The sequence below is a fragment of the Lactuca serriola genome, chromosome 1, assembly GCF_051521515.1.
Source record: "Lactuca serriola cultivar US96UC23 chromosome 1, Lser_US96UC23_V15, whole genome shotgun sequence".
NCBI classification, from domain to species: Eukaryota; Viridiplantae; Streptophyta; class Magnoliopsida; order Asterales; family Asteraceae; genus Lactuca; species Lactuca serriola.
Genome location: NC_136408.1, coordinates 248213725 through 248285054, shown reverse-complemented (window position 1 = coordinate 248285054; position 71330 = coordinate 248213725). Strand labels below are relative to the sequence as shown.

At 37.1% G+C, this 71330-nt stretch overlaps 6 protein-coding genes and 1 long non-coding RNA gene across 11 annotated transcripts in view; 4 read left to right on the top strand and 3 right to left on the bottom strand.

Annotated features, from left to right (window-relative positions):
• Positions 1-565, top strand: part of LOC145050482 (putative carboxylesterase SOBER1-like) — a 3104-nt gene extending 2539 nt beyond the window's left edge. Inside the window, exons 5-6 of the mRNA XM_078998728.1 lie at positions 1-107; positions 228-565. The exon at positions 1-107 is cut by the window's left edge and continues 1 nt beyond it. Of these exons, the coding sequence (XP_078854854.1) occupies positions 1-107; positions 228-326 (206 nt within the window). The 3' untranslated portion in view covers positions 327-565. The remainder of the gene's footprint in view (positions 108-227) is intronic.
• Positions 566-9289: 8724 nt separating this feature from the next.
• LOC145050489 (putative carboxylesterase SOBER1-like) lies at positions 9290-10767 on the top strand. Of its 4 annotated transcripts, XR_013683417.1 has the most exons (4): positions 9290-9611; positions 9718-9793; positions 10014-10066; positions 10552-10767. XR_013683417.1 is itself a non-coding variant. In XM_078998735.1 (3 exons), the coding sequence occupies exons 1-3, from the start codon at positions 9492-9494 to the stop codon at positions 10645-10647; spliced, it is 234 nt and encodes a 77-aa protein (XP_078854861.1). In that variant the 5' UTR covers positions 9292-9491; the 3' UTR covers positions 10648-10767. The 4 variants fall into 4 exon arrangements, 2 of the variants coding, with proteins under 2 accessions (XP_078854861.1, XP_078854860.1); XR_013683416.1 differs by having other exon boundaries at positions 9292-9793; XM_078998735.1 differs by lacking the exon at positions 9718-9793 and having other exon boundaries at positions 9292-9576.
• Positions 10768-16311: 5544 nt separating this feature from the next.
• LOC145067082 (uncharacterized) lies at positions 16312-17358 on the bottom strand. The gene is made up of 3 exons (XM_079014298.1): positions 17026-17358; positions 16643-16933; positions 16312-16374 (listed from the first exon to the last, which is right to left on the bottom strand). Exons 1-3 carry the CDS (start codon positions 17356-17358, stop codon positions 16312-16314), a joined length of 687 nt encoding a protein of 228 aa, XP_078870424.1.
• Positions 17359-21901: 4543 nt separating this feature from the next.
• LOC145072928 (uncharacterized) lies at positions 21902-22894 on the top strand. The gene is made up of 2 exons (XR_013691194.1): positions 21902-22367; positions 22570-22894. It is a non-coding gene; the product is annotated as an uncharacterized LOC145072928 (long non-coding RNA).
• A 31720-nt stretch (positions 22895-54614) lies between these two features.
• On the bottom strand, positions 54615-57356 carry LOC145050477 (tropinone reductase-like 3). Its single transcript, XM_078998723.1, has 6 exons — positions 57093-57356; positions 56024-56140; positions 55696-55830; positions 55305-55430; positions 55108-55209; positions 54615-54913 (listed from the first exon to the last, which is right to left on the bottom strand). Exons 1-6 carry the CDS (start codon positions 57228-57230, stop codon positions 54764-54766), a joined length of 768 nt encoding a protein of 255 aa, XP_078854849.1. The 5' UTR covers positions 57231-57356; the 3' UTR covers positions 54615-54763.
• A 1575-nt stretch (positions 57357-58931) lies between these two features.
• Positions 58932-64256, bottom strand: LOC145050465 (EH domain-containing protein 1-like). 2 transcript variants are annotated; one of them, XM_078998714.1, is made up of 16 exons: positions 63870-64256; positions 63235-63314; positions 63082-63150; positions 62938-62995; positions 62773-62825; positions 62611-62653; positions 62287-62351; positions 62105-62218; positions 61898-62000; positions 61743-61792; positions 61114-61242; positions 60788-61039; positions 60593-60672; positions 60081-60207; positions 59858-60001; positions 58932-59200 (listed from the first exon to the last, which is right to left on the bottom strand). In XM_078998714.1, exons 1-16 carry the CDS (start codon positions 63952-63954, stop codon positions 59015-59017), a joined length of 1638 nt encoding a protein of 545 aa, XP_078854840.1. In that variant the 5' UTR covers positions 63955-64256; the 3' UTR covers positions 58932-59014. The 2 variants fall into 2 exon arrangements, with proteins under 2 accessions (XP_078854840.1, XP_078854843.1); XM_078998717.1 differs by lacking the exon at positions 63870-64256 and having other exon boundaries at positions 63082-63167; positions 63235-63317.
• A 5741-nt stretch (positions 64257-69997) lies between these two features.
• LOC145067075 (putative non-specific lipid-transfer protein 3) lies at positions 69998-70645 on the top strand. Its single transcript, XM_079014291.1, has 2 exons — positions 69998-70343; positions 70569-70645. Exons 1-2 carry the CDS (start codon positions 69998-70000, stop codon positions 70643-70645), a joined length of 423 nt encoding a protein of 140 aa, XP_078870417.1.
• Positions 70646-71330: the final 685 nt, after the last annotated feature.

Below are 71330 nucleotides of genomic sequence, written 5' to 3'. Positions count from 1 at the left end.
CACCGATATTGTGGTCGCATGGTATAGCTGATGGAACAGTGTTGTTTGAAGCTGGACAAGCGGGCCCACCATTCCTTCAACGGGTTGGCATAAATTGTGAATTTAAGGTACTATATGCTTAATAAAAATTAACTACCCGATTAATTAAAATTATTAAATGGCTTAATGAGAAAAAAGTTGAATTTACACAAGTAGCTCATAGTTGTTATAACGAAATGAAACTACAGGCGTATCCGGGTCTTGCCCATTCAATAAACAATCAGGAGCTCCAATACTTGGAATCATGGATCAAATCTCGTTTACAAACAACTTCCTCCTCCAACTAAAAAACAAACAAACAAAGCTTAAGATTTGTTATATTTCCCTACATGGAAGACTGCTTCTTCTGAATGGTGATGTGGCTTCTTCTTCAAATATTATTTGGAAGTCGAATATGTTTTGATCTTTGAATTAATACATTCTCTATGAATATGTTATGTGATTGATTGAAAATGTGTTCTTTAATCATCTTGTAGCTATTGGGTATTCTAACTTTAATAAATTTGCTTTTTTTACTTGCACAAAACTTAATATTAATATCAGTGTTTCTTTTACTTACTACCACAAAAAGAAGAATGACCTAACCTAACACAACTTTACTTTAATGTGCTATCGTTATTTCATATGTACTTATAAAACTCATGTATTCATACCATATTACTATTGCCAACATCATCGCTTTTGGCACTATCGTTATTCATAGTGGCCTTTGATTTATACCAGGATACTTTTTCTTTCACTTTCACACAAATGGGGAGTTAACTGTTAGATTCTTTGATATAGTTGAATAAAATCATATGTAGAAGTTTTATATGTAATCGTGAGAATAAACATGCTTTAGATGCTATATACGGTTGTACATCTTTATTCTTCTCTTATTGTATAAATGGCAACCACATGAAGTCGATAAGACAACATATGTTGGGAATCTATGATTTAATTTGTAAAATGAGTGTCTAACTTAACTGAAATTACAAAATAAACTCGAAAAAGTTTGGTTAAAATTTTACCATCTGTGTCAAGTTATAATACCAAATATCAAACATCATTTAATAAATATTAATCAATGCCTCACAATTGTTCACTAGTTTTTATATTTTTGAAAACCATTTACTAGTCTAGTGTTGCTGATATATCTAACATATCTTTCTCAATATATAAAACCGTACAGTTTTTCAAATGTTCATCACTCCTATTATTGTGCAAATTGTTCTTTACCATCTTCATTGTTTGCATGCTCCGTTGTAGACATTGATATGTGTAAAATCAATACAATTATATTGATTTCAATAGCATATATACCATTGGATATATAACATGTTTGCTTGTTTCGAGTCTTTTAATCATTATTTCGATCGATATGTATCATAGCCTAAAATGGTGTGTTTAACCAAACATTATCATATAATATCTAAATTTATGTCCATGGAGACACGTTCTTGTCAAGTAGATTGTGAATTTTGCTGATTTTTGGTATGCTCTTTAAGTAAATAAGAGATAAATTTTAGTGTTTCGAATTTCACGAGTTACCTTCAAGATTTACAATTAAAACATTCTTCAAGCTACATAAATTCTTGAAACTGATTTTGGCATTCTAATACTTATTGTGATATCATCATATTTGACTGAAAATTTAATGTTGCATGTATACTCTAAAATGCTCGACACTTGTAGGTTCGTATATACCTATACCAACGGGATAATGACTTAGGAGGGTAATAACGTTTCCTGTTTGTCCATTTTAGGTCCCTAACATATTTTTTGTGCGTATTACACCATTAAGGTTATTATAACCGTTTACAAATAGTCATTTTAGCAGGAATAAACTGGGAAAATGGATTATTTCTAATCGGTTATAACAACCTTAATGGTGTAATACACACAAAAAATACGTTAGGGACCTAATATGGACAAACGGGAAACGTTATTACCCTCCTAAGTCATTATCCCCGTATGAAACTATAAACCCTTATAGTAAATTTTTACTTTTTAAATAAGAAACTTGTAGGTCTTAGAGTTGGTAGTTTGAATGTTTTTAACTTCGGCCTTCTTTATAAATAGAAGTGGCGGTTTCTTAATGACAATGGAGCTCTTTGGGTTTAAATTGTTAAATTTTGTCATGGGGAAGGTGGTGGTTTTTCGGACGATTCGAGAATAGGAACTGGGGGGGGGGGGGGGGGGGGGGTGTTTGGCAAAAGATTGTAGGATCCATTAATCACCTCCATGAGAATGGTTGTATTATTTCTAATTCCATGTATAGAGTGGTGGGGGATGGGACTCAAACGAGGTTCTAGAAGGATGTTTGGTGCTTGGATATTCCTCTTAGGGAGCGGTTCGGGAGGCTCTTTGCTTTGGCCTTTAATCAAGATGCTCGAGTAAGTGAATAATGGGATTCGGGGGGGGGGGGATGTAATTTTCAATGGCGTCGGGGGATTAGAGGAGGGGCTGAAGAAAGTGTGAAGCATTTGTTGCTGCAGTTTTCAGTTGCTGATCATGTATGGAGTTGAGTTGGGCATTGGCTTCATTTGGACCTTCCCGTGTTTTCATCTATCCGTGATGTGGTGGACTAGGTGGATTCTAGACCAACGGTTCATATGGAACGCCCGATTATTGAGTCGGTGTTCATGGTGGTCATATGAGTACTTTGGACGTTTCGTAATTGTTTACTTTTTAGTAACAATAAACCTAGAAAATATAGGCTCTTTGATTTTGTTGTGAATCTTTCTTTTCGTTGGTTTTCTTTTCAGAATTCTAAGGCCTGGGTTAACTGGATGACGTGGTTACAAAATCCAATCCGGCCTTAATTTGTTTTTCTCTCTAGCTCCTTGCTAGAGGTTTTGTTTTGCTAAAGGTTAACTGAATGATGTGGTTACAAAATCCAATCCAATCCAAACCTTTCTACTTTTTATTCTTTTTAATTTCAACAACTTTATATGAAATACACATATACAAATAAATACTAAAAATCTTAAAAATATATATTCAAAATAATAAATACTAAAAATCTTAGGAGGGTAATAACGTTTCCTGTTTGTCCATTTTAAGTCCCTACGTATTTTTGTGCGTATTACACTATTAAGGTTATTCTAACCTTTTACAAATAGTCATTTTAACAGGAAGAAACCAATAAAAATGATTATTTCTAAACGGTTATAACAACCTTAAGGATGCGTTTGGTATAAAGAAATGAAATTGTTGCAGAGAATGGAAATGCAGAGAAAAAGAATTAAGCTAGAGAAAGAGAATTGACTCCTCTGTTTGGTAGATCTGAGAATCCACTCGAGAAATGTTTTTGAGAATCATTTCCTTTGTTTGGTTGTATTAATCAATGAAATGAAAATGAGCTTTTTTTTTTACCTTGTTTATTCATTTTCAAACAACATTTTATATAAAAATGCATTATGATGTATATCTTAATTAATCAAAATATGCATCTTTTATGTTTTTAATTTTTTTATTATAATGTTAACTGTTACTAAATAATTTATTTTTTAATCAATTAATATAATTTTTTATACATATTCTGTTGGAAAACATATTTCTAATATAAAAGAATAACTTACAAATAGATTTTAAAAAAATATGCAAATCATACTATTCAAAAACTATGTCCAATGTAAGATATATGCAAAAACTATAATTCAATATTCCTAACAACTAAAAAACATAACTATGTCTAATACAGAATGTGCAAAGAGTCGACTTCAATATTCGTAAAAACTAAAAAAAAAACATTAATTAAAATAACATAATCATGATATTGAGTCATCCCCAATCATTTCCATGTAACAAATCTTTTCTTCTTCTTAAAAAACGACCGAGCACGAAATTGATTTTTGCTAAACATGTCAATCATCTTAATTCGTTGTTTGACATTGATATTTGGCATGTGTTGTATATCTTCGATAACTTTATCTATCATATCACATGCTTCCTTATTTTCTTGTCTTCATATATTAAATATTGTTTGATTAAGTTTTTCACCAACCTCCTTGAAAGTCTCTTTCATTTCTTTCGCTGCTTCCTTATAAGAGCTTTCCGTGTCATCCGTTGGAGGCCTTTTGCGTTTACTATTGACACGAGCAATTTGTTGCGTCTCTTCAACAATTTCTTTCAACCCTTCCACATCAACAGACGAGTTTCTTTGTGTCTCTTCAGTCACATCTTCACCAAGATTAGTAGCTCCATGACCAGTAGCTCTATCCTTCCCAAATATTTTACATAAGTTATCAAATTGAGGAAATGGTTTATCGCGAAAACATGCAGCACCTTTATGACTCTACAAGAATGGCACAAAATTAATTGGTTACTATTCATTCACAATATATTTTAATGGTGCTAAAAATACTACAAACATCATCATTGTAGTACCTTTATGTATTCATCCCAAACTTCAGCATCGGCAGTTACACAACATTTATCCGTATCCCAGCCGAATCCGCTAGTGTTTGTTCCATATGCCATGTCGCGCATGATGTTGAAATGGTTTTTCCATGTCTTCATCCTTGATTTAATATGAGGCTCTGCTTTCAAACCCGAGTTAGGAAGACTTATATCTAGTAATTGTTGCACTGCCTTCAAATACCCGTGTTTGAATCCGTTGTCGGCACCACCATACTTTCCGGATACATGTAACTCCAAAAATACCTCAATTAACTTTGCATCCTCTTCAGTAATCCATGTGTGTTTGTTTCGCCCTGCCATGTCTACAAAAAAAATTTACATAATAGATGCTTGAAATATCATACAACAATCATAACAGCTCCTGTTTGTGGTTGTATAACTCAACCAAAACTTAACCAATTAAGTCGTTTTTCGATTCTAAAACATAGACAAGACAGAGAAGTACAGTTTGAAAAAAAATTGCATCATTCCGAGCTTTTGTAAAGCTTTTATGATGGTTCAAAGTTGGACAAAATTTATAAAAAGTGCTGAAATATTATGCAGGAATCATAACAACTCCTGTTGATGGCTGTGTAACTCAACCAAAAATTAACCAATTAAGCTATTTTTCGATTCTAAAACATAGACAAGACAGATAAATATAGTTTGAAAAAAAATCGCATCATTCCAAGCTTTTATGATGGTTCAAAGTTGGACAAAATATATAAAAAGTGCTGGAATATTATGCAACAATCATAACAACTCCTGTTTTTGGCTGTATAACTCAACCAAAACTTAACCAATTAAGCCGTTTTTCGATTCTAAAACATAGACAAGACAGAGAACTACAGTTTGAAAAAAAAATCGCATCATTCTGAGCTTTTATAAAGCTTTTATGATGGTTCAAAGTTGGAAATTTTTTATAAAAAGTGCTGAAATATTACGCAACAATCATAACAACTCCTGTTTGTGGCTGTATAACTCAACTAAAACTTAACCAATTAAGCCGTTTTTCAATTCTAAAACATAGACAAGACAGTGAAGTACGGTTTGAAAAAAAATCGCATCATTCTGAGCTTTTATAAAGCTTTTATGATGGTTCAAAGTTGGACAAAATTTATAAAAAAGTGTTGAAATATTATGCAGCAATCATAACAGCTCCTGTTTGTGGCTGTATAAGTCAATCAAAACTTAACCAATTAAGTTGTTTTCCGATTCTAAAACATAGACAATACAGAATAGTAAAGTTTGAAAAAAAATCGCATCATTCCGAGCTTGTATTAAGCTTTTATGATTGTTCAAATTGGAGAAAAAACCTGAAATTTGTAACATCCCGAATTCAGGAGTGCAATTTCAGGGTTCAAAGTGTGAATGTGAAATGGCAACTCAGCGAGTCCATGGGTGGACTCGGCGAGTAGGGCCGCGTTCCTGGTCGCGTGTTAAGTGGCCAACTCGGCGGCTGGACTCGGCGAGTTGGTGTTGTGTGGAGAAAACCCTAATTTTGGAGGATGAGCCCTATATAAAGGACATTATACCCTCTCTTGAAGTCCAGAAAACCCTAATGCGCGTTTGTGAGTGATTTGAGAGCAATTGAACCTTGGAGAAGAGATTTTGGAAGAGATCTTGGAGAGTAAGAGGCTTGGAGCAAGGGGCTTTGCAAGGATTCAAATTTCTCTTCTGTTGGAGCTTTCTTTTGAGGTATTATTTCGTTGCTTGGGCTGTTATTCATCTAGATTCATCATTTTGGAGTATTTGGAAAGAATAGCTTGTGATATTTTGAGTTTGGAGGTTAGATCTGAGGTTGCTACCTCAAATCTAGAATGGAGAAGGTCTATAGTGCATTAAAGTCCCTGTTCTTGAGTAGTTGGTAAAGCCATCTTGTCCCAAACCCTAACCCTAGAGTGTTATATGCTTAGATCTCTTTGGATTCACGTAAAGTTTGCCACTTTACGTGATGGATGGGTTGCAGAAGGGTAGATCTATGGTTTAGATCATCTGCATGGCCTGGAAAGCTTCTGTATGGGTTAAGATCTAGAGGAACTCGGCGAGTCACAAGGGTGTACTCGGCGAGTTGCTTGAAGATGGGCAGGAACTCGACGAGTTGGAAGAACAACTCGGCGAGTTGGTTGAAGATAGTCTTGGACTTAGCGAGACTGTTCTTGGACTCGGCGAGTCTGGTCGTGAGGTCCTAACATTCTTCTGGTTGAGCCGTGAATCGGTGAGTCAAGGGAGGACTCGGTGAGTTGAGTGCGAGGGGACTCAGAGTTGTGGGACTCGATGAGTCTCGGGGTGACTCGGCGAGTTGAGTCGCGGATTGGGGAAGTTCTGAGCATGGGGACTCGACGAGTCATCGGGTTGACTCGGCGAGTAGAGTCAGTCAGGAGGTTGACTTTGACTTTGACTTTGACCAAGGGTTGACCAGTTGACTTCCAGGGGCATTTTGGTAATTGTTGGCATTTGTTTTGAGTTCAGTGTTGGTGTTGGCTAGTGGTGGAGATCGTGTCAGTGGTCGGAGCATCTCGGTCTTATCTTTTCAGTCGGCAGTTGCGAGGTGAGTTATCCTCACTATGTCGACAGGGTCTACGGCACCAAGGCCGGCCCTTTATCGGATTGTAATCCGGGTATCGTTGTTATGTTATTACTTTGCTATGTTTTCATCCTGGTTAGGATGATATATGTTAGAGACCTGGTTAAGGTCGGTATCCTGGTATATAGGATGATGATATGCTAGTGACCGGTTAGGTCGGTATCCTGGTTAGGAGGATGTTAGGTTATGTGTTTTGCTAGATCGGTTTGATTGGATGTGAATTGTTATATGATTGAATGTTTATGTGCACATGGTTGTTGGACTGGGGTTGGGTTGAGGCGGGTCCTGCTTTGTGCTGTAGGCCAACATACCCAGGGCCGACCGATTATCCCGAAGGCCCAACGAGCGGTCCGAATAGGTTGTAGGCCCCAAGAGGGCGAACCAGACGTGCCGAGGCTCGGAGAGTGGACCAGGCCGACTGAAGGCCCAATACGGGCGGACCAGTCATACTATAGACTCAGAGAGTTGACCAGGTGGATTGAAGGCCCGGTGCGGGCGGACCAATCACACTGTAGACTCGATGCATATGGCTAGACTCGGAGGGTAGACCAGGTGGACTGAAGGCCCGGTACGACGGACCAGTCACACAGTAGACTCGAAGTGCATGGATGTTCGGTGTTTTGTTATGATATGACATGTTGTGCGTGTATGGTATATATGGTTGGTATTTTGGGGGTATCTCACTAAGCTTTCGGGCTTACAGTTGTGGTTTAATGTTTTTTCAGGTTCTTCAGGAGACCATGGCAAGGCAAAGGCGTGATCGTACCGCTCCTCATGATTATGTTTTATGATGTGGTGCTGGGAAGGCTCTGATAATAATTGTATTGAAAACTTTTTTGTAATAATTTTATGAAACTAGGTTGTTTTTGAAAAGTTTAAATTGGTTGAAATTTTTAGAGTGTTACAAAATTAAAAAAAAAAATTGCTTTTGTTCTTTCAACTCAAGCATAAACAATGAACAAATAGCAATTGATCATCATTGAACGCTTATCTACATGATTCAACCACCAAGATCGATTTTAACATAGGAAGATTCAAACATGCAAAAATAAGCAATTCATAGCAAGATTAACATATTCTTGAATTGGAAATCAAAAACAAAATTCATAGCAAATTAGCACATAATCGACCAACAAAGAGAATCAGAAAGAAACATGAAGTCATACCTTCAACTGGAAGATGATCGATGATGCCAAAATCGACCAATGCTGCTACAAAGAAAACTGAAGTCGTGAATTCCAAGTTTCGAACAACACAGAGGAGTAAGGCACATGTAGGGCAAACGATAATTTCTTGTGATCGTGGGCCGATTCCATGATATCCGGTACGATTGTTTGAAAAAACTCGGAAATTAAACGTGACGTGGATCAAATGGGGGGGGGGGGGGGGGGGGCGCTATGAATTCTCCGTTTTTTTTTTTTTTTTTTTTTTTTATTCTCGACCCGCGCCTAACTTCTTTTTCTCCCCTTTTCTCTTTTAAAAATAGAGAATTATTTTGATGGAAAATAAATTGTTTTATTTCCCAATTCCTTGTTTTTTTTAATAACCAAACAAGGGAAAAGTAATTAATTCTTTTTCTCTGCTTTTATTTCCCTGTACCAAACACCCCTAATGATGTAATACACACAAAAAAATACGTTAGGACCTAATATGAACAAACGAGAAACGTTATTACCCTCATAAGTCATTATCCCCTACACCAACCCACCTCAAAGCTCACGTGAGATGTCAATTATAGAACAATAGGAATATTTTAAGCATGCAAGAATTGAAACCTTGAAACTATTGTGTAGAATTTGGCACCTCAAAAGTGTTTGGGAGTGCTTTTTAATCTTAAAAGTAGAAAATTACAAATATATCCCTTTAACTACCCTAATAATTATCCTTTTTGGTCATTTTACCCCTAAGTCAAACAGTTTTTAAAATCGAACTTATTAACATTTTTGTTTTTCCCATTATAAAAGTTAATCCAAATAATTTTTAAAAACTTAAAAGTCAATAAAAGATTTTTCCCTAAAACAATTTTGAGATTAAAAAACACTCCCAATCACATCCTTTGTGGTTTTTTGAAACTCTCATGTTTTGCCTATCAAAAAATACCGTTTATCAAACAACCAAAGCATTTTTAAACTAACATTCCCAAACACTAACTAAAGAGTACATATTAAAATTAAAATATAATGCTAATACCAATAATGCTAGTCCATTTATTTATTTATTTTTATTTTTTTAACAAAAAGCGAAAATTTTAAACAAACCTCGTTGATCATTTTTGCAGTTTTGTAGGAGCATTATGTTTTTGAAGAAGTCGGTATCAAGAATCAAAGGCGTTAGTTTGGAGGGTCGAAAACTGATCGAAGAAAACTGCAAAAGTCCATATTTTTGTAGTCAAGTCAACTCCCATTAAAAGTTAAAACCAGTTGTCCATCATCGTTTGCACAATTAATAGTCTTCTTTAATATTTCTCCTTCTCAATCAATCAATGGCGTCTCGAAGTTTCATCAATCAATGGCGTCTCGAAGTTTCATCTTATGGCTACACGGTCTTCACTTCGCCAACACTCGTTGGTCTTTCCCTTCTGCTCCACCTCAACCTGTTACCTGTAACCCTAAGTCCCAATCACTAATCAACTAACGCATCCTTTGATTTGTTTCTTTTCGATTATTGATCATATGTGCATCTAACGCATATATATTTGTCTGATTTAGGCTTTCGATCGTTTTTCTTGCTCTCATTGTAAATTCCAAATTACAATTTCTTGTTTCTGTTAGTGCCTGATCATAGGTTTGTCATCTCATATTCTCATCTCTCTAAAGTCATTATCTGTTTATCATCTTTCAATTTCGTAGTGATTTCTTATGAGAGGTAGAATTTGTGTTTAAAAGTGGATAAGCCAATTAGCTAAATCATAGGCGAGTTGTATCAAAATGATTTATTAAATTATTTTTATACTAAATTACTAATATGCATTTGTCATGTGATATCTTAAATCCAATCTTTGCAGGTGGTTTTGTGATGCCTTCATGGTTTGACATTCAGGAGATGCCAATAACAGCTGTAAGTTAATTTCGTTATAATCTAGGGAAAGCTGTTTTTTAGGTAACTAATGTTGATACTTATATTGTATACTTGGATATGATGATGATAATTAAAATATATAAGCCAAATTTTTGTATATAAGTGTAAACAAAATAAATGGAAATGAAAATTGATTTGGGCTGGCTTCTTTTCATAAGGAAATTAACTATGAAATGTTTGACCAAATCGGTTTATTTTCTGCTATGCTATGATGATGGACAAATAAGTAATTTTAACATATGAAATGTACAGAATTCCCTTAGGGATGAAAGTTCGTTGCTTAAAGATTTCCTTTTTTGGAACATACACAGTTAAAAGTTAAAACATCTATCTGCTCATGATGAGGGTGTAGATGTTCTTCATTTTGTTTCTGCAAGATTCTTTTTCTTGATAATATTGTTGAAGGGCATTTTAGGTATTATATAAATAGTCTTAAATTTTAATGCATAACCATTAAACAACAGGTATATCCTGATCTTGGCCATTCAATAAGTGATGAGGAGCTTCAACACATGGAATCATGGATCATATCCCGTCTACAAAGTGAAAGTTCTGCCTGAAGATTTGACTATCATTGACTTTTCACTTGTATACATCCCTATATAGATGCTTAAAATTATATAACCACATTATATTTGTAATTTTTTTTAAAAAAAACTTAACAATATGTATACATATAAGTTTATGTTGTATCATGTATGCTGGTTGATAAATGTTATACCTTTTACTAAAAAAAGGGATACATTATTGTTTTTGCATATTAAAATTTGATGTATACATCATACTCAATCGTTGTATTAAAAGCATCTCCGTTGAAGTTTTTTATTACTTGTTACTATTTCATAACCACTCAATACCAGCTTGATAACATTTCCGTTTAATCCCCATTACTTATATTATATATTTAATCTTTATGATGTTTTCACTGATTAATCAAATATAGTAAATATACAAAATGAAAATTAATATTTTTATAGAAAAATATATTTAAAAAGTATTTTTGAACTCATCAAAACGATAAACATGTCATATACTTAAAAAACACAATGATTGTTGTATTACTGCTTTCGTTTTTTATTTTTATAACTATGTATTTGAGAAAAATAGCAAAAATATTAAATAATTTATATTTAAAATATTTAAATATAAGTAGTTTAAATATCATTTTTTAAATGATTTAAATATAAATTATTTAAAAATGATTCAAATGATGTTTATTAAAAATGATTTATATATAAATAATTTAAATGTCGTTTTTTATTTTATAATGACACACACGTCCTAGTTTTTTTAAACATAAATAATTTAAATATTTTTTCAACAAAACCTGAGAAAACTTTCATTATTTAATTATAACTGAAGTCAAATGTCAATGTTGAATAATTCTCATGAATAAACATAATATTAATCATTTCATAACATCATTCAAATATGAAAGCGGAAGTCTTATAGTCATAACAGTCCTAGAAAAGCTTGTTGAGCGTGATACAGTCAAGCCGAATCTTTTAATTTCTGAAAAATGTTAATAAATAACGGGTAAACCAAAATGCTTAGTAAGCACATATTAACTACACAATCTACTATATGTAACGAGACACATAATTTTATATACATGTGAATGCTATAGCCACGACTATAGTCTTACATCAAACTAGAAATACTATAGATTCATATGTAGTCATGCTAGGAATGTTATAGACCTAAATATAGTCTTACATCAATTGGAAGTGTTATAGACCCACCTATAATCTTTTATGGAAATGATATGGACCCAATCAGTGTCTTACATCTTACATACTAAGCATACATATCAACCATACACGTAATCACATACAAATGAAAGCACATCACATCATGTATAAGTAGTGAAACTCACCTGATCTAAAGAGAAACTGAAATCTCTACTGGAATGTGGACTATGAAGTAGCAACGCTCTTTACACATAGTTCTAATAATCACTATTGGTTTCACATAAACATTACTTAATAATACTTATAAAGTATTTATTTTAGTTCTTTACCAGTACAATAGTTTGTTCATGAACTGACTTACCCCTTTTATTTCCATTCTTTTAGTAAGATTTTTAGATATTATTATAATATGTTCTCTTACTTTTTTCAAGGATATAAAATATATAGTCTAATGATTTATCTGCATTTTTATACGGATTTTACAAGTTGACTGTTGAGATCGGTCAGCTTTCTAGACGAGGCTGTAGAGATTGCATTTATACCTTTACAAGGGTTTCAATCAGGCCATGAGATCCAAATATGAACTCAAGTAGACAGCCCTACCTAACTACAGACCTTGACCTCGTGTATTTTTTGACTTCATGTCTTTTTTATATTTCTAGAGCCATATTTGAATTTTACAAATTGAGGTGCGATTGTGATGGGTTTTGAACATTACAGCATTCCTATGGTGCACATGCAACATTATTTGCTTTGGATCTAGGTTTTCTCAAGTTATACATGAAAATTAATTTTCCAAAACAAAACCCTAATCTAGCATACAAGAAAACGAAATCTAATCATATTAGGGTTTAGAAGAATACCTTTCTTGTTAGTAGCTTGATCTTGACCTTCAAGAGCTTAATGTCTCAAGTGTTGCAGCTCTAATGGAGTTACAAACACCACTTAGCAAAGGGTGAACAAGAGAGAGGTGATGGAGGCTTCTTGAATTCGGCTAGGGTTCCTTAAGAATGCATAAGGCTGAAAACTATAAGCCAAGGGTTCCTTATATAGCTAAGTTGCTAGGGTTGTAGATGGAAACCCTAATTCTCTGCTTAAGCCTTAAGCAATCAATGAAATCCTTCTAGAAAGCCCCTTGGAGAAGACTTTATATGGATCTTATCTCTTGTGATTTTCTCTAATGCAGTCTCTATTTTCCCATATTCAGTCTGCAAGTACGGGACATATTGTTATCCAAACTTTGTGTGTATTGTAATGACCCAAAAATCAAAACTAAAAGTTTTCGTTTAAAACATTACTAAAACCATATTTATAAATAATGTATCATAAGTCATAACATAGTTTCCGAGTATCAATTCAAAACATAATCTTATTATCAGAGTAAAACATTCCTAGGCTAGTTGACTATGGTATGTGCACTGCAATCTTCCCGAGCTCCTCTTTTGAAAACTGAGTACCTGAAACCAAAACTGAAAAATGTAAGCACGAAGCTTAGCGAGCTCGTTCAATCTACCACATACCATACAATAACATACAAAGCACATACTGGGCCTTGCCCACTGCATCGGACCGAAGTCCGGAAATTGCATCCGACCAAAGTCCGGAACTAACCAGGGCCTTGCCCTCTGCATCGGACCGAAGTCCGGAAACTACATCGGACCGAAGTCTGGAACTGGCTGGGACCTTGTCCCCTGCATCGAACCGAAGTCCGGAACTAACTGCATCGGACTGTAGTCCGAAACTAACTGAACATAGCATATCATAAACACATATCAACTACTGCATCGGACTGTAGTCCGAAACTAACGGAATCTATGATTTAATTTGTAAAATGAGTGTCTAACTTAACTGAAGTTACAAAATAAACTCGAAAAAGTTTGGTTAAAATTTTACCATCTGTGTCAAGTTATAATACCAAATATCAAACATCATTTAATAAATATTAATCAATGCCTCACAATTGTTCACTAGTTTTTATATTTTTGAAAACCATTTACTAGTCTAGTGTTGCTAATATATCTAACATATCTTTCTCAATATATAAAACCATACAGTTTTTCAAATGTTCATCACTCCTATTATTGTGCAAATTGTTCTTTACCATCTTCATTGTTTGCATGCTCCGTTGTAGACATTGATATGTGTAAAATCAATACAATTATATTGATTTCAATAGCATATATACCATTGGATATATAACATGTTTGCTTGTTTCGAGTCTTTTAATCATTATTTCGATCGATATGTATCATAGCCTAAAATGGTGTGTTTAACCAAACATTATCATATAATATCTAAATTTATGTCCATGGAGACACGTTCTTGTCAAGTAGATTGTGAATTTTGCTGATTTTTGGTATGCTCTTTAAGTAAATAAGAGATAAATTTTAGTGTTTCGAATTTCACGAGTTACCTTCAAGATTTACAATTAAAACATTCTTCAAGCTACATAAATTCTTGAAACTGATTTTGGCATTCTAATACTTATTGTGATATCATCATATTTGACTGAAAATTTAATGTTGCATGTATACTCTAAAATGCTTGACACTTGTAGGTTCGTATATACATATACCAACGGGATAATGACTTAGGAGGGTAATAACGTTTCCTGTTTGTCCATTTTAGGTTCCTAACATATTTTTTGTGCGTATTACACCATTAAGGTTATTATAACCGTTTACAAATAGTCATTTTAGCAGGAATAAACTGGGAAAATGGATTATTTCTAATCGGTTATAACAACCTTAATGGTGTAATACACACACAAAATACGTTAGGGACCTAATATGGACAAACGGGAAACGTTATTACCCTCCTAAGTCATTATCCCCGTATGAAACTATAAACCCTTATAGTAAATTTTTACTTTTTAAATAAGAAACTTGTAGGTCTTAGAGTTGGTAGTTTGAATGTTTTTAACTTCGGCCTTCTTTATAAATAGAAGTGGCGGTTTCTTAATGACAATGGAGCTCTTTGGGTTTAAATTGTTAAATTTTGTCATGGGGAAGGTGGTGGTTTTTCGGACGATTCGAGAATAGGAACTGGGGGGGGGGGGTGTTTGGCAAAAGATTGTAGGATCCATTAATCACCTCCATGAGAATGGTTGTATTATTTCTAATTCCATGTATAGAGTGGTGGGGGATGGGACTCAAACGAGGTTCTAGAAGGATGTTTGGTGCTTGGATATTCCTCTTAGGGAGCGGTTCGGGAGGCTCTTTGCTTTGGCCTTTAATCAAGATGCTCGAGTAAGTGAATAATGGGATTCGGGGGGGGGGGGGGGGATGTAATTTTTAATGGCGTCGGGGGATTAGAGGAGGGGCTGAAGAAAGTGTGAAGCATTTGTTGCTGCAATTTTCGATTGCTGATCAGGTATGGAGTTGAGTTGGGCATTGGCTTCATTTGGACCTTCCCGTGTTTTCATCTATCCGTGATGTGGTGGACTAGGTGGATTCTAGACCAACGGTTCATATGGAACGCCCGATTGTTGAGTCGGTGTTCATGGTGGTCATATGAGTACTTTGGACGTTTCGTAATTCTTTACTTTTTAGTAACAATAAACCTAGAAAATATAGGCTCTTTGATTTTGTTGTGAATCTTTCTTTTCGTTGGTTTTCTTTTCAGAATTCTAAGGCCTGGGTTAACTGGATGACGTGGTTACAAAATCCAATCCGGCCTTAATTTGTTTTTCTCTCTAGCTCCTTGCTAGAGGTTTTGTTTTGCTAAAGGTTAACTGAATGATGTGGTTACAAAATCCAATCCAATCCAAACCTTTCTACTTTTTATTCTTTTTAATTTCAACAACTTTATATGAAATACACATATACAAATAAATACTAAAAATCTTAAAAATATATATTCAAAATAATAAATACTAAAAATCTTAGGAGGGTAATAACGTTTCCTATTTGTCCATTTTAAGTCCCTACGTATTTTTGTGCGTATTACACTATTAAGGTTATTCTAACTTTTTACAAATAGTCATTTTAACAGGAAGAAACCGATAAAAATGATTATTTCTAAACGGTTATAACAACCTTAAGGGTGCGTTTGGTATAAAGAAATGAAATTGTTGCAGAGAATGGAAATGCAGAGAAAAAGAGTTAAGCTAGAGAAAGAGAATTGACTCCTCTGTTTGGTAGATCTGAGAATCCACTCGAGAAATGTTTTTGAGAATCATTTCTTTTGTTTGGTTGTATTAATCAATGAAATGAAAATGAGCTTTTTTTTTACCTTGTTTATTCATTTTCAAACAACATTTTATATAAAAAAGCATTATGATGTATATCTTAATTAATCAAAATATGCATCTTTTATGTTTTTAATTTTTTTATTATAATGTTAACTGTTACTAAATAATTTATTTTTTAATCAATTAATATAATTTTTTATACATATTCTGTTGGAAAACATATTTCTAATATAAAAGAATAACTTACAAATAGATTTAAAAAAAATATGCAAATCATACTATTCAAAAACTATGTCCAATGTAAGATATATGCAAAAACTATAATTCAATATTCCTAACAACTAAAAAACATAACTATGTCTAATACAGAATGTGCAAAGAGTCGACTTCAATATTCGTAAAAACTAAAAAAAAAACATTAATTAAAATAACATAATCATGATATTGAGTCATCCCCAATCATTTCCATGTAACAAATCTTTTCTTCTTCTTAAAAAACGCCCGAGCACGAAATTGATCTTTGCTAAACATGTCAATCATCTTAATTCGTTGTTTGACATTGATATTTGGCCTGTGTTGTATATCTTCGATAACTTTATCTATCATATCACATGCTTCCTTATTTTCTTGTCTTCATATATTAAATATTGTTTGATTAAGTTTTTCACCAACCTCCTTGAAAGTCTCTTTCATTTCTTTCGCTGCTTCCTTATAAGAGCTTACCGTGTCATCCGTTGGAGGCCTTTTGCGTTTACTATCGACACGAGCAATTTGTTGCGTCTCTTCAACAATCTCTTTCAACCCTTCCACATCAACAGACGAGTTTCTTTGTGTCTCTTCAGTTACATCTTCACCAAGATTAGTAGCTCCATGACCAGTAGCTCTATCCTTCCCAAATATTTTACATAAGTTATCAAATTGAGGAAATGGTTTATCGCGAAAACATGCAGCACCTTTATGACTCTACAAGAATGGCACAAAATTAATTGGTTACTATTCATTCACAATATATTTTAATGGTGCTAAAAATACTACAAACATCATCATTGTAGTACCTTTATGTATTCATCCCAAACTTCAGCATCGGCAGTTACATAACATTTATCCGTATCCCAGCCGAATCCGCTAGTGTTTGTTCCATATGCCATGTCGCGCATGATGTTGAAATGGTTTTTCCATGTCTTCATCCTCGATTTAATATGAGGCTCTGCTTTCAAACCCGAGTTAGGAAGTCTTATATCTAGTAATTGTTGCACTGCCTTCAAATACCCGTGTTTGAATCCGTTGTCGGCACCACCATACTTTCCGGATACATTTAACTCCAAAAATACCTCAATTAACTTTGCATCCTCTTCAGTAATCCATGTGTGTTTGTTTCGCCCTGCCATGTCTACAAAAAAAATTTACATAATAGATGCTTGAAATATCATACAACAATCATAACAGCTCCTGTTTGTGGTTGTATAACTCAACCAAAACTTAACCAATTAAGTCGGTTTTCGATTCTAAAACATAGACAAGACAGAGAAGTACAGTTTGAAAAAAAAATTGCATCATTCCGAGCTTTTGTAAAGCTTTTATGATAGTTCAAAGTTGGACAAAATTTATAAAAAGTGCTGAAATATTATGCAGGAATCATAACAACTCTTGTTGATGGTTGTGTAACTCAACCAAAAATTAACCAATTAAGCTATTTTTCAATTCTAAAACATAGACAAGACAGATAAATATAGTTTGAAAAAAAAATCGCATCATTCCAAGCTTTTATGATGGTTCAAAGTTGGACAAAATATATAAAAAGTGTTGGAATATTATGCAGCAATCATAACAACTCCTGTTTTTGGCTGTATAACTCAACCAAAACTTAACCAATTAAGCCGTTTTTCGATTCTAAAACATAGACAAGACAAAGAACTACAGTTTGAAAAAAATCGCATCATTCTGAGCTTTTATAAAGCTTTTATGATGGTTCAAAGTTGGAAATTTTTTATAAAAAGTGCTGAAATATTACGCAACAATCATAACAACTCCTGTTTGTGGCTGTATAACTCAACTAAAACTTAACCAATTAAGCCGTTTTTCGATTCTAAAACATAGACAAGACAGTGAAGTACAGTTTGAAAAAAAATCGCATCATTCTGAGCTTTTATAAAGCTTTTATGATGGTTCAAAGTTGGACAAAATTTATAAAAAAGTGTTGAAATATTATGCAGCAATCATAACAGCTCCTGTTTGTGGCTGTATAAGTCAATAACTTAACCAATTAAGTTGTTTTCCGATTCTAAAACATAGACAATACAAGATAGTAAAGTTTGAAAAAAAATCGCATCATTCCGAGCTTGTATTAAGCTTTTATGATTGTTCAAATTGGAGAAAAAAACCTGAAATTTGTAACATCCCGAATTCAGGAGTGCAATTTCAGGGTTCAAAGTGTGAATGTGAAAGGGCAACTCAACGAGTCCATGGGTGGACTCGGCGAGTAGGGTCGCGTTCCTGGTCGCGTGTTAAGTGGCCAACTCGGCGGCTGGACTCGGCGAGTTGGTGCTGTGTGGAGAAAATCCTAATTTTGGAGGATGAGCCCTATATAAAGGACATTATACCCTCTCTTGAAGTCCAGAAAACCCTAATGCGCGTTTGTGAGTGATTTGAGAGCAATTGAACCTTGGAGAAGAGATTTTGGAAGAGATCTTGGAGAGTAAGAGGCTTGGAGCAAGGGGCTTTGCAAGGATTCAGATTTCTCTTCTGTTGGAGCTTTCTTTTGAGGTATTATTTCGTTGCTTGGGCTGTTATTCATCTAGATTCATCATTTTGGAGTATTTGGAAAGAATAGCTTGTGATATTTTGAGTTTGGAGGTTAGATCTGAGGTTGCTACCTCAAATCTGGAATGGAGAAGGTCTATAGTGCATTAAAGTCCCTGTTCTTGAGTGGTTGGTGAAGCCATCTTGTCCCAAACCCTAACCCTATAGTGTTATATGCTTAGATCTCTTTGGATTCATGTAAAGTTTGCCACTTTACGTGATGGATGGGTTGCAGAAGGGTAGATCTATGGTTTAGATCATCTGCATGGCCTGGAAAGCTTCTGTATGGGTTAAGATCTAGAGGAACTCGACGAGTCACAAGGGTGTACTCGGCGAGTTGCTTGAAGATGGGCAGGAACTCGACGAGTTGGAAGAACAACTCGGCGAGTTGGTTGAAGATAGTCTTGGACTCGGCGAGACTGTTCTTGGACTCGGCGAGTCTGGTCGTGAGGTCCTAACATTCTTCTGGTTGAGCCGTGAATCGGTGAGTCAAGGGAGGACTCGGTGAGTTGAGTGCGAGGGGACTCAGAGTTGTGGGACTCGGCGAGTCTCGGGGTGACTCGGCGAGTTGAGTCGCGAATTGGGGAAGTTCTGAGCATGGGGACTCGACGAGTCATCGGGTTGACTCGGCGAGTAGAGTCAGTCAGGAGGTTGACTTTGACTTTGACTTTGACCAAGGGTTGACCAGTTGACTTCCAGGGGCATTTTGGTAATTGTTGGCATTTGTTTTGAGTTCAGTGTTGGTGTTGGCTAGTGGTGGAGATCGTGTCAGTGGTCGGAGCAGCTCGGTCTTATCTTTTCAGTCGGCAGTTGCGAGGTGAGTTATCCTCACTATGTCGACAGGGTCTACGGCACCAAGGCCGGCCCTTTATCGGATTGTAATCCGGGTATCGTTGTTATGTTATTACTTTGCTATGTTTTCATCCTGGTTAGGATGATATATGTTAGAGACCTGGTTAAGGTCGGTATCCTGGTATATAGGATGATGATATGCTAGTGACCGGTTAGGTCGGTATCCTGGTTAGGAGGATGTTAGGTTATGTGTTTTTCTAGATCAGTTTGATTGGATGTGAATTGTTATATGATTGAATGTTTATGTGCACATGGTTGTTGGACTGAGGTTGGGTTGAGGCGGGTCCTACTTTGTGTTGTAGGCCAACATACCCAGGGCGGACCGGTTATCCCGAAGGCCCAACGAGCGGTCCGAATAGGTTGTAGGCCCCAAGAGGGCGGACCAGACGTGCCGAGGCTCGGAGAGTGGACCAGGCCGACTGAAGGCCCAATACGGGCGGACCAGTCATACTGTAGACTCAGAGAGTTGACCAGGTGGATTGAAGGCCCGGTGCGGGCGGACCAATCACACTGTAGACTCGATGCATATGGCTAGACTCGGAGGGTAGACCAGGTGGACTGAAGGCCCGGTACGGCGGACCAGTCACACAGTAGACCCGAAGTGCATGGCTGTTCGGTGTTTTGTTATGATATGGCATGTTGTGCGTGTATGGTATATATGGTTGGTATTTTGGGGGTATCTCACTAAGCTTTCGGGCTTACAGTTGTGGTTTAATGTTTTTTCAGGTTCTTCAGGAGACCGTGGCAAGGCAAAGGCGTGATCGTACCGCTCCTCATGATTATGTTTTATGATGTGGTGCTGGGAAGACTCTGATAATAATTGTATTGAAAACTTTTTTGTAATAATTTTATGAAACTGGGTTGTTTTTGAAAAGTTTAAATTTGTTGAAATTTTTAGAGTGTTACAAAATTAAAAAAAAAATTGCTTTTGTTCTTTCAACTCAAGCATAAACAATGAACAAATAGCAATTGATCATCATTGAACGCTTATCTACATGATTCAACCACCAAGATCGATTTTAACATAGGAAGATTCAAACATGCAAAAATAAGCAATTCATAGCAAGATTAACATATTCTTGAATTGGAAATCAAAAACAAAATTCATAGCAAATTAGCACATAATCGACCAACAAAGAGAATCAGAAAGAAACATGAAGTCATACCTTCAACTGGAAGATGATCGATGATGCCAAAATCGACCAATGCTGCTACAAAGAAAACTGAAGTCGTGAATTCCAAGTTTCGAACAACACAGAGGAGTAAGGCACATGTAGGGCAAACGATAATTTCTTGTGATCGTGGGCCGATTCCATGATATCCGGTACGATTGTTTGAAAAAACTTGGAAATTAAACGTGACGTGGATCAAATGGGGGGGGGGGGGGGGGGGGGGGGCTATGAATTCTCCGTTCTTTTTTTTTTTTATTCTTGACCCACACCTAACTTCTTTTTCTCCCCTTTTCTCTTTTAAAAATAGAGAATTATTTTGATGGAAAATAAATTGGTTTATTTCCCAATTCCTTGTTTTTTTTTAATAACCAAACAAGGGAAAAGTAATTAATTCATTTTCTCTGCTTTTATTTCCCTGTACCAAACACCCCTAATGATGTAATACACACAAAAAAATACGTTAGGGACCTAATATGAACAAACGATAAACGTTATTACCCTCATAAGTCATTATCCCCTACACCAACCCACCTCAAAGCTCACGTGAGATGTCAATTATAGAACAATAGGAATATTTTAAGCATGCAAGAATTGAAACCTTGAAACTATTGTGTAGAATTTGGCACCTCAAAAGTGTTTGGGAGTGCTTTTTAATCTTAAAGTAGAAAATTACAAATATATCCCTTTAACTACCCTAATAATTATCCTTTTTGGTCATTTTGCCCCTAAGTCAAACATTTTTTAAAATCGAACTTATTGACATTTTTGTTTTTCCCATTATAAAAGTTAATCCAAATAATTTTTAAAAAGTCAATAAAGATTTTTCCCTAAAACAATTTTGAGATTAAAAAACACTCCCAATCACATCCTTTGTGGTTTTTTTGAAACTCTCATGTTTTGCCTATCAAAAAATACCGTTTGATCAAACAACCAAAACATTTTTAAACTAACATTCCCAAACACTAACTAAAGAGTACATATTAAAATTAAAATATAATGCTAATACCAATAATGCTAGTCCATTTATTTATTTATTTTTAATTTTTTAACAAAAAGCAAAAAATTTATACAAACCTCGTTGATCATTTTTGCAGTTTTGTAGGAGCATTATGTTTTTGAAGAAGTCGGTATCAAGAATCAAAGGCGTTAGTTTGGAGGGTCGAAAACTGATCGAAGAAAACTGCAAAAGTCCATATTTTTGTAGTCAAGTCAACTCCCATTAAAAGTTAAAACCAGTTGTCCATCATCGTTTGCACAATTAATAGTCTTCTTTAATATTTCTCCTTCTCAATCAATCAATGGCGTCTCGAAGTTTCATCTTATGGCTACACGGTCTTCACTTCGCCAACACTCGTTGGTCTTTCCCTTCTGCTCCACCTCAACCTGTTACCTGTAACCCTAAGTCCCAATCACTAATCAACTAACGCATCCTTTGATTTGTTTCTTTTCGATTATTGATCATATGTGCATCTAACGCATATATATTTGTCTGATTTAGGCTTTCGATCGTTTTTCTTGCTCTCATTGTAAATTCCAAATTATAATTTCTTGTTTCTGTTAGTGCCTGATCATAGGTTTGTCATCTCATATTCTCATCTCTCTAAAGTCATTATCTGTTTATCATCTTTCAATTTCGTAGTGATTTCTTATGAGAGGTAGAATTTGTGTTTAAAAGTGGATAAGCCAATTAGCTAAATCATAGGCGAGTTGTATCAAAATGATTTATTAAATTTTTTTTATACTAAATTACTAATATGCATAACCATTAAACAACAGGTATATCCTGATCTTGGCCATTCAATAAGTGATGAGGAGCTTCAACACATGGAATCATGGATCATATCCCGTCTACAAAGTGAAAGTTCTGCCTGAAGATTTGACTATCATTGACTTTTCACTTGTATACATCCCTATATAGATGCTTAAAATTATATAACCACATTATATTTGTAATTTTTTTTAAAAAAAACTTAACAATATGTATACATATAAGTTTATGTTGTATCATGTATGCTGGTTGATAAATGTTATACCTTTTACTAAAAAAAGGGATACATTATTGTTTTTGCATATTAAAATTTGATGTATACATCATACTCAATCGTTGTATTAAAAGCATCTCCGTTGAAGTTTTTTATTACTTGTTACTATTTCATAACCAGTCAATACCAGCTTGATAACATTTCCGTTTAATCCCCATTACTTATATTATATATTTAATCTTTATGATGTTTTCACTGATTAATCAAATATAGTAAATATACAAAATGAAAATTAATATTTTTATAGAAAAATATATTTAAAAAGTATTTTTGAACTCATCAAAACGATAAACATGTCATATACTTAAAAAACACAATGATTGTTGTATTACTGCTTTCGTTTTTTATTTTTATAACTATGTATTTGAGAAAAATAGCAAAAATATTAAATAATTTATATTTAAAATATTTAAATATAAGTAGTTTAAATATCATTTTTTAAATGATTTAAATATATGTTTATTAAAAATGATTTATATATAAATAATTTAAATGTCGTTTTTTATTTTATAATGACACACACGTCCTAGTTTTTTTAAACATAAATAATTTAAATATTTTTTCAACAAAACCTGAGAAAACTTTCATTATTTAATTATAACTGAAGTCAAATGTCAATGTTGAATAATTCTCATGAATAAACATAATATTAATCATTTCATAACATCATTCAAATATGAAAGCGGAAGTCTTATAGTCATAACAGTCCTAGAAAAGCTTGTTGAGCGTGATACAGTCAAGCCGAATCTTTTAATTTCTGAAAAATGTTAATAAATAACGGGTAAACGAAAATGCTTAGTAAGCACATATTAACTACACAATCTACTATATGTAACGAGACACATAATTTTATATACATGTGAATGCTATAGCCACAACTATAGTCTTACATCAAACTAGAAATACTATAGATTCATATATAGTCATGCTAGGAATGTTATAGACCTAAATATAGTCTTACATCAATTGGAAGTGTTATAGACCCACCTATAATCTTTTATGGAAATGATATGGACCCAATCAGTGTCTTACATCTTACATACTAAGCATACATATCAACCATACACGTAATCACATACAAATGAAAGCACATGACATCATGTATAAGTAGTGAAACTCACCTGATCTAAAGAGAAACTGAAATCTCTACTGGAATGTGGACTATGAAGTAGCAACGCTCTTTACACATAGTTCTAATAATCACTATTGGTTTCACATAAACATTACTTAATAATACTTATAAAGTATTTATTTTAGTTCTTTACCAGTACAATAGTTTGTTCATGAACTGACTTACCCCTTTTATTTCCATTCTTTTAGTAAGATTTTTAGATATTATTATAATATGTTCTCTTACTTTTTTCAAGGATATAAAATATATAGTCTAATGATTTATCTGCATTTTTATACGGATTTTACAAGTTGACTGTTGAGATCGGTCAGCTTTCTAGACGAGGCTGTAGAGATTGCATTTATACCTTTACAAGGGTTTCAATCAGGCCATGAGATCCAAATATGAACTCAAGTAGACAGCCCTACCTAACTACAGACCTTGACCTCGTGTATTTTTTGACTTCATGTCTTTTTTATATTTCTAGAGCCATATTTGAATTTTACAAATTGAGGTGCGATTGTGATGGGTTTTGAACATTACAGCATTCCTATGGTGCACATGCAACATTATTTGCTTTGGATCTAGGTTTTTCTCAAGTTATACATGAAAATTAATTTTCCAAAGCAAAACTCTAATCTAGCATACAAGAAAACGAAATCTAATCATATTAGGGTTTAGAAGAATACCTTTCTTGTTAGTAGCTTGATCTTGACCTTCAAGAGCTTAATGTCTCAAGTGTTGCAGCTCTAATGGAGTTACAAACACCACTTAGCAAAGGGTGAACAAGAGAGAGGTGATGGAGGCTTCTTGAATTCGGCTAGGGTTCCTTAAGAATGCATAAGGCTGAAAACTATAAGCCAAGGGTTCCTTATATAGCTAAGTTGCTAGGGTTGTAGATGGAAACCCTAATTCTCTGCTTAAGCCTTAAGCAATCAATGAAATCCTTCTAGAAAGCCCCTTGGAGAAGACTTTATATGGATCTTATCTCTTGTGATTTTCTCTAATGCAGTCTCTATTTTCCCATATTCAGTCTGCAAGTACGGGACATATTGTTATCCAAACTTTGTGTGTATTGTAATGACCCAAAAATCAAAACTAAAAGTTTTCGTTTAAAACATTACTAAAACCATATTTATAAATAATGTATCATAAGTCATAACATAGTTTCCGAGTATCAATTCAAAACATAATCTTATTATCAGAGTAAAACATTCCTAGGCTAGTTGACTATGGTGTGTGCACTGCAATCTTCCCGAGCTCCTCTTTTGAAAACTGAGTACCTGAAACCAAAACTGAAAAATGTAAGCACGAAGCTTAGCGAGCTCGTTCAATCTACCACATACCATACAATAACATACAAAGCACATACTGGGCCTTGCCCACTGCATCAGACCGAAGTCCGGAAATTGCATCCGACCAAAGTCCGGAACTAACCAGGGCCTTGCCCTCTGCATCGGACCGAAGTCCGGAAACTGCATCGGACCGAAGTCTGGAACTGACTGGGACCTTGTCCCCTGCATCGGACCGAAGTCCGGAACTAACTGCATCGGACTGTAGTCCGGAACTGACTGAACATAGCATATCATAAACACATATCAACTAGCATGAATACTTATACTGCATACTGCATCGGAATAGTGTCCGGAACACATAACACAAAACATGCTTGAATCACAAAGACATCAAGCATTCTGACTACTGTATCGGATCGAGGTCCGGAACTAAACGAACATAGCATAACATAATCATAGCATATAATATAAACACATATACTGCATACTACATCCGACCATAGTCCGGAACACATAACTCATATGTATCACAAAGACACCAAGCATAATGAACTACTGCATCGGACTGTAGTCCGGAACTACTGCTAACTAAACGGGCTGGCATAGTGGCCGTAGACCCGTTCCTACTGGAAGGAAACTCACCTGCATTGTAGAAGTCCTTGCTGATACCCTTCTGACCGCTATCTGACAACTCCCGCACTGCTACTCCAAAGACTCCCCGATCTACTAATACCAAATATAACACTTAGTCCTAACTGCCCTTCAACAGTCAAACTAAGTCAACTCTAGTCAAAGTCAAAGTCCTGGTCAAAGTCAACTTTCCTGGTCAACCCTACTCGCCGAGTCTTCCTACTGACTCGCCGAGTTCATATGCTCAGGATCCTTTCGTTCGCGACTCGACTCGCCGAGTCAGCCCCTGACTCGCCGAGTCTACTGATTTCCGAGTTCTGCCCTGTCCAACTCACTGAGTCCCCACTCCACTCACTGATCCGAGTCTTAACTCGAAGGGTTTGGGGTTTCGCGACTTGACTCGCCGAGTCCAAGAATAGACTCGCCGAGTCTCAGGCAATCTTCAATAGACTCGCCGAGTTGTTCTTCCAACTCGTCGAGTTCCTGCCTATCTTCATCCAACTCGCCGAGTCTACCCATGTGACTCGCCGAGTTACTACGCGACTTAAGCCTGATATCTAGCCCGACTCTGTTGGAATAGTGTCTAAGGCTGCAACTATATTAGGCAAGTATTTGATCCGGTTGTGCATGGTCCTTTTGGGTTGCCTTCACCATAGCAACTTGATAGGATGATTTATTAAGAGAGAGTAAATATTATTAATATATTATGTGAATAATATAATGAATAATATATTGTTATTTGATTAATATAAGTCATAGAATTAATTAGAATTAATTTGGTGACTTAAAGAGATTAATTAAATAAAGGGGTATAAACTGTCAATTGTTTGATAGTTAAGCTTTAGACTGTAAATCCATTAGGATATGGTATGGACGAATTCTAAGAGGTTAAGGATAGCTTAAATCGTCCATATACTTATCTATGGAATGGATTTGGATAGCCTTAAGAGAAGATTATCCAATTAGGGTTTAGGTTGTAACCCTTAAGGAGTCTACAAGTATAAATAGACCCTATGGCTGATGGAATTCGACACACATCTCCTAAAACAAGGAACCTCTGGTCGAATTCCTTCCCTCTCCTCTCTCCTAAATCATTCTTATTGCTATTGGTGTTTGTAAGCCATTAGAGGAGTGACACTTGTGACTCTAGAAGCTCCAAGACCTCAAGATCAACAAGGAACTCAAAGGTATGATTCTAGATCTGTTTCAATGTTGTTATTTAACCTAATTAGTCATTAGAAGACTTGGATCCAATGCATGTTTATTAGAAAGCCTAGATCCAAGCATTAGGGTTTTGCATGCGCACATAGGAAAGTTCTTATGGCTAAAACCCAACAGTGGTATCAAAGCCTAGCTTGGTTTTCTTTAAATTGTTGCTTGATTAACTGAAACAAACCTGCAAAATTCGATTTTTTGGTTTCTGTGTCACTGACTCGGCGAGTCCCAAGGTGGACTCGGCGAGTAGGCCTGACTCGGCGAGTCCCCTTGTGCACTCGGCGAGTCAAAGCGTCAGGAATGGCCAGATTCGGGATTTCTTTGTGTTTATCTTATGGAAACTTACCTTAATCATAATAGATCAACCTAAATCCGATTTTATGATAAATATGACTATTATCTTGATCTAGAAAAAGGTAATTATCAACTAATTAAATATTTAATTTCCTTATATGATAATTAATTAATTATTTAACTATTTTGGTAATTATCTTTCAAAGAAATCTTGAATAAATCAAATATAGATAATTAGGATATTAATTGTTAATTGGAATTATTTGTTATTTGATCCTCCATGTTTTAAATGTTTAAAACCTACCCTCATGTTTTGAAATTTACTTTTGTGACTAAAAGTTTTAATTTAGACAACTTAAATTTCAAACCCTAGATTTTAAAAGTTTTAAAATACAACACTATACAAATATGATATTACTAGAATAATATATATATGTATAACTAAATGCTAGTCTTACCGTTAGTAGGCCTCATTCACGAAGCCGATCTATAAGGTGGGTATAAGGTTGCGTCCTATAAAATGGCGCTTAATGGGTGTACACTCACACCCACCGCTTGCTTGATTGGTGGAGGGTCGTTAGCCGAACGGGTAGGATAGGGCAACCTCATTCTCTCATTAAAAGTATAATAAGAAATATAAAGTAACTATATATATTTTTTTAAAAAAATTTCCCAATCCTAGTTACTTTAGGAAAAGTGAATTGATGCAATCCCATGAAATTACACTTTGCACCTTGCTAAGATGTTAGTGGAGCGTGTGTGGTTTACCGGCACACTAATTGGTTCTAAGCGAAGGTGGCAAAGGGTGATTCATTGTTTATCATAGTTCGATGGAGCGTGTGTGGTTTACCGGCACATCGAATAGGTGATTGTTACAATGAAGGCACCATGTGAATTTGCATGGTAATTCACACCCGCTTTGTGATCCTCGGCATCCCAGTCACAAACGAGAGGGGCATATCGAGATTTAAACATGCCATTGAATAGTTTCAATGAATCTCATCCGAACCTAGGAATTCTCAAAAAAAAAAAAAAAAAAAAAAAAAAAAAAAAAAAAAACACTTAGGACTAATAGTGTAAGTTTTATGATGGAGAATTAGTGAATCGTCATTCACTTACCTTCAATTTATTTGCATGTTAGATTACGGCATCCCTTTTCTAGTATGTAAATGTTATTGTTGGATCCTAGATCTAATTTTCTTATTGGGTGATAATTGGGGATTCTTATTCTAATCTATCTTTGTCCTTTTCTAATTGTAGATGTCAAACGCAAACAACGCTGCTGCTAGTTCTTTCACGTTGATGAGCCTTTGCCAAAAGGTCACCTTCGATGGAACGAACTTTAGCGAATGGATAAGATACATTCGCACCATTGCTCGCTATGAGGATAAGGAGTATGTCCTCGATGAGAAACTCGAGAAAATCAACCCCGAAATTGCTACTCCCGCCGAAATCACCGCCTTTGAAACTCATGAGCGAGATGCAACGAAGGTACATTGCATCATGATCGCCACCATGAACTCCGAATTCCAAAAGTCCTACGAGGACATGTACCCGTACGAGATGCATCAAGACTTATTGGAGAGGTACCACCAAAACGCGAGACAAGAGAGGTACGAGATTTTCACTAACATGATTTCCGCGAAGATGGGTCATGGAGAATCTCTTACCGTGCACTTGCAAAAGATGCAAAGGTATGTTGACCGCCTCCGCAAGTTAAATGTTGACTTCGGTGAAGACTTGGCGATCGACATGGTGCTTCACTCTTTGCCTCCGATGTACAACCAATTTAGGATGACCTACCACATGAACAAAGAAGAGGTCACCCTAAGCAAGCTCCAAGGTCTCTTGAGGGTTGCTGAGAGCAACTTCAAAGACAAGTCTGTTGCACCCACTCCCAATCCGCCCGCTGCTCCTGTCTTGGCTATTGGACAAGGGAAGGGAAAGAAGAGGAAAGCTTCATCGAAGAACTATCGCAAGGTGAAAGCCCGAGATGGTGCCTCTTCTAGTGGGACCAAAGTTGATCCCGCCAAGCCCTGCTCTAACCCAAAGGAGGCAGAGTGCCACCACTGCCACAAGATAGGACATTGGAAGAGAAGCTGCCCGGATTACCTGCAAGCAATCAAAGAAGGAAAGATCAAGCCATCTTTCGCAGGTATATATACAATCAAATCTAACGATTCTAATCATGCTATTTCTTGGGTTCTTGATACCGGTTGTGGTTATCACATTTGTTCTAATGTGCAGGGACTAAGAAGAAGTAGGGATGTGGAGCAAGGAAGGATCAATCTAATCATGGGGAACAGAAGATCGTCGCCTGTGACCAAGATTGGAGTGTATTCCTTAGTGCTTAGGAATAGTTTAGTTTTAGATTTGAACAATTGTTGCTATTCGCCAGAAATGGCAAGAAACATCATTTCATTTCATGGTTTATATAGACAAGGATTTAGATTTTCTTTTAATAATGAGAATGGTTCTATTTTGGCTTATCTAAATGGTGTCTTTTACTTTGAAGCTCTACCATGTAATGGAATATATGAAACCGTTATGATTGTTGATAACTTAGGAAATGATGTTTTGAATATTGATTCTTCCACTAGTATGGATAAAGCATCCTTGTGGCATTGTCGTCTTGGACATGTCAACAAGAAACGCATAGCCCAACTCCAAAAGGATGGAGTGTTGGAGTCATTCGACCTTAGGGAAGATGACACATGCGAGTCTTGTTTGCTTGGAAAGATGACTAAGTCGCCTTTCACGAGTACATGTGAAAGGGGCGAGGGTCTATTGGACCTAATACATACCGATGTGTGTGGACCGTTTAGATCAACCACGAAGGATGGGAACCGCTTCTATGTGACTTTTACCGATGACTATAGTAGATATGGGTATATCTACTTAATCAAGCAAAAGTCAGACACCTTTGAAAAGTTCAAAGAATTCAAGAATGAAGTGGAGAATCAATTGGGCAGGAAAATCAAGATGCTTCGATCCGATCGAGGAGGAGAGTACCTAAGTCTTGAATTCCACGATTATCTCAAGGAGTGTGGAATAGTTTCGCAATTGACGCCTCCTAGGACACCGTAGTTGAATGGTGTGGCAGAAAGGCGTAATCAAACCTTATTGGATATGGTTCGCTCTATGATGAGTCGTGCTTCGCTACCAATCTCTTTTTGGGGGTATGCCTTAGAGACTGCCGCCCACATCCTTAACCGAGTCCCTACTAAGAAGGTTGCCAAAACACCTCACGAGATGTGGACAGGGAAAGCTCCCTCGTTGGCACATATCAAGGTTTGGGGTTGCGAGGCTTTCGCAAGACGAGATACTCACGACAAGCTTGAACCTCGAAGTGAGCGATGTATTTTCATCGGCTACCCACAGACATCCTTTGGATATCTCTTCTATAGACCGAAGGACAATGTTGTCTTCGTTGCGAGGAGAGGAGTTTTCCGAGAGAGAGAACTCATAAGCGAAGGAGACAGTGGGAGGCAAATCGAACTTGAAGAAATTCAAGAGTCGATAGATGAAGGAACCTCTACCGCTGGCACTCAACCCGAGGAGGAAACTCCGGTTGAACCGATTGACAAATCCCTACCTCTTAGACGTTCCGATAGAGTTAGAGTTCATCCCCAGTTTTATGGCTTTCATATTACTACCTAAGGGGACACGTATATTAGTGATGGTACACTAGTAAACCTTGATGAACCTAATAGCTATAAGGAAGCCATGGCAGGCCCGGAGTCTGCAAAGTGGAAAGAGGCAATGGAAAGCGAGATCCAATCCATGTATGATAACAAAGTTTGGAATTTGGTTGATTACGTGCCCGGACGTAAGACCGTTGGGTGCAAATGGATCTTCAAGAAGAAGACCGACGTGGATGGGAACGTACACACATATAAAGCGCGATTGGTCGCTAAGGGCTTTACTCAAACTCCCGGAGTTGACTATGATGAGACCTTCTAGGACACCACAGTTGAATGGTGTGGCAGAAAGGCGTAATCGAACCTTATTGGATATGGTTCGCTCTATGATGAGTCGTGCTTCGCTACCAATCTCTTTTTGGGGGTATGCCTTAGAGACTGCCGCCCATATCCTTAACCGAGTCCCTACTAAGAAGGTTGCCAAAACACCTCACGAGATGTGGACAGGGAAAGCTCCCTCGTTGGCACATATCAAGGTTTGGGGTTGTGAGGCTTTCGTAAGACGAGATACTCACGACAAGCTTGAACCTCGAAGTGAGCGATGTATTTTCATCGGCTACACGCAGACATCCTTTGGATATCTCTTCTATAGACCGAAGGACAATGTTGTGTTCGTTGCGAGGAGAGGAGTTTTCCGAGAGCGAGAACTCATAAGCCAAGGAGACAGTGGGAGGCAAATCGAGCTTGAAGAGATTCAAGAGTCGATAGATGAAGGAACCTCTACCGCTGGCACTCAACCCGAGGAGGAAACTCCGGTTGAACCGATTGACGAATCCTTACCTCTTAGACGTTCCGATAGAGTTAAAGTTCTACCCCAGTTTTATGGTTTTCATATTACTACCGAAGGGGACACGTATATTAGTGATGGTACACTAGTAAACCTTGATGAACCTAATAGCTATAAGGAAGCCATGGCAGGCCCGGAGTCTGCAAAATGGAAAGAGGCAATGGATAGCGAGATCCAATCCATGTATGATAACCAAGTTTGGAATTTGGTTGATTATGTGCCCGGACGTAAGACCGTTGGGTGCAAATGGATCTTCAAGAAGAAGACCGACGTGGATGGAAACGTACACACATATAAAGCGCGATTGGTTGCGAAGGGCTTTACTCAAACTCCTGGAGTTGACTATGATGAGACCTTCTCACCAGTTGCAAAGATTAAATCTATTAGAGTGATGCTAGCTATTGCCGCATTTCATGATTATGAGATTTGGCAAATGGATGTCAAGACTGCTTTTCTTAATGGGAAGTTGGCTGAGGATGTTTACATGGCTCAGCCCGAGGGGTTTGTGGATCCGAAGCATCCGAATAGAGTGTGTAAACTTGAGAAGTCCATTTATGGACTTAAGCAAGCGTCTCGCAGATGGAATCTTTGCTTCGATGAGAAAGTCAAAGAGTTTGGATTTGTACGAAGCGAAGACGAGTCTTATGTATATGTCAAAGCCAGTGGGAGTATAGTAAGCTTTCTCGTCCTATATGTCGATGACATATTGCTCATAGGAAACGACATCCCGACTCTGCAGGAAGTTAAGTCCTGGCTCGGGAAGTGCTTCGCTATGAAGGACCTCGGAGAAGCTTCTTACATTTTGGGAATAAGGATAGTGAGAGAAAGAAGTAAGAGACTAATTGGACTTAGTCAGAACACTTACTTGGAGAAGGTACTGAAACGTTTTAGTATGGAAAACTCAAAGAAGGGAGAATTACCAATACAAAGTAATGCCAAATTGAGTAAGACTCAAAGTCCGAGTACCGAAGCTGAGATAGCAGAAATGAGCCGAGTACCATACGCTTCCGCAGTTGGCTCAATCATGTACGCTATGACTTGTACTCGCCCTGATGTAGCCTTCGCTTTGAGCATGGTTAGCAGATATCAAGGGAATCCTGGCAAAGCACATTGGATTGCGGTAAAGAATATCCTTAAGTACCTTCGGAGGACAAAGGAATGGTTCTTAGTCCTTGGAGGGAGTGATGACTTGAAGGTGCGAGGGTATAGTGACGCCAGTTTTCAGACCGACAGGGACAACTACCGTTCGCAGTCGGGCTGGGTCTTTACCCTAAATGGAGGAGCAGTGACCTGGAAGAGTTCCAAGCAAGAGACCGTAGCTGATTCAACGTGCGAATCAGAGTACATTGCAGCGAGCGAAGCGTCGAAGGAGGCAATATGGCTAAAGAACTTCATCGGTGATCTTGGAGTCGTACCTGCCATAAAGGAGCCCATGGAGATTTTCTGTGATAACGAAGGTGCGGTTGCCTTAACCAAGGAACCGAGGGATCATGGTAGATCAAGACATATCGACAGAAAATATCACTTCATCAGACATCGTGTAGAAGAAGGACAACTCGTAGTGAAGAGGATATCATCAGAAGATAACCCAGCAGATCCGCTTACGAAGGGGCTGAGTAGGGTTAAGCACTTGCAGCATGCTAGGAGTATTGGGCTGAAGGATGATATTAGCATAGATTAGATAGTATTAGAAACGTGTAATAGATAAAATGAAATTGACATTTGATGATTAAATAAAGGAGTTTTATTTATGAGTAATGATACTATCTTATGTTAATTGTTTACCTATTGTTTCACTTTTGCATGTTTTGACTTCCAGAATAATTGAGTTTATTAGGAATAATCGAATTATTCAAATGGTCCACAATCGTTCATATGTTGGGAGTAGATATGAAAGAAGATTGTCATGAATTGGTGTGTAGAGTGTCTAAATGGTGTTAGACATAGCAAAGGATTGTTGCAACGTTCATGAGTGCTTATGAACTAGTTTTGAGCATTGGAATAAACCCACGCTTGCTGGAATCACCTTATGGAATACGATATAAAAGGTGATCGCAAGACGATAATATCATATAGTCTTAAAACCTAGATATATGGTTTATTATTTGTTAATTGATTGTACATTGATAATACGAAAACGCATCAGTAACTTGGTGTTATAAAACGTATTGTTGTGTATAGTTGGTTAATGAATAAGTAAATGCATATAAGTCGAAGTTTATCTGTAACTTTTATCTAAGAAGGTAAAAGCGATATCTCGGCCGCTCGATGATTTGATTTGACTTATGTGCCGGGCCCGGTCAGAACTGAATTGATGTGTTCGATTAAGTTCTATGTCAAATAAATCAGAGATCGAGAAACCTAAATGCATGACTAACCATTCCATAGGATTGTCAGCATGATATCTAACAGAGGATTGTACGTTCCCTTATCTAAAGGACAAGATTGATTAGATCAGAGTTGACAGCGTCTTTGAGAGCTATGATTGCAAACCGAATTGTACTTGTATAGTTACTAGACTTATCCAAGTGGGAGACTGTTGGAATAGTGTCTAATGCTGCAACTATATTAGGCAAGTATTTGATCCGGTTGTGCATGGTCCTTTTGGGTTGCCTTCACCATAGCAACTTGATAGGATGATTTATTAAGAGAGAGTAAATATTATTAATATATTATGTGAATAATATAATGAATAATATATTGTTATTTGATTAATATAAGTCATAGAATTAATTAGAATTAATTTGGTGACTTAAAGAGATTAATTAAATAAAGGGGTATAAACTGTCAATTGTTTGATAGTTAAGCTTTAGACTGTAAATCCATTAGGATATGGTATGGACGAATTCTAAGAGGTTAAGGATAGCTTAAATCGTCCATATACTTATCTATGGAATGGATTTGGATAGCCTTAAGAGAAGATTATCCAATTAGGGTTTAGGTTGTAACCCTTAAGGAGTCTACAAGTATAAATAGACCCTATGGCTGATGGAATTCGACACACATCTCCTAAAACAAGGAACCTCTGGTCGAATTCCTTCCCTCTCCTCTCTCCTAAATCATTCTTATTGCTATTGGTGTTTGTAAGCCATTAGAGGAGTGACACTTGTGACTCTAGAAGCTCCAAGACCTCAAGATCAACAAGGAACTCAAAGGTATGATTCTAGATCTGTTTCAATGTTGTTATTTAACCTAATTAGTCATTAGAAGACTTGGATCCAATGCATGTTTATTAGAAAGCCTAGATCCAAGCATTAGGGTTTTGCATGCGCACATAGGAAAGTTCTTATGGCTAAAACCCAACATACTCGTCGAGTCATCTCCCAGACTCGCCGAGTCCATATGTGCATTCCCATAATTTCGAGTCACAGGGCTTCTCCTTTGCTCCAAACAATAGATCTGGTTTTCTAAGACTATCTGAACACGTAAAGTTGCTAACTTTACGTGTGTCTTTGATGTAGTGAAGCCAAAACACTAAAACTTAACTATTAAGGAGGCTATTTGGCTAGAACAAGGTTATGGCTACCAAAAGATGTCCCTCTTGAGCTCCTGGAGCTCAAGGATGTCTAGATCTACAATATGGACCGATACAATTGCTTCATCATTACGAATCTATGGTTTTTGAGCTCAAAACCATCCATTTGGGGGAAAACTAGATCTAGAAGTACAATAATCAAGATGAGAGCTTTATTACCAGAAAATGATGAGGTTGAGGAGCTAATCCTGGACCAACAAGCTTCTTCTTGGACCTCCCAACTCCTTTTCCTTCTTCTACTTCTTCAAAGCTTGCAATTCACTCACAAGGCAAGAAACTAGCTCAAGAATGAGATTGGGTGGCTAGGGTTTCGGGTTCTGGACTATATGGGCCGCAAATGAGCCCTAGGGAAGAGAATGAGATGCTTAAATAGGGTACCAAGTCCCGGAATTTGGGTTTCCCAACCCAGACAAGACTCGCCGAGTCCACTTGCCGACTCGCCGAGTCGGCCACTTACTCTACACCCGGATCCCGCTCCGACTCGCCGAGTTCCTCCCTGGACTCGACGAGTCGACCCCCCCCCCCTTTAACTTATAGTTATCCTTTCCTTTCTTGACCTTTCTGATTTCGGGTGTTACAACTCTCCCCCACTTAAACTAAACTTCATCCTCGAAGTTTCTCTAAGGCCAATCGCCCTGCAAACTGCTGTCAACACTCTGCTTTGTTGACTTATCATCCGCTGACCACCTTTGCTGGCCTTTCGCCTGGCCATTCTGACTAACATTAATCCTTGTGGATAATAATCTCGGGTCAACCCTGACCCTGAACATTCTAGGAACACAACTTACTCGACTGACAAACCTTCTGATACTCCTCAAGCACTTATGCTGAACACCCTAGGGGTTCACCCTTTTTCTTCCTTACGCGATTTCCGGCCTTTCCAAGGCAACGCTCCATAACCAACTACTTCTCTGGCACTATGAAGGACCCATCCTTCATCGAATCCACTACTCCCAGTATGGGTCATTACCGCTAGTATCCACTAGACACTTCTCACTACTATAACTTAGTATTGAGCACCCATCAACCAACTAGTCGAATTCTACCATAGTCTGCTTTCCATTACTACCACTGACTGAAAATCTCTGTTGTCCCTTATCCGCCTTCCGGATGAACCGAGACCACCCTGGTCCCTACTGATGTTTCCATATCTGGGTTACCGGACTCCTACCGGTTACTACACCCCATCGCAATCTCCTAGTCTCTTTCAGTGACTTCTGAAGATACCTCGACTATCTATAACTATTCTACCCACTCTACCACTCATACTGAATCGATGCTGCTGGAACCAGCCTGCTTATCTCTCATCTGACTACTCAACTTCCAATAACTCAAGCCTTCCATCCTGAAAGAAAGGCTACCTGCCTAATTATCCTTGCAGATCACTTATACTTGGCAGAAGACTCAACCGATCCTGCTGAGAGGGACTTGCCATTTCAAATCGACCAACTATACCGTCAGTACATGTATTCCAACACAAATACTAATACTGGCCATCACACTACAACTAACCAAAAAACTGAACTGCCTGCAACACTGAACTGCCTGAAACACTGAACTGCCTGAAGCACTGAACTGTCTGAAACATTGAACTGTCTAAAATGTTGAACTGACTGAAACACTGAACTGACTGAAACGCTGAACTGCCTGAAACACTGAACTGCTATATGGCTGCTTCCCAAAATATCTCAAGACCTTCCTGGTCTCCAATCAGCTGTCGGTTATCTGCAACCCCGAGTTCCAACTCAACTGTGGAGTCCAAGGACTCCTCACTTAGTCGCTCCTACGTCTTCTGAACGAAATATTTCTCTGAAACTAATTTCCACTAGTTATCCTGACACTATGGCTCTAACAACCTCCCGATCCATCGATCAGGTCCAAACGTCACCTCCTGACATCATCAAATCCAAGTCTAAAAATGATGGCTCCCAGACTAACGGTAGCCCTTAACATACACGAACCCCAGCGGTCCACTGCTTCCCTGATCTCATAACTGTGGTGACGATCCAACCGTCGAATCGGCGGCTTAACCATAACTGAACCATTTAGGAAATTCGAAATCTAACCCGTGGATTCCCATATTCTCACTGTTGCACCCGAACTGGTGGGTACTACTGTTTCCCCGGTGTCCAAACAACGCGCTCATGTTGCCTACCACTTGATAAATGCTATAGCTAAACCCGCTGGCTTACACTCTCTAATACTATCTGGCTGCTAGTGAATGTTACGGCTACCCCCGCAGACTTACAACACTCGACTACTATCAGACTGCTAGTGGATGCTACGGCTACCCCCGCGGACTTACAACACTCTACTACTATCTGACTGCTGCTGGAAAATGTTGCGGCTCTCCCGCCGCTCTACCATGCTCTGCATGCTGTCTCTGCCACTAACTACTAACACGAAAGCATCCCTTGCTAACCGTTCTCAAAATCTTCATTCCGACTCACTAGAATTCTACAGGCGGTCCTCCAACCTAAATTCCCAACCAGCTACTAACCATCTCGATCGCATGAACTAACTGTTGGGAAGTTCCTCAAACTCCCAACCCTGAACTCCTCAATCCATTAATCGTTGTGCTACTATCTTTCCTTCTCAGAGGTCGCGTACTCATTCTAGATCTACGTGCTCTTACCCTTGTATACTCAGAGGTTTCTCCCCCACTTTGATCCTGCCTATACCTCACTGCTCAAAGCTTGAAAAGAATTCACAATCCTTTCTACCATTCCGTGACCAATCTTGCTGAAAAGCCCAAGCATACCATAGCTAGGGATCTAACCAATCCAGCTCCAATACGACCCATTCCTGAACTAGCGAGACACTCCAAGTCCCACATAATCTTGCTATAGCTACTGCAACCTAAATAACCCGCTCTATTAGGGAATCACCTCTGACTATCAATCTAAAACCAAGGTAAGCAAATGGCATATAACTCAATCACAAGCAGGTAATATAATACTCACAGATACATGCTTACTAACATCAATGCAGTACCATAACCATAGAGTTACTACAAAAGGGAAGAGTTCAACTACATACCTACGATCTAGTGCAGCTCGATCTTGACTTTCTGTGGAACGATGGGCGCCTGACCCTGAACTCTTTCCACCACCAAGACGGGACAACGAGAGTTGAAATGACCTGACCGGTGACAATGAAAACATCTCTAATCCTGCTTACAATCCCGATACACATGCCCCCTTTCCCCGCACTTAAAACACCTGAACTTGTGACAAGAAAATCCATGAGTTCCTCCACACTTACCACACACCTCTAGGTCCTCCTGACCTCCAGCGCCCAAGTCAGCTGAGTAGGGTTCCACACTTCTTCCCAATCTCCCTGCAACACGTGCTCGCTTCCTTTTTCCGAGTTACCCATCCAAACCAATCTCCTGCTCTCGAGTGACCCCGACTACTCCATCAACCGTATGAACAACAGTTGGTTGTCCCTGGATGTAACGACCCGTATTTGGTATGTTGCTTCCACGGTATTTATTTAGAAGTTTTCAAGAGGGACTCAGCGAGTCTATAGCCCGACTCGTCGAGTAGGGACAGGATTTCGAGCACGTGTAAGTCGGCGACTCGGCGAGTCCATATTCGGGACTCGGCGAGTCCGCCTGCCAGGAAGAAACCCTAAATCCCCGGATTTTCTCACTATTTAAGCAATGTTATGTGCCCCAAACTCGCCTCCTTCACCATCAGAGAGATTGTGAGAAACCCTAAACCATTCCTTGTATGATCTAAGTGTTTTTGTGTGGATTCTTGAAGGATTAAAGAAGAAAAAGAAGAAAGGACCAAAAAGAGGAAGAGTAGAGCAAAGATCCAAGGCCAAAGTCAGAGTTCATTGAGGTATGTCTCGGAATTATCCTGTTTTGTGCTTAAAACCTCCATTAGAACACCTCTAAGGCTAGTTTAATGTATTTTCCAAGCTTTATAGTTGTATGGATGCCTTGTTGGGTCGAGATATCCCTAGATCTGTTCATTTAGGAGTGTTAGAGCCCTGATCTAGTGCCTTTTCGAAGTTTCTTTGCTTGAGAACCCTAGATCTAGCCTTTATTATGCTTTTTGAGCCTCTAATCTTCATGGGTGCATATGGGCATGTAAAGATAGAACCTTTACGTGTTAATCGAGCTTAGGGAGCCCAGATCTATAAGTTTTATGCGCTGGATTCAAGCAGAATCGAGTTTAGAGTAGCTGCATGCATGCGACTCGGCGAGTCGGAAGAATGACTCGGCAAGTCGAGTCGCGAGTCCTTGATTTTTCCCCTTTTGAGTGATGCCGAGTGGGGACCAGTGAGTAGTAGAGTGGACTCAATGAGTTGGAGGTCAGACTCAGTAATGGAGGGACTCGAAGAGTTGTTCATACAACTCGGCGAGTCCAAGGCAATCTTCTTAGCTCAAGAACAACTCGGCAAGTCGGATGCAGATAGCCTGAGTTCTAGAATCGAAAGGGAACTCGTCGAGTTGATGCCATACTCGACGAGTAGCCGCGAGTAGGGTTGAGAAGTGAGAATAGAGACTCGGCGAGTTGGCGGTCCAACTCGACGAGTCAGGTCAACTGTAGGTTGACTTTGACCGGGAGAGTTGACTTTGACCAGGGGTAAAAGAGTCATTTTACCCCAATTTAGTTATTAGTATTTGATTGAGTGTGTTTATGGAATTGTAGCAGGGGAGATACCGGAGCAGCAGCAGATAGCTTCCAGAGCCATACACTTAGCAGCCAGTTCACGAGGTGAGTTTCCTTCCAGTAGGAACGGGTCTACGGCTACAATGCCGGCCCGTTTAGTTAGCAGTAGTTCCGGAATTCAGTCCGATGCAGTAGTTAGAGTACTTGATGTCTTTGTGATTCAAGCATGTTTTGTGTTATGTGTTCCGGACTTCAGTCCGATGCAGAATATGTGTTATGTTAGCAGATACATGTTTATGTTATGCTATGTTCTGACAGTTCCGGATTTTGGTCCGATGCAGCTAGTTCCGGACTCCGGTCCGATGCAAGGGACGAGGTCCCAGTCAGTTCCGGACTTCGGTCCGATGCAGCCAGTTCCGGACTTCGGTCCGATGCAGTTAGTTCCAGACTTCGGTCCGATGCAGACAGTTCCGGACTTCGGTCCGATGCAGCTAGTTCCGGACTTCGGTCCGATGCCGTGGGCAAGGCCCAGTATGTGCTTTATTTGTTATTGTGTGGTATGTGGTAGTTTGGGGGAGCTCACTAAGCTTCGTGCTTACTGTTTCAGTTTTGGTTTCAGGTACTTCCACAAGTAAAGGGAAGAGCTCGGGATGATGGCATCGCACACACCACAGCTTCAGTTTTTGTCCTGGGAGTTGATTCAGTTTCTTAGATATGTTTTGATATAGTTGTGACACAGTTTTTATCACAGTATTTTAGTATGGTTTTGAGATACGCAACGTATGGTTTTATTATGTGATACTCAGTTCTATGATTTTTGTTATATTAAAAATGAAATTTTCGGGTCGTATTTTTGGGATGTTTCAAGTTGGTATCAGAGCCTTGGTTTGAGGGATTCAGATACACTTCTGGGTGTATCTGAACTCAAACTAAGGGAAAGATAAAAAGATTTTCAAAAGGAAAATGTTTTCGAAAGAAATTTTGAAAAGCACTTAGAAAGAAAAGAAATTTTAAACGAGATATGGGTGTGGTGCATGCGATCAACCGAGCTCAAGTAAGTACTCCCAAATTACCCATACAAGTTTATGATCATTAGTTTCAGTTTCAGTTTTAGTTCCAGTTTCAGTTCCAGTTTCAGTAGAATAGCATGCTAGTATAGGACTAAGGATCTAGGAGGATGCCTTATGTGCCTGCTTTATGTGTTTCAGCTTGATAAGAATTTCATGCTAGTATTGAGTAGACAGTAGTAGGATAGCCTGTTTAGGTTATGCCTAATACTATGAGCTTAGCATTGTATGCTAGTACAGTTTCTCATTATGAGAATAGATTTGCTTGAGTAGTTTCATGTGTCCGAATGCTGCTTGCTTTGTGCTTTGTAGGACTCTTGGTGATGGGAGTTAGCCGTTAGGTGAATACGACACGTCACATGTGATCAGGGTTGAATAATATCAAAGTGTTGGATTTGGCCCTATTGCGCAGCTCTTGTTTGAGTCCAACCGTTGTAGGGACGAGTCTTTTACTCGAAGGATTATCTGAGCCTCATCACATGTGATGGTATTCAGGTGATGGCTAATTAGCATTACAAGGAGGCCTTCGGCAGCTGAGGACTAGTTTGAGTGGAGTCAGAGATTTCCCTAGGGCAAGCCTAGGATGAGAGTAGTAGAGATCAGTAGTAGTAGTAGTGACTTGGTGGAGTCAAGGCAGTTCTTGAGGAAAGTACGGATAGATGTGGAAGGTAGTATGGGCCCGTACTACTAAAAGCAGAGGATCCGTACTCGAATCAAGGAAGGCTGAGACAAGACCAGGAAGCTAGCAGTGATGTGTTTCAGAATGGTGGTTTTGCGTTCGAGATATTTCAGTTTTCTGATGTTGCCGTGATGTGTTTCAGAATGGTGGTTTTGCGTTCGAGGCTAGCAGACGGCAGTGCAGGTGCCGGGGAGGGATCAGGATCAGGCTCAGGGGCCGAGCGTATGGATGAGCAGACCAGAGAGTTTCTTTCTTCAGAGATTACTCGTATCATACTGGAGCAGACTCCTGTGATCTTCGGTTCGATCAAGGAGGGTATCCTAGAGCTGATGGATGAGAGGTTGGGCACCTTCCGTGCCGAGGTGGAGGCCATGATGGGGTCGCGCACACTTACGTTCAGGGAGTTTAGGGCATGTGGAGCTCCAGATTACCACGAGGAGCGGGACCCCATAGCGAGTACTAGATGGTTGGTGGATGTGGCCAACGCTTTCCGCACGAGCAAGTGTCCCGAGGGGGACAAGGTTAGATTGGCGTCCTGTCTTCTGAAGGACAGGGCACGGGATTGGTGGGAAGAGGTCGTACATACCATTGGAGATGATGCAGCGCTAGATGCCATGACCTGGGCTGATTTCTCTACCAGGTTCAAGGCGGAGTTTGCACCGGTTATTGAGGTGCAACAGTTAGCCAGAGAGTTTCAGGACCTCACCCAGACTACAGAGACCGTGGCGGAGATCACCGCCAAGTTCAGGGAGAGGGTTCTTCTCGTTCCTCAGTATACAGCCGATGAGGAAATGAAGAAGGTCCGTTATCATGAGATGTTGCGGAGCGATATCCGCCAGTTTGTGAGTCGATCCAGCTGTAAAACGCTGGATGACATGATTGCTAGGGCTCAGGAGAGGGAGATTGACCTTGAGATGGAGAAGAAGAGGAAACCGGAGGCGGTTTCGGGTACAGGTAGTTCGGGCAAAAAGCCCAAGGTTTCAGATCACAGATCCAGGAGTCAGCAGAGCCACGGTCGATGTGGCAAGTGTGGGAGATTGCACGATGGGGTGTGCAAGGCAGGGAGTTCCGGTTGCTACAAGTGCGGTCGGACTGGGCATTTGAGCAGGGATTGTACGGCCCCTGCTACCGACATTGCAGCATCAGATCTGATTTGTTTTCAGTGCAATCAGAGGGGACATAAAAAGTCCCAGTGTCCGAGTTTAGCTGCAGCAGGGAAGGTGGCTGCACCTGCCCCTGCTACTTTGAGGATTACAGATGGCCGACAGGGCCGAGCCGAGGCGCCAGTGGCGAAGAGTAGAGCTTTTCAGATGACAGTAGAGGAGGCACGAGCGACTCCTGATGTGGTGACGGGTATGTATCTTCCCTTCATCACTATATTATTATTGATTATTGCTTATGGTTATATGTTTTGTATATGGTCGTTCTCTGTGAACGGCATTTCTGCTACAATATTATTTGATTCGGGGGCTACACGATTGTTTGTATCGCTAGCGCTTAGCAAGAGATTTAGTAGAGCTCCAGGGGAGCTGGATTGTCCACTAGAGGTCGAGATAGCAGATGACAGGACCGTGAGGGTCGCCAGAGTGCATAGAGGATGTTCTCTTCAGTTGTTCGACGAGCAGTTTCCGGTGGACTTGGTCCCTATTCCCCTGCGAGGGAATAAGGTTATAGTAGGCATGGATTGGTTGAGTCCCAATGGGGCGGTGATTGATTGCGAACTGCAGCTAGTGAGGGTTCGCACTCCCAGTGGGGGAGAGTTAGTGATTCAGGGCGAGAGGCCACAGCGTGGACCAGCTTTTTGTTCAACCGCAAGAGCGAGGCGCTATTTTCAGCAGGGTTGCGCCGGATATATAGCTTATGTTTTGGATGCCCGGGAGAAGGGTAAGGTGGCAGTAGATGATGTTCTGGTAGTGCAAGACTACACTGATGTATTCCCAGAGGATTTGCCTGGAATACCTCCAGAGAGACAGGTAGAGTTCAGGATTGATCTGATTCCGGGTGCGGCGCCGATAGCTAAGGCACCGTATCGGTTAGCTCCCCCTGAGATGCAGGAGTTGTCTACGCAGTTGCAGGAGCTGCTAGACAAAGGTTTCATCAGACCGAGTAGTTCGCCTTGGGGAGCTCCGATTTTGTTTGTGAAGAAAAAGGACGGGTCGCACCATATGTGTATAGATTACCGGGAGTTGAATAAGGTAACGGTGAAGAACCGTTACCCACTCCCGAGGATAGATGATTTGTTTGACCAGCTTCAGGGAGCGTCTTGGTTTTCCAAGATCGATTTACGTTCCGGGTATCATCAGATGCGATTCAGAGATGAGGATGTGCAGAAGATTGCTTTCAGGACCAGGTATGGTCATTATGAGTTTGTGGTGATGCCATTTGGGCTCACCAACGCTCCAGCCGCGTTCATGGACCTCATGAATCGTGTGTGCAGGCCGATGCTGGACCGGTCAGTGATAGTATTCATAGATGATATCTTGGTGTATTCCAAGACGCAGGAGCAGCACGAAGAGCACCTGAGGGAGGTGCTAGAAGTTTTGAGGAGGGAGAAACTTTTCACAAAGTTCTCCAAGTGTGAGTTCTGGTTGCGCGAGGTGCAGTTCCTTGGTCACCTCGTCAACCAGAAGAGTATTTTAGTAGATCCGGCCAAGATAGAGGCCGTGATGCGGTGGGAGGTCCCGAAGTCTCCATCCGAGATTCGGAGCTTCCTAGGGTTGGCAGGGTATTACCAGAGATTTGTTCAGGATTTCTCCAAGATAGCAGTGCCGCTCACCCGACTGACCAAGAAGTCGGTGCTGTTTCGTTGGGGGCCTGAGCAACAGGCAACATTTGAGACCCTCATGCGGAGGTTGTGCGAGGCTCCGATCCTTACCCTGTCAGAGGGAGTAGAGGATTTTGTAGTCTACTGTGATGCCTCAATCACAGGTATGGGAGCAGTATTGATGCAGCGAGGCCATGTGATAGCTTACGCCTCGAGACAGTTGAAGCCTCACGAGGCTAACTATCCTACCCATGATTTAGAGCTGGGGGCGGTTGTGTTTGGCCTCAAGATTTGGAGACATTACCTTTATGGGGTTCGTTGTACCATCTACACGGATCACAAGAGTTTGAGGTACCTTATGGATCAGCCGAATCTAAACATGAGACAGAGGAGGTGGTTGGATGTGCTGAAGGATTATGATTGTGAAATCCTTTACCATCCAGGGAAGGCCAACGTAGTGGCCGACTCCCTAAGCCGCAAGGTGACAGAAGCCCCTATTAGAGACTTATGTCTGAGGATGACAGTGATTACTCCGTTGTTGGAACGGATCAGGGACGCTCAGGTTGAGGGCCTCAAGGAGGAGAGGCAGAAGTGTGAGAGGATAGTGGGCCGAGTAGCTTCGTTTGATTATGATAGTCGGGGGTTGTTGACCCTTCATGGGAGAGTGTGGATACCGTACTGGGGCGGAGTACGGCAGGTGTTGATGGACGAGGCTCATAAGTCTCGATTTTCTATCCACCCAGGGGCGACGAAGATGTATAGAGATCTTCGACCCGATTACTGGTGGCCCTGCATGAAGCGGGATGTCGCCTGGTATGTAGAGAGGTGCCTGACCTGCAGGAAGGTCAAGGCAGAACACCAGAGGCCTCACGGCAAGATCCAGCCGTTAGACATTCCCGTGTGGAAATGGGAGGACATCACCATGGAATTTATCACCAAGCTTCCCAGGACCGCACGTGGGGTAGATTCGATTTGGGTAATAGTGGATCGGTTGACGAAGAGTGCGCATTTCATACCGATCCAGGAGAGCATATCGGCAGAAAAGTTAGCCGATATCTATGTGCGGGAGGTAGTGGCACGTCATGGAGTGCCGGTATCGGTGGTGTCAGACCGAGATGTCCGTTTTACATCCAGATTCTGGAAGCGGTTTCACAACGAGATGGGTACTCGTCTCCATTTCAGCACTGTTTTCCACCCTCAGACGGACGGGCAGAGCGAGAGGACGATTCAGACTCTCGAGGACATGCTCCGGGCATGTGTCCTAGACTTCGGTCGCAGTTGGGATACGTAACTTCCGTTAGCGGAATTTCCGTATAACAAAAGTTATCATGCGAGCACTGATCGACCTCCCTTTGATATGCTTTATGGGAGGAAGTGCAGGACCCCGATTTGTTGGGGCGAGGTCGGTCAGCGAGTCATTGGGAGCATAGAGGTGGTGCTCAAGACGACCGAGTTGATTCAGCAAGTTCGTAGTAGAATGCAGACTGCGCAGAGTCGACAGAAGAGCTACGCCGAGAGGAGGCGTTCAGACTTGGAGTTCCGGGTGGGCGATATGGTCCTTCTGAAGGTCTCACCTTGGAAGGGTGTCATCAGGTTTCGGAAGAGGGGCAAGTTGGGCCCCAGGTTCATTGGTCCTTTCAGGGTTTCGGAAGAGGGGCAAGTTGGGCCCCAGGTTCACATTGCCCTACACTTTCCATGTTGAGGAAGTCTTTGGTGGATGAGTCAGCAGTTGTTCCCTTAGAAGATATTCAGGATGATAGCAGCCTGAATTATATTGAGAGGCCGGTCGCGATTCTGGACCGGAAGACAAAGACCTTGAGGAACAAGGTAATTCAGTTAGTGAAGGTGCAGTGGCAGCATCAGAAGGGGTCTGAGTGGACGTGGGAGGCTGAGGAGGAGATGAGAGAGCACTACCCGGAGTTATTTGTAGATTCAGCCGTATCAGACTTCGAGGACGAAGTCTGAGTCAAGTGGGGGAGAATTGTAACGACCCGTCTCTGGTATGTTGCTTCCATGGTATTTATTTAGAAGTTTTCAAGAGGGACTTGGCGAGTCTATAGCCCGAATCGTCGAATAGGGATGGGATTTCGAGCACGTGTAAGTCGGCGACTCGGTGAGTCCATATTTGGGACTCAGCGAGTCCGCATGCCAGGAAGAAACCCTAAATCCCCGGGTTTGCTCACTATTTAAGCAATGTTATGTGCCCCAAACTCGCCTCCTTCACCCTCAGAGATCTTGTGAGAAACCCTAAACCATTCCTTGTATGATCTAAGTGTTTTTGTGTGGATTCTTGAAGGATTAAAGAAGAAAAAGAAGAAAGGACCAAAAAGAGGAAGAGTAGAGCAAAGATCCAAGGCCAAAGTCAGAGTTCATTGAGGTATGTCTCAGAATTATCCTGTTTTGTGCTTAAAACCTCCATTAGAACACCTCTAAGGCTAGTTTAATGTATTTTTCAAGCTTTATAGTTGTATGGATGCCTTGTTGGGTCGAGATATCCCTAGATCTGTTCATTTAGGAGTGTTAGAGCCCTGATCTAGTGCCTTTTCGAAGTTTCTTTGCTTGAGAACCCTAGATCTAGCCTTTATTATGCTTTTTGAGCCTCTAATATTCATGGGTGCATATGGGCACGTAAAGATAGAACCTTTACGTGTTAATTGAGCTTAGGGAGCCTAGATCTATAAGTTTTATGCGCTGGATTCAAGCAGAATCGAGTTTAGAGTAGCTGCATGCATGCGACTCGGCAAGTCGAGTCGCGAGTCCCCAATTTTTCCCCTTTTGAGTGATGCCGAGTGGGGACCAGTGAGTAGTAGAGTGGACTCAGTGAGTTGGAGGTCAGACTCAGTAATGGAGGGACTCGACGAGTTGTTCATACAACTCGGCGAGTCCAAAGCAATCTTCTTAGCTCAAGAACAACTCGTCGAGTTGTTCATACGACTCGGCGAGTCGGATGCAGATAGCCTGAGTTCTAGAATCGAAAGGGAACTCGTCGAGTTGATGCCATACTCGACGAGTAGCCGCGAGTAGTGTTGAGAAGTGAGAATAGAGACTCGGCGAGTTGGCAGCCCAACTCGGCGAGTCAGGTCAACTGTAGGTTAACCTTAACCGGGAGAGTTGACTTTGACCAGGGGTAAAAGAGTCATTTTACCCCAATTCAGTTATTAGTATTTGATTGAGTGTGTTTATGGAATTGTAGTCGGGGAGATACCGGAGCAGCAGCAGATAGCTTCAAGAGCCATACACTCAGCGGCTAGTTCACGAGGTGAGTTTCCTTCCTGTAGGAACGGGTCTACGGCCACAATGCCGACCCGTTTAGTTAGCAGTAGTTCCGGACTTCAGTCCGATGCAGTAGTTAGAGTGCTTGATGTCTTTGTGATTCAAGCATGTTTTGTGTTATGTGTTCCGGACTTCAGTCCGATGCAGTATATGTGTTATGTTAGCAGATACGTGTTTATGTTATGCTATGTTCAGACAGTTCCGGATTTCGGTCCGATGTAGCTAGTTCCGGACTCCGGTCCGATGCAGGGGACAAGGTCCCAATCAATTCCGGACTTCGGTCCGATGTAGCCAGTTCCGGACTTCGGTCCGATGCAGTTAGTTCCGGACTTCGGTCCGATGCAGACAGTTCCGGACTTCGGTTTGATGCAGCTAGTTCCGGACTTCGGTCCGATGCAGTGGGCAAGGCCCAGTATGTGCTTTATTTGTTATTGTGTGGTATGTGGTAGTTTGGGGGAGCTCACTAAGCTTCGTGCTTACGGTTTCAGTTTTGGTTTCAGGTAGTTCCGCAAGTAAAAGGAAGAGCTCGGGATGATGGCATCGCACACACCACAACTTCAATTTTTGTCCTGGGAGTTGATTCAGTTTCTTAGATATGTTTTGATACAGTTGTGACACAATTTTTCTCACAGTATTTTAGTATGGTTTTGAGATACGCAACGTATGGTTTTATTATGTGATACTCAGTTCTATGATTTTTGTTATGTTAAAAATGAAATTTTCAGGTCGTATTTTTGGGATGTTTCACTGGAACTTAGCTGTCAACTGACTAGTGACCCGCTCAATGATGTTAGGTAACTCCTCGCGAATGACTAGCGAAACCTCATTAACTACCCAATCATGCAAGGGTCTCTCCTGGAGACAGGGTGCCCTACTCACTCCTGACCCCTGATGTCAAAAGTCAGAAATGGAATCCCCCTCTCTGATGGATCCCCGAAGTCCATAAGAATCGGGCTCTAGACGAGCCCCAAACTGCCCTGAAACTATCCCGGCCCTAAAGGCCTCAAGATGACTGTCCATAAGCTCCACAATGGCCTCTCTAACCGAACCAAAAATCACTGGAGTCTGATCAATGATGTTGCGCACAATCTCTGCGGAAATGAAATCCCTCATCTGATCATCAAGCTGCCCGACTCTAGGACCTGAGCCAGATCCCTCCCTGGTACCTGAACGGCTAACTGGTATCTCACACAACGTCACCATGCTGGAAACATAACACATTACTAATCAATACCCACCGTTGCTGAGGGATCTCTCACACACTCCACTAGTTCCCTGGTTTTGCCTCGGCCCCTCTTGAATCGAGTACAGATCCTTTGCTTTCAGTAGTACGGGCCCATATTACCTTCCACATCTATCCGTACTTTCCTCAAGAGTTACCTCCACTCCACCAAGTCACTCTGTTGTTATTGATATCTGCTACTACCTTCCTAGGCTTGCCCTAGGGAACCTCTGACTCCACCCAAACCAATCCTCAGCTGTTGAAGGCCTCCTTGTAATGCCAATTAGCCACCACCTGAATACCATCACATGCAATGAGGCTCGGGTAATCCTTCGAGTAAAAGACTCGTCCCTACAACGGTTAGACTCATACGAGAGCTGCGTAATAGGGTCAAATTCGGCACTCTGAGATTATTCAACCATGACCACATGTGATGTGACGTATTCACCTAATGGCTAACTCCCATTACTCAGAGTCCCACAAAGCACAAAGCAAGCAGCATTCGGATAAAGGAAACATACTCATGCAAAGCTATTCTCATAACAAGAAACTGTACTAGCATACAATGCTAAGCTCATACTATCAGGCATGTCCTAAACAGGCCATCCTACTGCTGTCTACTCAATACTAGCATGCAATTCTCATAAAGCTGAAATACATAAAGCATGCACATAAGGCACCCTCCTAGATCCTTAGTCCTATACTAGCATGTTGTTCTACTAAAACTGAAACAAATAATCATTATATAAACTTGTATGGGTAATTTGGGAGTACTTACTTGAGCTCGGATGATTGCATGCACCACACCCTTTTCTCTTTATCAAAACTCTTTTCTTTCTAAAAATTATTTTCGCTTTTCTTCCTAAAACTCTTTTCATTTCTCAAAAATTCTTTTAGAAAATGTTTTTCTTTTGAAAACCTTTTATCGTTCTCTTAGTTTGAGTCCAGACACACCTGAAAGTGTATCCGAATCCCTCAGACCAAGGCTCTGATACCAACTTGTAACGACCCAAAAATCACGACTAAAAGTTTTCGTTTAAAACATTACTAAAACCATATTTATAAATATTGTATCATAATTCATAACATAGTTTCCGAGTATCAATTCAAAACATAATCTTATTATCAGAGTAAAACATTCCCAGGCTAGCTGACTATGGTGTGTGCAATGCAATCTTCCTGAGCTCCTCTTTTGAAAACTGAATACCTGAAACCAAAACTGAAAACTGTAAGCACAAAGCTTAGTGAGCTCCCCTAATCTACTACATACCATACAATAACATACAAAGCACATACTGGGCCTTGCCCACTGCATCGGAACGAAGTCCGGAAACTGCATCGGACTAAAGTCCGAAACTAACCAGGGCCTTGCCCTCTGCATCGGACTGAAGTTCGGAACTGACTGGGACCTTGTCCCCTGCATCGGACCGAAGTCCGGAACTAATTGCATCAGACTATAGTCCGGAACTGACTGAACATAGCATAGCATAAACACATATCAACTAGCATGAATACTTATACTGTATACTGAATCGGAACAGTGTCCAGAACACATAACACAAAACATGCTTGAATCACAAAGACATCAAGCATTCTGACTACTGCATCGGACCGAGGTCCGGAACTAACTGAACATAGCATAACATAATCATAGCATATAATATAAACACATATACTGCATACTGCATCGGACCATAGTCCGGAACATATAACTCATATGTATCACAAAGACACCAAGCATAATGAACTACTGCATCGGACTGTAGCCCGGAACTACTGCTAACTAAACGGGTCAGCATTGTGGCTGTAGACCCATTCCTACTGGAAGGAAACTCACCTGCACTGCTGAAGTCCTTGCTGATACCCTTCTGACCTCTATCTGACAACTCCCGCACTGCTACTCCAATGACTCCCCGATCTACTAATACCAAATATAACACTTAGTCCCAACTGCCCTTCAACAGTCAAACTAATTCAACTCTAGTCAAAATCAAATTCCTGGTCAAAGTCAAATTTCCAGGTCAACCCTACTCGTCGAGTCTTCCTACTGACTCGCCGAGTTCATACGCTCAGGATCCTTTCATTCGCGACTCGACTCACCGAGTCAGCCCTTGACTCGCCGAGTCTACTGATTTCCGAGTTCTGCCCTGTCCAACTCACTGAGTCCCCACTCCACTCACTGATCCGAGTCTTAACTCGAAGGGTTTGGGGTTTCGCGACTTGACTCGCCGAGTCCAAGAACAGACTCACCGAGTTGTTCTTCCAACTCGTCGAGTTCCTGCCTGTCTTCATCCAACTCGCCGAGTCTACCCATGTGACTCGCCGAGTTACTACGCAACTCAAGCCTGATATCTAGCCCGACTTGCCGAGTCATCTCCCAGACTCGCCGAGTCCATACGTGCATTCCCATAATTTCGAGTCACAGAGCTTCTCCTTTGCTCCAAACAATAGATCTGGTTTTCTAAGACTATCTGAACACGTAAAGTTGCTAACTTTACGTGTGTCTTTGATGTAGTGAAGCCAAAACACTAAAACTTAACTATTAAGGAGGCTATTTGGCTAGAACAAGGTCATGGCTACCAAAAGATGTCCCTATTGAGCTCCTGGAGCTCAAGGATGTCTAGATCTACAATATGGACCGATACAATTGCTTCATCATTACGAATCTATGGTTTTTGAGCTCAAAACCATCCATTTGGGGGCAAACTAGATCTAGAAGTACAATAATCAAGATGAGAGCTTTATTACCAGAAAATGATGAGGTTGAGGAGCTAATCCTGGACCAACAAGCTTCTTCTTGGACCTCCCAACTCCTTTTCCTTCTTCTACTTCTTCAAAGCTTGCAATTCACTCACAAGGCAAGAAACTAGCTCAAGAATGAGATTGGATGGCTAGGGTTTCGGGTTCTGGACTATAGGGGCCGTAAATGAGCCCTAGGGAAGAGAATGAGATGCTTAAATAGGGTACCAAGTCTCGGAATTTGGGTTTCCCAACCTAGACTAGACTTGCCGAGTCCACTTGCCGACTCGCCGAGTCGGCCACTTACTCTACACCCGGATCCCGCTCCGACTCGCCGAGTTCCTCCCTGGACTCGACGAGTCGACCCCCCTTTAACTTATGGTTTTCCTTTCCTTTCTTAACCTTTCTGATTTTGGGTGTTACATGTATCTAAGTACATAAAATCATAAGCTTAATGATTAGGGTTGAGCTTTCATTTAACAAAGCTTTCACTTAACCAACGCATATAGTCTGGACAATGAACTCACTACAACAACAACTAAAGGGGTGGCGGTGGTATGGTGGCTACAAGGAAGTGATTAAGAAAGACTTACAAACAACCAAAAAAGGTAGCCTCAAACTTAGTTCCTCTTCTCTAACAACACACAACTCGATTTCTCTCTTGTTTCCTTCATTCTCTCTTCTTTCCCACTTTCTTCTCTCTCGGTTCTTCCCTTTCTTTTGCCTCTCTAAACACACACACACACACACAATAAGCAAGGGTTAAATACGTACAAACAAAAATGGGGTATAAGGCTACTCCTATTGGTGACCAATTGTTTTAGTTGGTTGGACTGAAAATTAAAAGAAAATTAAAAAAGGAAAAGAAAAAACTTAAAACTCACCGCCGACGTTGATGCACCAACCATCAGTTGCCATTTTTTTTCTGTTTTTATTTGTTTATAATTCTTTTTAGTTAAACATTATTTTATAATTAATTTTATTTTACTTTTATTAAAAATAATAACAAAATATACTAAAATACATAAAATAATTTTATCTACAAATAAAGACCAATATTGATATATTTTAAGAATTTTTTTGTACTGTCTATATAATCTTAAAAAATAATAAAAAAAATTAGGTTATAAATTGAATAAAACATAATATGTAGCTTGTATAATATAATAAAATTAATCATAATTAATATAATAGTTTAGTTTGGGTTCGTTTGCTAATGAGTATGAAAGTTGGGTTTAGTTGGATTGTATACGTGGAAAAGAGAAAAATTCGATTTTTTAATATGTGGAAAAGAGAAAATTAATGTTTTAATAGATAGATTGATTTTGGTTGTGAATGAAAGTAATCTAAGAGCTTAAGGAAAACTGACTCTTGGGCCGAGGTGCAAAGGAATGGCCAACAACCTCCTATTCTCTTCAAATTCAACCTCCTATTCTCTTCAAATTCATGGGGGTTAGGAATCAAGAGATAAAAAATCATCCAAATTCCCATCGTGGACATAGGTGAATTTATGGTGTAGTTTAGGAGTAAGTTAGATTTGTCGTTTAAAAAAAAAAAAAAAAACCACCCATAATTTACTTCTTTGATCCCTTATATTATCCACATCGACATTATTGGTCCCTCAAATAAGATTATTTACATTTAAAGTTTCCAAAATCTCTTTTTTAGTCCCTCCAAGACTATTTTGATTTTTAAGGTAATGTCATTATTCTTTTTATTATTATTAGAATTATTATTGTTCTATTAAATCTTTTGTAATTAGTTAAATGAAAACAAAAAGTTACATAATTATTGTGCAAACTGTTTACTATCTTCATTGTTTGCCGGTTCCATGATGAACGTTGCAACAGGTAAAATCAATGCAAATTTCAATAGAAGATACAACATTGGATATTTGTTTGGTCCACCATTCCCGCCAATATGTGTCCTAAACCATAAAAAATGTGTGCCCATCTAGATGTTATCATATACTATCTAAATTTATGTTCATGGACGATGGTTCTTGTCAAATAGACTCTCTCTTTGAACACTTGCTCATTATTGGTATGATCTTTATGTAAATGAGAGATGCATTTTGGCTTTTTGAATTTCTCAAGTAGTATCTTCAAGATTTACAATTACAACATTATATATTGTTGAAACAGGCTTTGTGATTCTAATAATTATTGTGAAAGCATCAAAGTTGAATGAACATTTAGTGTCGTATTTGTATCCTAAAATGCTTGACACTTGTAGTCAGGTTCGTATATGCCAGTATTTACGATTTACAAGCTCCCAAAGCAGGCAAATATGTATTTCTTTTTATCCATAGGAGCATCATGTTTACCTTTCTTTACTAATAACAGCAATTTACTTTAGTTTTATCTAGAATAACATACCTATATTATTTATATTCCTTACTAACAGTAGCAATACACTTGCATTTTGCCACCGACACGAAGAGTGTGCTCTATTTTTTTTTTTTTTTTTATACATATTTTTCTTCTCTGTAACAAAATATATATATATATATATATATATATATATATATATATATATATATATATAGGGTAAGGAACTATAAGTATTTTGTCAATATGTTTAAAAGAAAATATAAGTACAGTGCAACTACATACTTTGGTACTATTAGTAAAACAATATAAGCACGTTGCTATAGATGATGATGAAAATGCAAGTTCCTTTTTTTACCACATGTTAAAAAATAAAATACATTGTAGAATATGTTTACTATTTCTTGTAAACAAATGTGTCCATTAATTTAAACAAAATTAGACCACAAACCCTTTAGTGTTTATTATGAGGATTTTAGGTTGTGAGTTGAAGCAAATTATAAAAACATGGATTTGTCAAACTTGTTGTATCGTTTCAAAGAAAATGTAAGGATAGAAGTTAGTATAAGAAACTAATAGTAACACAAATCCAATATCTTAACATCAACTTGGCTACACAAAACAAAACCTTTTATTATTATTATTATTATTATCCAAACTTTTATAACCTGGAAGGCATTCCTCCAGCAACCACAATGGTCTCACCGGTAATATACGAAGCATCATCTGACGCCAAGAAAGCGGTGGCTGCCGCCATGTCTTCCGTCGTCCCCAGCCTCTTTAGCAATGTCTGTTCTTCCAAGCTCTTTCTCTGTCATCAACAACATGAAATTCATGCCATCAACAACTAGCCTACACAATCAATGCTCTTTTCCTTTTTCCTTTTTTCAGTTTAGGACTTTATGTTTATGAAGAAAGCCTCTTTTCTCTGACTTTCTCTATTAAGTCATTCTTTTTGCAATTATTGTCATCTTTCAAAAGGGTTACAAAGTTTGAGTGACTTACCATGGCTTCATTGCTGGTAATATATTCAGCAAAGTGTGTGGGAACAAATCCCGGAGCTACACAGTTCACACGAGTATGTGGGGCCATCTCATTTGCAAGAGCCTAAAAAAACAAAAATAATTATAGTGAGAAAGAAAGATTTGATGTATGTATGTATGTATGTATGTATGTATGTATGTATGTATGTATGTTGATACCTTGGTAAGGCCAAGAAGAGCTGTCTTGGTGACACCATACATAGCCAAGCCAGCTGGAGGTTGGAAAGCACTGATTGAGGAAATGAAAACAATCGATGAACCTTCTCTCAAGTGAGGGGATGCATCCTGTTCAAAAAAAAAAAAAAAAAAAAAACTTTATTACTCAATTTGATGATACTAAGGGCATTCATGTCTTTTTCACAAAGAAAGATCGAGAGCAAAGTCTTTGTCCCATTGACATCAGTTTCTCAGACTCTGCAGTCCCACTCAAATGCAGTACAACGTGTTTTGTTATACTGTTATGTAATGCGTGAGAAATGGGCCATAAAAAGACAAAGATACCCTTTTTGACCCTAGTTCCTAGAAAAATATTTTTGATATGAAGATTTACCTTAAGAAGTAATATAGATGTTTTAACATTGATTTCCCAAAGTTTGTCAAGGGCTGCTTCTTGAGTTTTGAGAATGGCATCAATAGAGGGATTAGCTGCAGCATTTGACACTATCACATCTATCTTCCCATATTTCTGCAAAACCATTAGTAGGATTACTCATTACATAAACCTAAATAATCAACTTGAAAAGGGAAACTGAAAACACACACACACACACACACACACACACACACATATATATATATATATATATATATATATATATATATATATATATATATATATATATATATATATAAGAATAAAGGTCAAAGATGATCCTTACCTGAACAGTCTGGTCAATGAGATTCTTTCTCTGTTGTGCATTAGAAACATGGCATACCAATCCAAGCACTTCAATTCCTTGTGCCTTGAGCTTTTTCAAGGCCTCATCAACATTTCTCTAAAAAAATGAATTCATCTTTAACTTCAATTTAAATCTTTCGAACCTTAAAGTTGCATTTTCTAAGGAGAAACAAGAACTATTTCTCTAAAAAAAATGAATTCATCTTTAACTTCAATTTAAATCTTTTGAACCTTAAAGTTGCATTTTCTAAGGAGAAACAAGAACTATTTCTCTAAAAAAAATGAATTCATCTTTAACTTCAATTTAAATCTTTTGAACCTTAAAGTTGCATTTTCTAAGGAGAAACAAGAACTATTATAGACATGGACATTTCAAGAGATGACTAAATCAAGTAAATCATACATTTATAATCGAGCACATTAGAGAAAACCAATTAAAGTAACTATTTGAATACTTTTGTATATAAAATCACTTTCAAAAGTCAAACCGATCATTTTATACCTAAATCAAAGTAATAGAGCATAATTTAAAGTGATACTGATACCCAAATCAATAAGCTATAAGAAGTGCAAACATGGTAATCAATACGATACTCTAGTCTATGATGAACAATCCCCAATCTGAGGTGATTAATCATAATTCATGTGATATCAGGGGATGTTTGGATGTGGATTTTGAGACCTAAAGAATTAGAATCGTTATCAGAAAATAAATGGTTAAAGTGAAGGATAGTTAGCACGGCTAATCCTTAAAGGTAATACTTTCTTTTAGCAAATTCATGTAGTACATAAGAGACAATCATCAAAACCCTTGAAAAAGTATCAGAAATATAAAAGTTAAGCTTTTTATCCCAATTCACAGTAATATAATAGAAATTCTAAGTCAAACCGCACTCAAGTCTCAACTGAAGTAAAAACAAAAACTATCCTGTCGAGATAATTTCAAGTACACCAGGTGCGATTTCCCTGATGGAACCCCAAAACTAAGGAGGTAAAATATCAAAACAACTAGATAACTGAAATCGAGGAGGAAGAAGAAGAGGAAGAACCTGTCTGCGAGAGGAGATGACGACAGATCCGCCTTCTAAGCCGATCCGTTGAGCAATAGCGAAACCTATGCCTTGAGTTGAAGCTGTAACAATCGCAACTTTCCCTTCAAATCTTCTTCCGATCTTGGATTTCTCCATTGTTGTTGATCAATTGCTTGTTTGTTTTCTCGTGAATTTATAGCTCGCAATACAACTCCTCCAGAGGAAGCCATTGGGAACACCGATTATTGATGTGATAGATGGGACCCACTTCGTATGCCTCTACTCTGGCTGTTGGTTAAGAGTCTCGTTCTATATCCATTTCAGGGAAGGCTATTTATTCTCTTCAAATCTTAAATTTTTTTTTTTTTCAAAATAACTAATTTATTGATTTTTTCAAAAATTAATAAGTTAAAAAAAATGTTCGGTAACCATCAATTATTTATTTATCGTAAAAAAAATGAATTTTTTAAAAAATTAAAATTTTCCAATTTTTTCAAAAAAGCCAATAAATTTATTAAAAAACGCTTCCAAACACCCCCTTAATTTATTGTAAACATTTCAAATAACATGTTTACCTATGTCTTTAAAGCTAGAGGGTGTAGATGCAATAACAAATACAAATATAAATACGGTCTGTCACATCATATGAGGGGAACACCAGCCTCACCCTACGGTTTGCCATGCGGTTTGGCTGAGCTCGACAAGAAACAACTGACGTCTCTCTCTCTCTCTCTCTCTCTCTCTCTCTCTCTCTCTCTCTCTCTCTCTCTCTCTCTCTCTGTGTGTGTGTGTGTGTGTGTGTGTGTGCGCGCGCGCGCGCTAAGATGGTGGTAAAATAAGAGTCTATAAGACAAAAAGAAAGAAAATTGAGGTGGACTATGGTAAACTCGGTACCACACCCGGCCTAAGAAACAATTTATGGTTCTGGTTAGGTTAGTTTTCTTTTAACTAATTGCATTTGCAACACACCGTTTTACTCTTTCACATTTAATTTATTTTAAAAACAATAGTATCTGCTTTTCGTTTTATTTATAGTATTTGCTTTCAGTGGTTGTGTATTTGTATATTATTTGCAAGTCCATGTCCTTCTTTGCTAGCAACTTTATTGTATATATATTGTTTTTTTAGTTACACTTAGCTGTTTGATATGCTTTTTACTATATCTTATATGAGGTTAAGTGTGACTCGTTCAAATTCATACCATTTTATATTACAATTAGTTGGATCTGATTATGGTTCTATCGCTTTTGATATGTCTTTTTACTAAGTTTGATAAATTCGCCTGACTCAATCAACAATTATCAAGAGACTCTCTACTGCCTTTCATACTTCATAGTGTAGGGCAATGTGACGTTCTTATAAAAAATTTTATGACAAGTATATATCAAAGCAGTCTCCCATTTTTTTGTCCTTGGATCGACCTCTTACCTCCTATTTACCTTATGTTTATGGAAAATAGGTGTGGTTGGATATTTACTCGACCCAACAAGAGATATTTTCATAATTCAGTTGTGAAACTATAAATTGAAATCTCATATTCTCCATTATTAATAACTTTTCTATTCTTATAATAATCTTATTGTCATTATTTTCACATTCTCAAATTATTTAGAAGAAGATATACTTGTATCTGAACAAAGTACGCTTACGATGATAAAAACAATATTGAATTACATAAACCGGTGAAGAAGACTAAACACAAGACATGTATATTTAAAAATAAAAATAATTGGACAATTTATGATTAAAAGATATTATATTTGGGAATTTATTACCAAATATAGATTTGTCCACTTTGTAAACAAAAAAAATCTGAATATTTATTCCAACTTTTAACATCAACAATATGAATATACATTGATTACAATTTACAACATAAACTTTGATTGATGTGGTTACTGAAAATGTTACAGATTTGATTTTAAAAATGAAACTTGGTTTTAATCATAAGGATTTCTAAAGTTTTGCAAGAGTTCAGGAATATCATTCGCAATCATTTCATCAACAGCCTGAATCAATTTGGGCTTCACTTTCTCAAACTTATCGATATTATACGTAGCAAGAACTTCCTTAAACTGTTCAATATCTGGAAAATCGCCAGGTGGCACATGGTATTCCTTTTCAATCTGTTTTTTTTTTCATGTAATTAGACACCATGACAATGATTGACAGGGTGGTTAATTACATTTTTGGTCCTTACGTGTAGCTCATTTTTTCAATTATGGTCCTTATATAAGGTTATTATGGCATTTTTTGTCTCTATTCCAAGGAAAAATGCTATTTTTGGTCCATGAGTATAACTGATTTTTTCGATTTATGGTGTAAAAAATAGTCTTTTTACTTGGAACAAAATTGCAAAAGAAAACATTTTGGAACCAAAGGATTAAAAAAAATTTCAGCTACATCCAGGGATGAAAAATGTAATTTACTCTTAAATATAAGAGTAATTTCTAATTTGGTCCATATGCTTTACTAAAAATCATAAGTTTGGCCAACTTTTTGAAATCTTCTCTAAGTTGTCCTTAAGTTTGCCTTTTGTTATTAATTTGGTCCCTATGTTTTACTCAAATTCTCAATTTGGTCCAATTTAAGACTTACAATGAAATGCAAACCTAAGTACAAGAAATTTTCAAAAGTCAGACCAAACTTGACAATAAATATAATTAGCTTTTATTAAGATATTATCTTGGTTTAATGATGTTTTATAATTTTTGTTAATGAAAGTTGATCAGTTATAATTATATAAGGAGTGTTTTTTTTTAGTAAAAATAAAAAAGCAATACCTTTGCAAATTCATCCTGAAGATTATCTATGAGTTTTTGTTGAGCTTTGGTTTTACCCAACATGGAAGGCATCTCTTTTTTCAAATGGCCGATTATATACGCATGTATCTTTGCAGCTCGGGCACGTTTAACAAACTCATTGATCTGAAAACATTTTAATTTTTTTTTTTTTAAATATTGTAGTTAAAAAATATATATATTATGAAATTCAAGATAAACATACCCTTCGATCACAAGCTTTCTTGGGAATGTCTATCAAGTCTAAAAGAAGGTCATCCTGTTCTTTCTCAAAAAGTTCCTTGATCATGGCATCCACTACTCCTTCCTTAAGTGGTTTATCATTAAACGATCTGTTAAATGACAAAAAAGAAAAATCCAAAATATTTAATATTTGATTAACAAATTTTTTATATTTTATCTTTTTATAATACAAAAGTATTACCACAGACGTCCTTTCATGTATTATGGATGGAGCATAAGAGCTTATATAATACATGAGACCGAAGCTTTCTAGGGATATTTTTTATGATGAAGATGAGGAGAAGGCATTTACATCTTTTTGGGTGGGACATAAAATTGCAATCTTTGTCCCATTAAGAAACATCAAGTGGTTAGGGTGGAGTACAAGCATTGAAATTGGAACCACAAAGAAATATATATATATATATATATATATATATATATATATATATATATATATATATATATATATATATATATATATATAGTTTATACCCGATATAAACACGTGCGACTTCTGGTGTGTTCAAAAATTTCCCTAGTGACCACATCAATGCACCATAAACTCTCATCAACTTCAACAGAACAAGAAATTAATAACGTTACATATTCACAATTAAATATTCATGTTTATGATATGATACATGATAGGACATGACATGACATGACAGAACAGGTTGTACTGCTTACTTTTTGTGTATCAACTTGGTCTGCTTTGTTAAGGACCACACGAATCTTATCATTTTGACCATTTAAAGATGTAATGACACGCTTGAATTCATCACTTATATCAAGCTTATGAGGGTCAAAGAGAAGGAGAATGAGATCACATTTTTCTGCAAACCACTTTATAACGCCGGTAAAATCATAACTTCTTTGCGTGCGTTGTTTCTCTCCCGATAAAACACCAGGACTATCAACCAATGATATATGATCCAGAAGCTAAAAATAAATATATATTAGGAAAAATAATTAGTTAATTTGTATAAAAAAAAATAAATCTCTAGCTTACTTACAGAATGAGGCATTTCAGAACACTCGAATTTTGATAAAAATGCTCCTCCAAATGTTGAGAGACCAGCAAATGGCATATCTGGTCGTACTGCAACAGTGTTCCCAGGTATGGTTCTTTCATCCGGACCATTCTACATTACAAATAAATAAGACATCAAGAAATAGCAATGTACTTTCCATATTACTTTTATTATACCATTATACTTTTCAAATTATTTTCTTATTTTTGTATTTTTATATATTGAAGAGTAACATTCAATTATAGCAATGGGTGACTCAATATTTTGTTAAATGTAACACACAATATAATAAAAAGGGGATATTAATTAAACTATAACTCTTATAAACGAGCTTATTAACAAAAATAACCGCTTTCTTTTTTAGTTTTTGAAAAATGACCACTTTCTCCCGAATGCCCCATACCCGAGTATATTCTTTATTTTATTTTATTTATTCTTTTTTAGCACAATTTTTTTTTTCAAAAATCTCTTTTTACTAATGTCATTTCGAAGTGTCTAATATCACTGTTTTTCAATCAAATGTCTGATTTCAATCAAGTAAGTTTCTGTTTCTTGCAATTAGCCTAAAAAAAAGCTAAGTGGAATCATATATGATAGGATTAGTAGATTACCATAACCACAATAAATCTATCGGTTGTTGGCTCGGGTCCAATGTGGGCTCCTGTTCATGTAAAACAAAGATCATAAAGCTTGTGATTTTCAAAATCTTATGAAAAAAATAAAGAAAAAGAGAGGAGAAAATTGATGAGTAAAAGAAATAACAAACCTGGGTAATTGCATTTGAGTATATGTTTTAAAAATGTTGTTTTCCCTGTTGAGTATTGACCAAGAAGCATTACCATAGGCTTGCCATAAAAATCGCTGTCTGTCTGAATGCATATGATGTTGTTCACAACACAACACAACAATTTAAGGTTTAAGAAAAACATAAAGAAAACAAAATTCTGTTTAGAAGTTTATAATTATCTCTCACCAATAAAGGAGATGCAAAGTCATTGTATTGGTAAGCAATTTCCAATGGCTTTAGCTTTTCATTATACAATTTCTTTAATCCATCAACTATTGATGTCACATCATTAAGTGCTCTCTGAAAAAGTAAAATAAATAAATAAATAAACATGTGACAGAGTGAAAATCTTAGTGCAAAATGCTTACCTTCTTGGTAGATTTTGAAGAAAAAAAAGTGTTAAGCTTTGGGATACTTGAAAATGGAGGAGTTCCTACATCATCTCAAGCCAAACAACATAATCAACAATAACAGTAGAAGAAATTAATATCTGTTCCATATTATGCCTCTGCTTCCATCTTCAAAACTAACTGTCATATGTTTTGCATTCTAAAAACTTGATTTCTGACTTATATTATCAGTTTGAAGTTAAAATGTAGTTTTTTTTTTTGTTGTTGTTGACTTTGAAATGTCAAATGAAGGACACTTACTATAAAAAAAGAGGGAGTATTAAAAATGAGAGATGCACCAACCATTTGATTCAGCTCCAGCATCATTTCTTGAAGCATTACGCTTCTGGAGGATGAAATGAAACAAACATAAAAGTCAATAAAAATAATGACTTACATAAACATGAACAATAGATACAAAATAAATAAATAAATAAAATGAAAAATACAATAACTTATACTTACCGCAAGAAACTGACCCAACCCTTCTATCGATGGAAGTTCCAAACGTTCCACATCTATAAAAAAATAAGACATTAAATAATTGGTAGTTATGTCCAAAAGACCTGAATGCCCTTCTCGATTTTTTCATAAAAAAGAATCAACAGTTATTAAAGTATCATTACATGCCTGTGTTTCTCAATAAATCTATACTTAGATCATGTCCTGCTTGTGCTAGAGTCACCAACTATTGCCATGAAAATAGAACAAAATTAGATTCTAGTAAAAATGTTGATGTAAATAATGTGCATTCATAAACAACAACAGACAAACCTGCATAGCAGTGATGAACTCTTTAAAACATAAAAAACCTTGCCTCTTAGAGTCTGCAATTGCCCAAACCTTCAAAAACACAATATCTAACATCAAGAATTAAGAATGCAGTAGTGGGAGAAAATGAATGAGCTTCAAAGTTGCTATAATTACCTGCTTAAGGTCATGCTTTGCTAACTTTGACATAGCTAAAAACTCTGATGCTTCAATTCCTGTTATCCGACCATCATCATCTGCAGATAAAATCCCAACCTCATAATTACACTGGAATTATACAAAACCTCTATAAATCCAACAAAATGATACACATGTACAAATAAATTTTGGGAATTGTTGTAGAACTTTAACGCATTTGATTTCCAATTTGCAATTTGATCATATACATATCTGATTACTGTTCGTGTGTGTCAATTGATCATTATATACAGAGGACATAATAGAAATTTTTCCCGAATCCACAAATTTTCAACAATACATAAAGCGAACACACATATATCTACACCAATGCATATGTCTGCGTGTGAATCTATCAAATACAGAGACAAATCGATCCGAATCCGAAAATCAAAAAGCTACGCGAATAGTAAATAATCTTCATATAAAATATATATATATATATATATATATATATATATATATATATATATATATATATATATATATATATATATATATATGCGCGGTTAAAATGATCAAATTCAGAGAATTACGAATTAAAACCCGAATAATGAAGTTGAATCACTACCTTTAACGCATTAAATTACACAAAAATTTAATAGAATTGTAACCTGAATCGATGTAGTCGAACCATTGTTGATAGATTTTCCGATGCTCGTTTGGACAAGAGGCAATTGAGGTAGAGACAATCTCCATTGCTATCTGTAAACAAAATAATCTACAATATACAATTTAGCGATTGAGGTTTTTCTTTTGGGGTGTTGGATCAACATTTGGGGGTTTTGAATTTTGAGAGAATGTTTGTGAAATTTGAAAACCCATGTTTTGCGCCTTGCATGTCGGTTTATGCAACATTTTTATACATTTTCATTAATTAAATCATGTAATCTGGATGTGGATAATGAGCGGCTAATTGCTATTTTAGCCTTTAGTTGCTATTTTTGAAATAATGATTATTAGGATCATCGTTTTTAAGAAGAAATACATCAAGAAATAGTTTACAGAGAATTTTCTGTTTACAACTTTTATACCTCAAAACATTGATTTATTGAACAATGATTTATCTTAATATAAAATATCAGCAAAGTATGAAACAATTTCTTAACGAGTAAATTATACGAATGGTCCTAGGGTTTGGGATAATTTACGTTTGGTCCCTAACTTATTTTTTTTAATTCGAAAAGCAGGGACGGAACACGAACATTAAAAGTACGGGGGCCGAAATCAAAAGCTTCAAAACATAACTACATAAACAAATTTAATTTGATTCAAAACTACAACAATTCAAGATGAATATTTTCAGATCAGTTCTCAAGATCACCGTAAAATTTTCAACCAAAACATTTGTCAGTAGTTTTTTGAGGTTTTCTTCCTAGAAACCCATAACAATAATTGTTTTTTTATGTTGCTGAATAATACTTACTTGCAAAGTTAACTAATAATTAACAAACAACAAAATAAAGTATCAAATAACATGTATAGTTTGATAACAACTAACTTAAATTTTATAAAATAACAAATAACGTATATAGTTTAACAAACAAAAAAAACTGAATACTCTGGATGAAAACCAACATAGAAAATTTTATTTTAAAAACAATATTAAATTCATCTAAAATCAAAAATATTAATCTACAATCACTACATAATTAATTTCCTTGTGAATTTGGTATTAATAAAGTAAAATACATAATAGTTATTTGACTTATTTCACTCTCATTCTCAGATTATAAATACATTTAATTGATATTTTTTATTGTTATCAAACTTTTCAAAATAAAGAAAATGTAATATCTATCTTTTGCTTAATGTCTTGCAAATTTACAGTTTAGTTTAGTCTTTTCATATCATCATCTATTAGGTTAGTCTTTTCATATCACTTACTAGATGACTATATACAATATTTTTTATTTATAGTGATAGAGATAAAGGAAGAGAAAAAGAGAGGGAAGGTACTACATACAGCTTAGCTTAGTTAGGCAGAGGAGACACTAGAGAAAGCTGTAATAGGCGGAGCACACGACGAGGTTTAGTGTTGAGTACTCTGACGACCGCTCGAAGATGAGGGAGAGTATACGGAGGAGATCACTGTGGCGACCGACGGAGGGGAGACAAAGAGTTCACGGAGAAGACAAGCTAGTCTGGCGACGGTGTTACTCTTTTGGTGAGCTTTGATAATTTCTTTTCCGGCAGCGGCAATAAGTTTGTAGGGTTTACTGCTTTCTTAAGATTATGTAAAAAATGGTAAAAGAGATTAGATATTTGTTTTTGTATATAGCTTTCTTACTTAATTTCCTAACGAAAAAAGGTTAATATTGATCCTGTGTATGAGTTTTTGACTTTTGGTTGTAATTTCCTATCTTCAACCCATGCTACTAAACTTAAAATTGGAAGGGTAATTAGTCATTGAATTGATTAGAATTAATAAATAAACATATTTATAGGTATTAGAAACCAAAAAAGCAGGGGGACATGGCCCTTCCTGGCCTCCATGAGCCTCCACCACTGTCGGAAAGTCCCTACTGTTTGTTTTTGTTACACGTTTGACCCCTACTTTTTGTTTTTGTTACGCAATTGGTCCCTATCTTACCTAAAAAACTATTATTTAAATAGAAAAAATGATAGGATAAGGTAAGGTGATGTGGGTTGGGGTGTGTTTATTTAAATATTTTAAAAAATCAAGGGCAAAATAGTTTTTTTAGGTAAGACAGGAACCAAGCGTGTAACAAAAACAACAGTAGAGACCTTCCGAGTTAAAAAAAATAAGTTATGGACCAAACACATAAATTACCCTAAACCATAGGGACCATGAACGGATAGACATTATCAAAGGCGGATAACACTTGATCTGATATATACTTATACTCCATATAACTCATTTTCATAAAGGGGGCTATATCAAATGAAACACCCTTGAAAGAATCATACGTAAGCTCTCTCGGTACTAAGATTCCTGGAGGTGCTACTTCTGGTACTCCATTCCTTTAAATTAAGGGGCGTTGGGGACAAATCAATTTTTGGTAATTTACTAAAATAGAAACTGACTTTAAATCTTTGCTAATAAATGAAAATTCTCTGCCACATATCATCGTTTAAATTCAATTTGCCAAATGACGTTGTTTAAATTTTTTCATTTTTATTTAACCCCACTTGCCAAATTATGGTTTTATTGGCTTTTTATATATTGCATTTTAAAGCAATTAGAGCAAAGTTGACTCTCTCTTTAATATGAGGTCAAGGAATGTATTAAATTAAAATAAATCTTCTTAATTATTGTCACAATTATTTTATAAATATGTATGTTTTTATTTTATTTTTTAATATATCGAAATAGTTAATTTATTATTTATATAACTTTGTCTTTATGTAAAATTATTACTAAAAAAACATGTACTTAACACCATATATTAATTTAAAAAATAAACACACCCATAAAATCATAATCATCCTATGAAATTTTCTAACCATATAGCCATATAGGCGAATACTATAATCAAAAATGCGTTGTTTCTACTTTATTTTTTCTTTCCTTGTAGCCCATGTCGCGCGTGGAAACAACCCCTTAGAGCAGACGGTATGGGCACCCTCCACGCCGTTATTGCCTACGTGGAATGCCCAAAACGCCGTCTTAACGCGAGGCATACCGCCCCTCTTGCTCGTTTTGTTGCTTCTCGTGGTAACGACAACGTACAACAACACGTCTTCTTCTTCTTTCTTCTTCTGCTTTTCTTCTTCTTTCTTCCTCTGCTTCTCTTCACCTTAACGGGGTATAAAATGAAAAACATCATCCCCTAATCTCGTTGTGGAAAGGAGATGGTGACGTGGCTGCGTTGTGGGTGGGTATGGGTGTTGCCCATACCCAATACTCTTATTCCTAAAAATTTCGGAAAAAAAAAAAAGATTACGTATTTAGTAAAAAACCGACTATGATTTAAAACAAAACTTTCTAATTCAGTTACTTGTTGAATCGTTTTTTTATATGATAAATGTTACATTCTTTAGCTGCAGTTACAATGTCTTTTTTTTTTTTCAAATACTTTTATATAACATTAACTAATTTTAAATAATTTTTCTCTCTGAGAACTAAAAAAATATGCAATATTTTATTTTTGGTATTTTAATAAGACTTAAGCTTTCTGATTAATAAACAACTAGATTATAGCCCGCGTTAAACGCGGGAAACACATAAAAAAATATATAATCGTTTATAGATATTGTATAATGATTATAAAAAAAATATATGGTTATTGGTATTATTGAAATGTGTAGAAAATAAATTGAAAACGATAAATATATATAATCATTGAAAGATCTCTTTGTAGACATCATTTTTTGTTTTATTAGTTGATCGACTTTCCTCGTCTCATATAGTTATGATATTTATATATTTATAAGCATTTTAATTAGACATTCCTTGCATAATAATGTTACCTAATTTAAACATATCTTGACAACCAATATACCTTTTTTTCTATTGCATTAAATATTGACATCTAACTCATTTATTTAAATAAAGTTATGTAATATAATTTATAAAATGTTAAATGTTATATAGATTTAATTTTAGTATATCATCAATGAAGATTCTTTTCTAAATCATGATTGGTTTATTTTAAATTGATTATAAATATAAATGTTAGCTTTTATGTTTGTTCTTATTTATTTAGTGTTCGCAAGAACTTTGCATTAGTTTTGGCGCAACTTTGAATAATTTTAGTATATCATCAATGTAATTTGATATATCTGTCAATTATATGAAATATCAAATAATGACATTTCATTACTATTGTGATAATTTAGTTTATATATTGTATTTTCACTAATCTTAACGGTCTTATTTTTTATAATAACCGTAACGCTTTTACTAAATATACTTTTTACAAATCTTCTAATATCTTATAATTTTTATCTTACTTTATAATTTTTCATAACTATGTTATTTTCAAGATTGACTGCTTTAATAGTGTTTTTTTTTTCAGTGTATTTAATTTTATATTTCATTGTACAACATCATCGTTTGTATATGAAATTTCACTTTAAAAATGCTTAATGTTTACACCTTGATATTAATTTTTTTAATAAACTCATGTAATAATTATGGAATATATATCTCATTTTAATTAACATTCACTTCCTTTGTTATATCAAATTCCTCATTAAACGGATATACTTTTGGAGAATAATAATTATAATAGGGCAGCATTATCTAAGACGTAAATGTTTGATATACTTTTGGAGAAAAAAATCAGGATCATTAAAAAAATTTATATAAATAAAATACAAATTTAAATTTGTTGAAATTATGGATGAAATTACTGGCGAAAATTTATTTTAGAGGGAGTTGTATTTTGTAAGGTATAATAATATTACAAAATTTGAAATATCTATATTTGTTGTGTAAATTAATAAATTTTATTGTTACTATACAAAGATAAAAAAGTAGGTTGATATGATATGCAAAAACATAATAATTTCAATGATATTTTAAAATCATGTCAAAATTAACCGGATTTTTATGACATAAAAATTTTAAAAAAATCATAATCATCTCTAATATATAAAAGTAACATTTTCGTAATTAATGTCAATTCCCAAGATAGTTAATTTTTGTTTTGTTAAAGGTACCTAATATCTTTTCATGTTTATTTGAAAAGTTTCAGAAAACTAGTTAACTGATTTCATGTAATTTGTGACAAAGAAAATCGAAATATATAAATACATACATTTGATATAGGAACAAAAAATAATCGAAAAAAATATAAAAAGCGAAAGAAGGTACTGGCCTTCTAGCGCACAAGAGCGAATGTTTATAACAGAGAATAATGATGGAAGTTATAAGCAATATTAACGATGTTGTAGGAGAAGGGTTGAAGAAAAGAAACGATTAAAAATAAATGTGAGTCGCAGATTCAATGATGAATCGTATATGTATGTGATAATTTGAATATAAGTTTTCGGTATTAATGATTTCCTAATAAAAAAAGATTTTATACTAATGGTTTACTAATATAAACAGATTTATATTAATGGTTGATATTAAGACCTTAATTGAAATGATTTGTTAGTAATATGTTTTTAAAATTGACCATATTAAAATCTTCAAAACTGAAAATTCAAGATGTAAAATATGGAAAACTTTCATTGGAATTAAATACATTACATTTCAACGAATGTAAGTTATTGATTGATGATTGGAAAGCATTTATTGGAATTAAATATATTCCGTATGGAGAAGATGATGTCAACAATTTGATCTAAGGGTGGAAAAAATAAAATTGAATTACAATCAATATTTAAGATATTTGAAATTATTAACTTTTATTTCGATTTATATGAAACCGCCTTTGCCATGATTATACTTTTAGGCATTTAAAAAACATAACTATATTTTTATTAAATCATATTTTTTTAGATATGAAATAAAATCTTCAAATATAATTAATCACACAATTAAAAGGAAAGTTTTCATATATTCAAAAAATTGTTGCATGCTAAAAAAATTATGGTCAACGCGAATAAGCAACAAGCAAAAAAATTTAACATTCCTTTTATTTTTTTTAAATATAATATAACGTATAATTTAATGAGATCTCTAATTTAAATATCTAATTCCTTAACATATATAAACTTAACACCACCCTCTCCCCTCCCTATAAATACTTTAGAATCCAATTAAATAAGAAATCCCACATACAAACAAATAGATAGAAACACGATTTCATTGAAAATGGTTAAAAACATGACTTCATTGGGTTTGACATTGGCATTGATTTCAGTATTGACAATTTTGTCATCGACAAAAAGCGTGGATTCACAAACGTATTGTCCAGATGTAATCAAAAAGTTCCTGTCTTGCGAGTCGTACATGTTTGGGCTCACCCCCACCCCTAACAAAGAATGTTGTGCTAATGCACAAGCTTTGGATCAAGCAGAGAGTGCCTCGAAAGATGTTCTGAGGGCTAATTGTCGGTGCCTTAGGAGAATCGTCCAATCATTCCGGCCACCAGTTGACCTTTCTAAAGTCGCCGGAATCACCTCCATTTGCCATCTCAAAGTCAATCTCCCTGTCGATCCATCACTCAACTGTGATACCTTATGAAGTACATGGGTTGAGTTTTGGAGAAATAGGGACTACTCACACGTTATGAAGTGATTTTTTTTTCTTTTCTATTAGGGTATGCATGGTCTGTTTTCTTCGTTTTTTATCCTAAGCTGAAATTGAATTAGAAATATTGGTTTCGTTTAGCTTTTTGAGTTCGGTTTATAGGTTCGAATGTTTATTTATTATTATTATTTTTGAATAAAAACAGCATTAATTGCAATGCTTTATCTTGTTGAAGTTAAAATCTGGGAATGCATGGGGACGATACTGTTTGAATGTGGATAAAGGGGGGAAATATTATATATATTATATCGGAAAGCACAACTAATCATAATGCAATGCAAAAAAAAAAAAAAAAACGTTTTGTTTGGTGTTATTTAGTTATTTAGTTTGGGGTTCAACCGAATCGGTATTCAATTATTTCAATAAAATAAAGCAAGGTATATTCTTGAAATCTATATCTAACAAACACAAGTGGCCAGAATACAATGGAAAACACCAAACGATTGAAATTAATAAATCATGCAAAGAATTTATGCATGTTAAGAATAGGATTGGTCCATTGATTTGTTTATGTTTGTTAAGAATAGGCTATTATTGATTTTAGGGCATTGAACGAGAAAATTAAAAAAATACATATATGCCCATAAATATAATTTTTTGTATATAAGAAAATTTTCACTAGGTACGTCGTTAAATATTATAAAAATAATTAAAACAAAAAGATCAATAGATACAAGAGTGAATACACATGTATGTATGAATCATATTTGTATGATATTCCACAGAGAAGTGAATATGCGCAATGGATATCTGCTTATCTCATGAAAATTCCAATTATTGGAGAAACCTGTACAGACAGATGGAAAAAAGAAGCTACTGGAGAAATCCAGCAAACCAGTCTTTCTTACGCAACAAAATTTGCAAAAGAAGAAATTGATAGAATCTGTCAAGACAGATATAAACAACA

Coding starts and splice junctions, on each gene's coding strand:
- LOC145050465 (XM_078998714.1), bottom strand. CDS start 63,954: ATGGAGATTGTCTCTACCTCAATTGCCTCTTGTCCAAACGAGCATCGG. Junction 62,826..62,937: donor AGATTTATTGAGAAACACAG/GCATGTAATGAT, acceptor ATTTTTTTATAG/ATGTGGAACGTTTGGAACTT. Junction 62,654..62,772: donor GGTTGGGTCAGTTTCTTGCG/GTAAGTATAAGT, acceptor TTCATCCTCCAG/AAGCGTAATGCTTCAAGAAA.
- LOC145067082 (XM_079014298.1), bottom strand. CDS start 17,358: ATGGCAGGGCGAAACAAACACACATGGATTACTGAAGAGGATGCAAAG. Junction 16,934..17,025: donor TTTGGGATGAATACATAAAG/GTACTACAATGA, acceptor CCATTCTTGTAG/AGTCATAAAGGTGCTGCATG. Junction 16,375..16,642: donor TGAAAGAGACTTTCAAGGAG/GTTGGTGAAAAA, acceptor TTTTTTTTTTAG/TTTTTACGAATATTGAAGTC.
- LOC145067075 (XM_079014291.1), top strand. CDS start 69,998: ATGACTTCATTGGGTTTGACATTGGCATTGATTTCAGTATTGACAATT. Junction 70,344..70,568: donor TGTCGATCCATCACTCAACT/GTGATACCTTAT, acceptor GAATAAAAACAG/CATTAATTGCAATGCTTTAT.
- LOC145050489 (XM_078998734.1), top strand. CDS start 9,518: ATGGCGTCTCGAAGTTTCATCTTATGGCTACACGGTCTTCACTTCGCC. Junction 9,612..10,013: donor TCCACCTCAACCTGTTACCT/GTAACCCTAAGT, acceptor CAATCTTTGCAG/GTGGTTTTGTGATGCCTTCA. Junction 10,067..10,551: donor AGGAGATGCCAATAACAGCT/GTAAGTTAATTT, acceptor ATTAAACAACAG/GTATATCCTGATCTTGGCCA.
- LOC145050477 (XM_078998723.1), bottom strand. CDS start 57,230: ATGGAGAAATCCAAGATCGGAAGAAGATTTGAAGGGAAAGTTGCGATT. Junction 56,141..57,092: donor TCATCTCCTCTCGCAGACAG/GTTCTTCCTCTT, acceptor TCATTTTTTTAG/AGAAATGTTGATGAGGCCTT. Junction 55,831..56,023: donor TCATTGACCAGACTGTTCAG/GTAAGGATCATC, acceptor ATGGTTTTGCAG/AAATATGGGAAGATAGATGT.